At 40.0% G+C, this 72089-nt stretch overlaps 1 protein-coding gene across 2 annotated transcripts; it reads left to right on the top strand.

The window, feature by feature from the left end:
- Positions 1-1282: 1282 nt before the first annotated feature.
- PPP1CB (protein phosphatase 1 catalytic subunit beta) lies at positions 1283-30567 on the top strand. Of its 2 annotated transcripts, none has more exons than XM_062490350.1 (8): positions 1283-1417; positions 13937-14068; positions 17355-17585; positions 17931-18035; positions 22536-22607; positions 25756-25907; positions 27471-27605; positions 28233-30567. In XM_062490350.1, exons 1-8 carry the CDS (start codon positions 1366-1368, stop codon positions 28335-28337), a joined length of 984 nt encoding a protein of 327 aa, XP_062346334.1. In that variant the 5' UTR covers positions 1283-1365; the 3' UTR covers positions 28338-30567. The 2 variants fall into 2 exon arrangements, with proteins under 2 accessions (XP_062346334.1, XP_062346333.1); XM_062490349.1 differs by lacking the exon at positions 1283-1417 and adding an exon at positions 2666-3471.
- Positions 30568-72089: the final 41522 nt, after the last annotated feature.

Here is a 72089-nt window from a genome sequence, read left to right on the forward strand (position 1 = left end):
GGGACAATTCCTAAAAGCTCAGGAGGGATTGCAGATCTATTAGTTTTGGCAGCAATAAAGTAGTTGGGATAAGGATGAACTTTTTAAAAGGGGAATAATTATTTTTCCTAGTATAATGAAAAATGAAAGAAAAACATTTTTAAAGACTTTTTAAAATTAGATTTCCAATATTAGCACGATTTGAAAAACAAGCTGTATATGCTATCATGAGCAGATGAGTTGAAATTTTATTTCTGTATATCCTGCCCACCTGCGTAGGCATTTCAAATAAGTGTTCTTTCACCTGACTGTCTGGACACTTAGCATCATCTGATACCTAATCACGGCCCCACCTCGTCCTATTGCTTTTGTTTTGCTCATACTAATTTTCTTCTAATCAAGAGATAAAAAAATGGGTTTCAACATTACATAAGGTGGCAGGCAGGATTTCACTGGCTTATAGGGACCGATGGAAAAATTCAAGTTCAAGCCCACAGAGATAAGTTTCTACATCAGCATCTATATTTAGGCATATAAAGGAGAGGTCTGTTTTTTTCAGAACATCTGCACTTTGTTACTTTGTCAACATACATGTGTTTATTGGCTCTCCCAGTTCACAGTGGGTTTTCACCACCTACATTTTAAAGCACTTTTCTGTCCATCCAAGGCAAGCATCTGCTGACAGAAGTACGTAAACATGTCTTTAGAGAGCTCATCTCAAAAAAAAAAATAATCCAGAAATCACCAAAAAAGTACTCCTAGCAGGTCCCGCCTCAGTGAAACACGAACCACAGTTTTCTCTGACAAGTGCGTTAGAAGAGCGCTGCAAAGCGCCCAACTCATCATTCCAGTTATGACAGATTTTTTTTAAAGGTTTTTTTTTAAATAAACTGCGAGATCACACAGGTGCGGTGCCAGCAGGCGGAGGGGTGACCTTCGGGTGACACGGCGGCTCCCGGCGTTCATTTTCCAGCCTTTTGTCCGCGCCCTGTCCGAGGCCGCCGGCACGCGGCGGGCAGCGGGGCACGGCCGGGCCTGCTCCGCGCCTGCGCCACCGAGCCCGCCGCGCCTGCGCACTGCCGGGGCGCCGAGAGGCCGCGGCGGGCGAAGCGGCGCATGCGCCGCGGCGGCTCCTGAGGTGGGGAGGAGGTGCGGGGAGGAGCGGTGGCCGCGTTCTCCCATTTAGCTGCGAGGGAGCGGGAGAAGCCGGGCGGCCGCCGGGGACCGCCGGAGGGGGGTGGGGAGGGGGGGAGGGAGGGAAGGGAAGCCAAGCCAAGCCAAGCCAAGCCAAGCCAAGCCGCTGTCGGCTGCGGCCGCCGCTCCCTGCTCCTCCTCCTCTGTGGAGCGCTCTCCACCCCGCCCGGGACCGAGTCTGGTGGCCACAAAATGGCGGACGGGGAGCTGAACGTGGACAGCCTCATCACCCGGCTGCTGGAAGGTGAGCGGGGCGCCGCCGGGAGCCAGGGGCCACCGCCGCCGCTCCCCGCGGGAAGAGCCGGGGCTGCCGGCGAGGTGCGGGGCAAGCGGGGTCAGCGCCTTCCCTGCGCCGCCGGCCCGGGGTGGCGGCCGGGAGGGAGCGGGCTCGGCTCGGCGCGTCCCGCCGGTGCCCCGAATCCCGGCCCTGCGGCCCCGCGGAGGGAGGAGGAGGAGGAGGGGCTGGTGTGCTCGGGGGGTGCCCGCCCTGTCTGGGTGCCCTCCTATTTAATAGGAATTAAAAAAAAAAAAAGGCCTCGTTTTCTGTCTTCCCTTCTTCACCCCCCCTGGAGCTGTCTGGCTGAGGGACGCCTCGCTAGCTGAGCTCTTGAGCAGCCTTTTCCCCCTCGCCCCTCCTGTCGGGTTGTAGTCGCAGTCCTCCGTGTGTGAAATTACGTCTGCGAGCTGCATTAGGTGTGGGGCTGTGTGTACGTGAGTGTCGGCGGGAGCAGAGGGATTTAGTGCGCTGACATTCCTCAGCCTGCCTACGGGGCAGTCTCCCGAAGTGGCTCTCAAGGGTGGCTGATAAAGGCTGTGAAGGGTTTTCTGTGTATTAAATAGGTTTTCTGCCCTTTAAAGTAACGAAGAAGCTCACTTATTGCCTTCTTTTGGAGAAGCTGAGGAATTATTGCTTGCATTTTCTTTTTATTTAAGTTATGTTGTGAATGTTTAGTCTTCTTGGGCCTCTTCCATTAATCTTTCATTCCACATTCAACAAATACCTGGTATGCTGGAGATGAGAGTACTTGCATGGGTATGCAATGTTCATTTATTTGGTTGCTGTACTCCTTAGATAGTTGGATCACATTGCAGAAGGCTTATAGAAAGGAATTTATGGAGCACGTATACTTTGGGAAGTGAAACGAGTTTTGTAAGGCTGAGTTTTGTTCAGCCGAGTTACTACAAAGTAGAGGGGGTTTAGGATTTTTAAGGACTTCTTAGTAGCTTTTCGATGTGAGAATTACGATCAGTAAAATCAGTATTTAAAATACATAAAGTCTTTGGACAGTCGTGCTTATGTTTATGATTTAAAGTATGCAGTGTAGTATAGTATGAAGAAACAAGTATCAGTTGAAGTTTCTCTTAGATCGCTAATGCAGATAAAACTCCCTTTTTCAGCATGTTGAAACACAGATTAATAGGTAGGTTTTTAAAACAAACTAAATAATAACCTAGTAAGTGTTGACAATTTACAGCAGATTTTTTTGGGGGAGGGACACTAAAATGCATTTATATTTATGGTCCTGGGGGTTTTGAGACACTTTAAATAATATATTTGAAAGATACTTGTTCCACAATAGTGGAGTAATTTATGCATAGGTTGCTTTAAGAGGAGGGGATTCTGCAGTGTTTTGGCATGCAACTTGTTGGATTTTTCTGTTCCCTCTTAAATATTAGCTTTTTTTTATTTTTTTTGTCTTCTGAAGACTTATAATGTGTGTTCCATACAGTGTATATAAACCATAAATACTTGTGCTACAACTCTGTAGCTTTTTGGATTATGGTTCTTACCTTGTGTTTCAGCAGCCTAACTTGTGCTTTTTTTTCTTCCATAGTACTTTAATCTTTAGGGTGATATGTATGTAGAACTTCTGAACCAAGCCTTACTTGTAATTTTTCTTTTCGGAGTCTGTTTTTAACTCTGAGAATATAAAAATTTTTAAGGGGAATGGGGTGCTTTCTTTCTGCTTATTATCTGCTTACATTAGAGGAGTGCCTTGTGCAATGTCTTGTATCTGAAATGTAATAGGTAATTCTTACAGGTTTTGTTCAAAAAAACTGGCAGCAATTAAAGGAGTGTGTTGTGTGTTGATTATTTTTGCTTTCTTTTTAGCATCTTTTATTTGTTGCACTGCTAGCATATAACATTCTGAGCTGTGGTTCAAACAGCAGTGTTCCACAATGAAGGGGTTTTTTGTTGGTGTTGATTTTGATTTTTTTTTTTTCCCCCCCTGTTGTACAATTGGCAGCTCACATTCTGGAGCTCATGCTGTTGCTTAGCTGACCTGTTCTGTTAAAGTGAGTATGAATCCCTCCCCACGCTGGTTGCACAGAAAAAATTGTTGACTCTTATCTCCAGTTAAATTGTTCAAAGCAAGTTGTTTGGCTCCATTACTCACACTTCAACTTTGACTTAAAAGGATAAGGAAACATGGCTTTTGTGGTGCAAGCACAGTGAAATAATAAAAAGACATTTTCATTAAATGTTGTCATGCAGTATATATTTAGTATATATTTAGTCCTTTTGGTTGTTTTAAGTGAATTGTATGGCTTTAAGTTTGAATAACAGTCTACAGTTGTCTCTCAGAGCAAATACATATCAAAAGCCACAGCAATAGGAAACTTCACTGCTGTCACTGGGTTGCTGGGTGGTGACACCTGTTTCTAGGCTGTGATATTAGCTGTCAGGAGTTCTTGCTCCTACTTTAATTAGGTTACTCTAACTGTTTTTATCTCTGTTGCTTCTAGGTTATATGGCACATTAACTTGCCTTTTGACTGGGATTACCTACTTAGATTGTCTTACTTTCTTTGTGTTTAATTGTGATTTTGGCTTCTTTTTGAGATATTAGCATGAAATGGCCTGCAGGTGGGCTGCTTGGGAGAGTTCAAGAAGGTTTTCCCAGTCCTCAAGGAGCGTGCCCACATGCTTACCTTGAATTGATACTTTGGGGATTATTTGAGTGCTGAAAGCCAGATTGGTTACCTCTTGAGTTAAATTTAGAGAGAGTTTTCATGGCTTACCTGGACCAGGGTGTAGTGGATGTTAATAGTCTTCTAGGACATGAGCTTTTAATTTCCACATTCTTTAGCTTTTAGTTCCCATGTTTTTTTGTATATACCAAGTTCTTATCTTCTGTTCATTGGCTAAGTGGTGAATTTAGGAATGGTAGGATCTCATTTTGAATTGACTTTCTCTTGCAATGTGTCTAGTACTTGGCCACTAGTTAGTGATACCTTTTAAATAACTACTGTTTGGAAATGGTAGGAACGTAAAAACTTAAGTGTATACATAAAGTTTGAACACAGCAATGCTTTTTTATTTTATCTCCATCTACCAGCTACCATCTGCCAGATTTAAATTGTCATTCTTGTTGCTTTACTAGAAGAATGTAGGAGATGCTGGTGCTCTGACATGTGTGCCTCGCTGTCTTGGAGACACTTTGAGTTTTATTGTCTGTCATGAGTGAATCTGCAAAGATTTGCAGGTAATTTAAATACAGAATTCCATGGCTTTGCTAGAAGATTCTTAAGAGTGATACACGACCATGAAAGTGAATAACCAAATTCATTGAAAGAATGTTTCCTTCTTGTGCTGGTGTGCAGAACCACAGGTCCAGCTTAGCTGTGTTATGGTACACAAAGATGGTGGTCTTATTTTTGCTTCAGTGTGTATACTTATTTCATGGTTGCTTATTTTTTTTTTCCTTCCTACCATCCCAGCAATGCCATCTGGTGGATAGATTTTTTTCCCAGTCTTTTCTAGCTGTGGACAGCACAGGAATATGCACATGTGAGACTGCCATGAGCACATCACATGTGGAGTACAGAATCACAACATGGTTTGGAAGGAGCTTGTAAAGGTCACCTGGTACAACCCCTCTCCAGTGAGAGAGACAGATTCAACTAAGATCAGGTTGCTCAGAGCCCTGTCCAGTGTGATCCTGAATATTTCCAGGAATGGAGCATCCAGCACCTCTCTGGGCAACCTGTTCAGTGTTTCATGACTCTCACTGTAAAAGAATTTCATTTAATCCATATATTTAGTCTTAACCTACTCTTTTTTTTTTTTTTAAGTATAAGTCCATTCCCCTTGTCTGATGGCATCAAGCCCTATTAAAAAGTCTGTCCCTATTTTTCTTATAAGCCCTCTGTAAGTATTGGAAGGCTGTGATTCGAGTGTCTCCTTGAATCCTGCTCTGCAGTGTGAAGAGTGAAGGTTTTTTCCCAGTGTAGGTTTTTTTTTTTTTTCTCTTGGGCTCTGCAGCTGAAATTGCTACTTGTGGTTTGCCTCTTCTAGGAATACCATGTATCGCTATCTGGGAAATACAGTGGAATTTGCAACAATGCTGAGCTAAATGAGTGCACCAGGTCTACATTTACGCCAGATTCTAAGCTGATTTGAATTTAGTGGTGTGTGGAAAAGGTTGCCTCTGTATCAAAGCAAAGATACTGGAAGAGGTGTAACCTTGACTTGTAAAGAGTGCTGTGGATGGTGTTAAGTAAGATTTCCATATTTCTGTCAGGGTGTTGGGCTTCCTGTTTCTGTGCTGTCTCTTAAAATTTCTGGGTTTAAGGCAGCCCCAGCTGGAATGAATCTGTGCTCTTTTAAGTTTATAGGTGTCTTTGTTAGTAAACACTAGGGTGCTTACCATATGAAAGAGAGGATGTACTTAGGGAAACCCAGAGACAGTAACCTTAGGTACAAGATGGCTTTCTATAAAGGGGTTTCATTTATATTGCTGTACAAACAGGTTTTCCTTGTCTGGGCAAGACACCTTGCTTGCTGAAATTTACCTGTCCTAATTAAAATGACCAATTAGAATTAATCTGACTGAACTTACTGTGGATCTTTTCTAAACCAATTAATTTTTGGTGGGGCTGAGGGCTACTAGTTCTGGTAGTACCAATGCACCAAGGAAGTTGGGAAATACTTATCCAAGAAGAGACTTGGTGGACTACAAGTAGATGTAGGGAATGGTTATTGCTTCAATGTTCAGCTAACAGGGTGATTTTTTGATTGTCTTAATGAAGCTGATTGCATGGTGTTCTTACTGTGTCATGTGATGTCTTCTAAGAAAGCTGCAAGCTTCATTTTCTTGTGATTTTGGAGGTCTTACATGTTGTGATAAACATAGAAACTTGAAATATTGAATTTGAATATCACTTGACTTTTAAAATAGAAGTTGGATTTTAAGCTCTTGTGAAATAATTGAGATTTTTTTTTTTTTCCTTATTAGTTTAAAATGGTGTTGAGCATCCTGGTCAAACGTGCCATGGTCAATAACATTTCTTATTTTGTTACTGTCTTAACTAATCAATATATCCAGCCAGCCTGATAGTGTGGTATTATGATATGGTAGAAGTGCTTGCAGTTCCAGACTCTGTAACTGATGCTGAAAAAGAGAGGCAGTTGCAGAGAAATAAAATAGGCCTTAATGATCTGTTGCAGAACAATATAAACAAACCATGGAGATGAATCCTGAATAAACAAGAGTTATTACTTTGGCTTGGTGTGACATCACTGGATAATTTGCTACTAGAAAAATAAACAAGAATAACTTTAAAAGCAGTTGCTTGCAAAGGATATTTTTTTAAATAGTCTTTAAAAAGAGGAAGAAACTAGGCAGTTTTGGTATGTTTCTAGGAGGGTAGATATTGTATTAACCAGGGAGGAGGGATAGAAGAATGAAGTTGGTTTCTGGGTTTGTACAGCAGTGCAGATGTCATCCACTTCATCTTTAGCTTTATAAGTGCATGATGAATGCAATGGTTGGCTTGAGAAATGGCACTGAGGGCCAAGAGCCCTGCATCAGGCAGTGCACTGGGGTTCTTCATTCTGCCTGGCTGTTCCCCTGCTTGAAGGCTCCGTGATTCAGTGAGTGTTTCCTTTAGATACTTCCCAGCACACGTTTCACTTGAGTCATTGCTGTCTTGCTCACTCACAGCTAAATCATAGTATAAAAGGAGAGAAACACTGTTCTTATTTAAGGCCACTGCAACTATAAAGTGTTAAAATTTCTTTTCATTGCTCATTAGTTACCAACAAAGGTAGGTGTGTAACTTGTTTTTTTTAAAGGGAGAAACCACACTGCTAAACCATAGACTGTGGTGAAGGCAGCATCGTATATTTGACTGTTACTCACTAAGATCAGATGAGTACTCCATGAAGAGGGGTGTATAGGGGAATCCACTCTTAACTACAGACTCAGGTGCCTCTCAAGGTAATGGGTCTCTGGTTTAGAATTTGAACATTGAAGTGAACCTTCTGTTGTGTGATTTGTCTTAGTACATTGACTAGGACTTGTTTGTTTCACAGTATCTTCTTTTCTGGGTTTTGGGGGTTATTTTGTGTTTGTTTTTTGTTCTTTTTTATACCAAGTTTGATACAAAGCTTTTTTATATACATCCTATGTAACTATTGGTTAACTACCGGAGGTTTTTGTATCATAACTTCAGTAACTTCTTTCCTTGGTACTTCTCAGAAGTTACTTCACAACTTTGTAATTTACCTTCACCTTCCTTGAATTTGAGTCATTTTATTAGCACTGCTTTAGGGGAAAAGAAAGTCATCCTTTGAGAAAGAAGCTGAAATTCTTTGTTTAATGAAATTTTTATGCTAGGTTAGCTTTCTAAGTAGACTAGGATAGGAATGACTATCACTGTATAATAAAGCATTGTGAGAGACTTCTACCTTTGGTTTTGCTGGTTCCTTAAGTTTCAGGTTCAAGTATACTTAAGCAAACAGTAAATATAGAGCATGTGATCTTGTCCTTCAGCATTGAATTTGGCAATTCTTGGAACCATGTATGATACAGAATGACTGAGACATCAGTTTATGGAACTCCTGTGTAAGGAAGCAGGTGGTCCATGAAAGGCTGAAGGAATGGGTAAAGGTTGCATGGTTTCATGGGCTTTACTGGAGCATCCCTGAAGCAATTTTCCATAGTTGTTTCTAATAAAGCCTCTTCTCCATGAGTATTAATTTTGCCAGATAGTGTGTTTTTAAAGAATGTAAATTCAAGTTTGGGTAGAACAACACTAATTCATTGTTAGGGGTTTTTTTTCCAATTAAAGGCTTGTGCAGTCTCTTACTCTGCAGTGAATTTGTGCTTGATTTTAAATAAGCCTGCTAAAATGAGTTCACAAGCAATCACTGTTCTTGAGCAAAATACTTAAGGTCATCTAGTGAAGGCAGTTTTAGATAGACTTTAAGGTTACTTGCTTATAAAAGCACAGTTTTTCAGAAAAAAAAAAAAAAAAAAAACAACTCCCTGGAAGACAGATTATTCTATTTTTAGTGAGAAATTTGGGTGATGTACCCTAGGAAAGTTACAGGGATTTGCCAGGTACGCTGCAGAAGAGCTGTGTGTACAGCAGTATGTTCTTGCTGAATTGAGCAAAGCTCTAATGGGTTCATTTGTATTGTTTTTGTCCATCAGTGTAACTCGTGAATGAGAGCTGCTCTAAGTGTAGTTCTGTCACAGCAGTTCTGAAAATTTAAAACCTATGTTGCTGGCTTAACTGTTTTGCTGCAAGGTAGGGAGGGAGTGGCTGCTTCTTGATGGCAGCTGAACAAGTTAAATAACAGAAGATATTCTAAGGGAGTGGAAGTTTTGCTTTTAAAATTAATAGTTGCTTTTAAAATCCAGTATTGGATTTGTGACTTAATCTCATGGAAGTATTTAATTTGGGTTTAAAAAATACTGCGAGCAGATAACTTCAGAACATATTACCAAAATCAGTGTGAGGACTCTTGTTTTTTTTCCCCAAAGTCATAGGTAATGCCACTTTAGCTTTCAAATCTGTTCTGCTCCTGCTATTGACAGGCTGTTCAACATTTGCCAAATACTCCGAAGTACAAAAATCCCAGTTGAATGTCGGAGTTGTTAATCGCCAATGATTAAACGTCCCACAGAATGTGGGGGGAGTGTAAGCTCAAAGGAATTGCTTGTTTACAATTTGTAAAATTGCATGCTTGCAATCTTATGTTGTAGTTTGGGGGTATTTTTTATTACTGCTCTGGCAAAATTGATTTCTAAAGCCATAATTTCAGACACAAGCTTCCTGGTGCTGCTGTGGAAAAAAGCAGAGTCAGCTCCTTACTCTTTCACTAGCCCTGTCTCAAGTGCACAGAGAATGTATTCTTCAGCTTGGGAGCTATTTAGATTACATTTTTGATTTGTTCTATCTTTGTTCTAGGAAGAAAATGTCAGTTCACTCATGGAGTTTACTGTGTGGCCACATAAATGCATGTCTGCAAAAAAACCCAGAGTGAATGGAAAAGAGTGTTTATTAGCAGCAATGCTGACCCAGGTTTTTTTTTTTTTGATACTAGGGAGAGATCTCTGGGTTTTCATGTTATGGTAAAACTGTGAGTCTTAAGTCCAGTAAATGAGAGGGACACTGATCTTGGAAACCAACACCAGGTAAATGCTTAGGATAGCTGTGCATACCACAGCTGACTTAGTAATTGTAGAAGCTATTAGTGATGTCACAAAATGGTCAGCTTAGTTACTTAGAAAGAGGTACACCAGAAGCAGTGTGACAGAAGAGGTTAAATACATTTTTCCATTGTTTCCTTTCTTCATGAAAGGCTATGGAAAAAAGTGATGCAAGTGGAACTTGGAACAGCCAATTCTTGACCCACTTTCCTTTTCCAGTATTGCATTACATAATTTACTACTCTCTGGCGTAGTTGGGAGGGATTAAAAAAAAACCTATTATTTTTTGCTGAAGTTTTTCTTACCTGCCACTGTGCAGCTCATGTCTTGGATTGCTAATTATCATAGCTGAACTTCTTAAGGTTGCTCACAATGATTGTGTAGATGCAGATATTATTCTAATATCAATTAGAGTAGCTTTTCTTGAGTCTTGATTTATTGTGCTAAAATAAATCTCAGTGTTCAGTGCATATATATATTTGCTTTTTTCTTTTTATCCTGTACTGTGTCATTTTGCTTGAAGCTTGCTGGAGGAAAGGCTTGTTCTGTCAAGGCACTATTCACATGAGTTCGTGGATTACAACAGGAAGTGCTGTCCCTACTGTCCCTATCGAAAGGCTAATTTATGTAAATCAAAGCTTGTTTACAGCATCTGCATTTTAGATTAAAGAGAATTAATTTTCCTTTAATGTTGAAATGGTATTTCTGCCCTGGGTAACTGACGGCTGTTAAAAATGATGGTTTTCCCAATGCTATTAAAGGCTGTTTGTGAGCTACAGATTTTGCAATGTGTGAAGCTATGACTTGAGTGGTTAGCTATAGTAATTTGTAAAAGAGTCTGAATATCATCTCTTACGCTCTCAATCTGGTTTTTAGAACCTCCCCTTCAATCTGTTCTTGGGGATTTGGCTTTTGAAAAACTAAATGCAGTGTTGTTTACAATCCATACAAAGCCCAGCTGAGTCAAGGGAACTTGAACAAAATTCTAGTTGTAATGTCAGCTGCTGAAATAAGTGCTTAGTTGTACTTGTACCACAGCTGTGGCACATCTGTTCCTGATGACTACTTGGCAAACCTTTCAGTGTCTTTGTGAATCCAGAGAAGTGCCAAGCCTTTCAGGGTCACAGGAGCCTCTCATTTCTCAATATGTAGTACCCTTGTTGTGATCAGGGAACTGTGGGAGAAAACTGCTTTTATCTTAACTAGTGTTAGTAATTATTCTTCATGAAACCCCAGGTTTTGTATTACTCCAAATGCAGCTGAGCCTAAGTGTTCACTCTGGAGCTGCAGACTGTTTGGGTGGAGGGTGCCTTTGCAAAGGTGCTGTGGTTGAGATCTGCACCCTTCCCAAAGCATGGAAGTGACTGATCATCAGGTGTGTGCTGTCTCCTCTGCTGAGAGTGATAGACCTGTCAGAATTGTAGGAGTGTCTCTTAATCTGGAAGATCTGAAGTGAGGTATTTACTTTTCTGTTGGGGACTTGCAGCATTTAGGGCTCTACCGTTAAAAGTAAAGAACTGCTGTCAAGGCACTGACTGGCAGTTAATTATGAAGTCAGGAGCTTCATGTTCTCTGTATCTTCCTTTTCATGAAAAAATCCAGCACCACTCAAAGCATCAATCCTATAAAGCAAATGTTCCAAGTTTAAACCTCTGTGTGAGTTTCAGAGGGAGCTAAAGGCTGGTGTTGTAAGAAACTGATTTGATCCAAGTTATTTTAGTATTATGGGTGCCCTATTTGAGCTGTTATCTTAGTTTTGATCTCAGTGCTTGGTCTGATGCTGCTTGTGGTAATATTAATGTTGTATATAGTGGGTTTTCCTGGGTTTGAGTTCCAAAACTAGAGTGAATATAAGTGTGCTGTTCCAGTTCTTGGTTTTGGTCTGTATGAAATGGAATAATTCTGGTATTGCAAAGCATCATGAAAGGTAAATACAGAAGAGAATGTCACTGCTTATGGTTAAAAGAAAGCACTGTCTGTAGTGGGAAGATGTGACTGGAAAGTACTGGTTGTGCTGTATGGTGCTTTGGTGTGACTTTGTTGCAAGCTATGGGTGTGAAATACAGCAATTGTTTAAAATTATAGCCATTGTAATATGAAGACTCTGCTTGTGTATAATGGCAGTTTGTTGTGCCTATCAGAGAGTTCCAGGTCTCTGAAGGTGATCATTATTAGCTATTGGAACACAAGCATTTGACATGAAGGTTATTGGAACATTGTGGTACCTTGCAGATTGGATAGTTGAGTGCTGTGCAAAGCTGTGAAGCTGGAGTTTTTCTTTTGGTTGTTTTTTGTTTTTTGTTTTTTTTTTTTCTGACAGCGGGACTGAAGATATGTCTGTATATATATGTATCACTTATTTGTTTGAGATGTGATGAAATGGATGCCTGTAGGCATGTAGTGTTTGCAAGTCACATTGATTATTTCTGATGTCTGTCTTTGTATTCTTCTAACATGTAAGTGAACATCCTAATGTGTGAAGAAGAATAACATAAAGTGTTGCCAAAATGCTGTTTGCTTTCTCAAGTATAGTTGAAATCTTAATTGGCGAGAGGAATGTGACTTACCATAAATAAATATCACCTGATACTTATTACCAGGTGATAAATATCAGCTGGTAGTGATTCAGAGTGTCAGTGAAAGAAGTCCTTTATGACACAGCCTTCTTCTTGTGAGGTTCTAATGAGCTAAGTATTTCCAATATATCCTCAACTTCAGCTAGACTATTCCTCCTGCTCTTTTGGCACTCAGACTAGCTGTCCTAGGATCTAATTTCATGTCTTTTCCCTGCCTCTGGAAACTGCTCTTCGGTTCTGCCTTTTCACACATTCTTGTGACTGCTTCCTAATGTCTGTTTAACAAGTGTCTGGTGTTTATTAAAAATAAATATTTGTAGCACAGTGTTGGCATGGCCAGATGTGCAGTTACACTGGGACAAGATAACTAGAGCAGAGCATTTTGAGTTTAACACTTTGGACTGTAGTACTAGGTGACTTGGGACAAACTGTTTTCCCTTATGTCCTTTCTTCTCCATTGCACAATGCAGATAATGCTAGATATAATAATACTGATCTCCTCTACATAGTAGGTTTTCTGGGAACTAAGCAGAAATAAAAGGAAAAGTGAGGTTATGTTAATTTTTTTTTTTCAAAATTTAAAACTTTACTTTTTGTTTTGGAGAAGAAAAGCAGGTGACCTAGGAATTTGCTATGTGTGAAGAGCTAGTTTTTGCTCATCTGTTCACAAGTTTATTACACTAGCTGAAGTTGCAGCTAAAATTCATATAAAATAATTTATGAAGTACTATGTATGAATTTGAAAGCATTTGGATGTGAGCTGCAGAAGTTTCCTATTACCTTCCCTTGTACTACCTTGAACTGCTGTGGTTTAATGCTGAATGTTGCTTTCACCTAAAACAGATGGCAGGACAAGGTGTTTGCCTGTTGTAGACACTTGATATTCTGGCTTATTAGTTTGAACTCTGAAGTTTGGTTTATGCTGAGATGCAAGACCGAACTGGATCTGCCAAAGTGACAACACATTTGTTCTATTCTACTGCCTCATTAAAGACACACTAAAGCATCTGACAGAGAAATCATACAGATACTTGTAGAAAGAAGCAGCTGCAAATAAACTTGCCAGAGGATATTGGTTGGAGTGCAATGACATGTGAATGGTTTTGATTTTATGCTAAATAGAGGTCTGAGTACCTGACTTACAGGTTTTGTGAATTCAGTTTCATTTTAATTAGGGTGTTCTTGGTTGTAAAGGTTTCAATAATTTAAGGGCCATTATATATTAAAGTTTTATCAAACTTTTGTAGTTTTCAGTGTGATCTATTCCTAATATGGTGGTTTCTGTTTAAACAAAATCATGTCTGTGATTTTTTTTTCTTTGTATTTAACTAGTGCTGTTGAACTTAACAGTCCTAAAAAAGTTTACCTTGTTCTAATGTGGAAATGTTTTCAGATTTTCTGTTCTTGAAATTTTTCTTGTCTTTTATGAATATTCTGGCTTAAATTCTTAAATTAAGCACTTCTTAGAATTGCTATTTATGGACAAAAGCACAGCTTTAAATTGTTCTCTTCTGAGACCTGATTGAACAGGAATGCATACAGATCTTTAAGCACAGATTACCACAGTATTAGAGATTAATTTTACAATTCATTGGACAGCATAATTCCAAGGTATTTGGTACATATGTAGAATGTGATGCTAGCTTTTTGTCCAATATAAGTTTTAAATACAGATCATCTGCATTTAGCTATTGCTGTATATCTGTGTAGTAGTTATGTTCAACTGTTAAATATGTCGTTTCAGTACGAGGATGTCGTCCTGGGAAGATTGTCCAGATGACCGAAGCAGAAGTTCGGGGCTTATGCATAAAATCACGGGAAATATTTCTTAGCCAGCCTATTCTTCTGGAGCTAGAGGCACCTCTGAAAATTTGTGGTATGTACGCTTGATATGTACGTGTTTTAGTCTAGTTTTATGCTAGGGGGATTGGAAGATTACTGAGTCAGGCAAATGAGATTGCGTTAGGATTAAAGGGAGGTCTTCAAAATCTTGAATGTAGTTTCCAGTTTCGATTGTATTAAGTGAAGGAAAGGCAGCTAGCACTCTGTACATTGCTGATGCTCTTCACGCTATTTTGGAGCAAGTTTCTTTAGCAATAGGGGTTGCTTGTGCCCTCAGCTAGTGCAAATTTTGCAACCTGTACGTTGCTCACACAGAGCTGGTGCTCTTGTGATCACTATTTCAGAAAGCAGTTAGCTACTTTTAAAGATGTACATTTGCAGTTGCTCACTTCAAAGCATAAACAAAGCGAAGACCTTGTGGAATTAAACACTTGAAAAGTTGAACGCATTGTTAGTCTTTCAGTTGAGAAAGTAAAACTGAATACAGACATAAATTAGGCATAGTTACCATGTAAAAAATTCCTTGAGCTTTACAGCATGTTTCAACAAACACCAGTATTACTGTGGAACACAAATAAAGCGTGCGGTTTTACCTCACCTTTATAAGATGCTAGATGTCTTCCAAATTACACTGTAACTACATGCTGGTAAAAAAAAAAATGTTTAAAAAGTATTGTAAACACTGGATTGTAATCATCTTTCAACATGCTTTTTAACAATAGGCAGTGGCTTTGAAAGCATAGAATTCATTGAATTAGATTTGTGTCATAATATCAAAGGGGAAACAATCTTTGTATTTGTTACTACTTGCGTCCTCAAATTTAGGATATGCTTCTTCCTGACAGATGAAGTATCTCCAGTGTTTCTTACATTAAGAGGATATTACCAATTAAAAAAAAAAAAACCCAAAATAAAATGGCCAAACCCACAAGCAAACCACTAATGTCAGTGTCATTTTTAAATGACTAATTGCTTGGTAGGGTAGGGAGGAAAAACCAGTCCAGCTTGCATGATGACATAAAGTTGAAGTGTAACTTTATCACGCTGTATGTTCTTTACACTTTTCACTGTAGTATAGTCTTACTGTATTTCTAGATGAAGAAAACATGGAAATTCAGGTAGATTGTGCATAAGTCAAGGTCTGCAAAGAATAACTGGCCTATTTAAAAGTTAGCTCTTCCTCATCTGCTTAGATCAAGGCAGTTGAAAGGACTGTTAGGTGTGCAGTAGTAGGTGTAGCTAATGCACAGTTAAATAAGGCATTTGTTGTCTTAAATCAGATTCCGAATACACTGAAAGTTCCAGGAAGTGTCAGGTGCATCTAAATTTAATATTAGAACAATTGTCAAAGCTGCATTGAGATAAAAGTGGAAGAAAGATGACTGCTTTCACCAAAAGCAAAATATGTAGCTGGTACTGCTTTGAACTACTACTTTTGCATGTTCAGGCAATGCCTGAGGAACCATTATAGGATTGTCTTGTCTTACAATCAAGTCAGTTCAAAATAAGCTGTACATCTCAAATGGCTGTGTTTTAATGTGAGATGAAAGATGCTCTTATGTAAATGTCCATTTTAAAATAGATGTGGTTTTTAATGTAAGTCTTTATATCTGGTAGACTTTGACTTGTGCTCACATGAAACTGTATTTTAAAATGCTAGGTGTTCCGAATGGATTGGTAAATGCCTTGGTCCCTTAATAAAATTGTTTCTGAAAAATGTTTTTACCCATTAAGTGCATTTGTCCCTCTGGTGCACCTGTGTAACTAAAAGTAGTTATAGACAGCACAGTAATACTTTCTGTAGTGTGTTTACATGGTAGTTAATTCTGTTAGTGCTGAAGTCTGGGGATTTGACATGGTTCTGGAATGCTAGACTCAGCATAGGAATGATTTGTTGAGAAGTCTTCTTCTTTCTTCAGGTTGTGACCGGGAGACTTCTAAATATCAAGTAGAATACAAATCATTCTCATTGCAGTGTATGTGAAAGAGATTTTAGATTTTAGTGGAGCTTCAGATTGTGACTGAAATTGGGTAGTAGATACTGATCACCTTTATTAGGAGAAAATTGGAAAATTATTCTTCTCCTTGAGTGAGGAAATGGGGGAATGCTGCCTAAAGGAGGAAGTAGTGCATTTTTCATGGAAAGTTTAAGGGAATATATTGCATGTACTCTTCTTACCACTGTATGCTTTAAGGATTGAACCAGAGAGCATAAAGTTTTGGGAACCTTTTTTCTTTTTTAAGATGAAGAAAGTTGTGCGAGTTTTTTTCTCTTTTGAGGCTGTAGCTCGTGCTCTACTGGAGAATAACTCTGCTGAGCAAAGTCAGGATTTTATCACTGAACAAGCAGCAGTAGTGAAAATACATTTATGTAGTGCTTGGTGTACAGGACCAGGAGGTATTGAATCTAAATAGCATACAGCTCATACTGAAGGCTTTTGGCATACCTGTTTTTCATCCAGCCACTCTGATAATGAATTTTCCAGTCAGGTGGGATACATTGCATGTATGTTGCAAGTTACTGTAGAGCAGCTTTGGCATCTTCACTCGTGCAGACAGCTTAGAGATAATTTAGCTTTGGCTGCTCTGATGTGATACACTGTGGTGGTATAAGTTCCACACAGAGCTGTTGCGTGGAAAACCTAGTTAGTTTTAAAGCTGGCAGTGTGCAGAGTAACATGACAGGAATTTTTCCTAAGAACACGCTTCAGGGTTGAGGATCTTGTAAGGGATGGCAGTCTTTGAGTCTCTGTATTGCTTGTTACATGCATCAAAGGAGGAGTTAGTCTAAATGCTGGGGGATGGGGTTCTTAGTACAGCCATGTTATGGGAATCGACCTTAGAAGTATGTGTGCTTTGCCAGCACAGTGTTCAGTTTCTCTCCAGTCTGTTTCAATTCCTTACTGATCTGTTTTTGCTGTAAATAATGTGGGTTTTTTTGGTGACGCATTTGCTTCCTGGTCATATACCTGTTCAGTTAGAGGTTTTCTTTCTGACCTTGTTTTAATTTAAATGAATTAAAGCTTGGTTAGAAAGCTTATGCTTTATTGTCAAGACTTTTGTAGCTTTTGGGCTTCAGATTGGTTTCATACCTGACATAGTAGTTCTGCAGATATGGTGAGTTATTTATATCCTGTGGGTACTTCAGCTTTATTACTGGCATGATTCTTACCTTTGTGATGCATATTGCCTGTTTTTAAAGGTAATATTTATGCCTTTTTAATATTACTGAATAAAAACTAATTAGCTGGCATAAGTTCTTGACTTCTGTAAGTCTTTGTTGTTGCACTAATCTTTGGTAAATATTTTTTTTTATTCAGGTGATATCCATGGTCAGTATACAGACTTGCTTCGATTATTTGAATATGGAGGATTCCCACCAGAAGCTAATTATCTTTTCCTTGGAGATTATGTAGACAGAGGCAAACAGTCTCTGGAAACAATTTGCCTATTACTAGCATATAAAATCAAGTACCCGGAAAACTTCTTTCTCCTAAGAGGAAATCACGAGTGTGCTAGCATCAATCGAATCTATGGATTTTATGATGAATGTAAGCAGAATCTATTACTTTTGAAAGCCTACAACAGAGTAGCACTGTTTTGGAAACACTTGTAGTAGGGGCTCTTGTGTTGCAAGGGTTTCAATATTCTGTGAACCTGCTTTGAAACTTTCTAAAAATACTTTCCAAGCAAAGGTTAAAGTCACTCTGGAGCACTACTATTTTTTCTTCTGCTGTCCTTGAAATGCTGTTGTAAGAGGTTGAGACCTAAGTGTGCTAACAGAAATAAAACTCTGAGGACAGTTTGCTAATATTTTTGCTTAGGCTCTGATATGTGTTACAGGTTGGCTTTAAAAACCAGCTTTCTCTTCCTAATGTCACACACTGTTTTTGTAGGCAAGCGGAGATTTAACATTAAGCTGTGGAAGACCTTCACAGACTGTTTTAACTGTCTGCCTATTGCAGCTATTGTGGATGAGAAGATCTTCTGTTGTCATGGAGGTAAGCTAATGGCTGCTTATAAAGGCTGTATCCAAACTGATTTTGTGTTAATGCTGTACCAAATGGAGTGTGGCTGTGTGTACCTGATACTAGCTGGAGATATTTAACCTTGTGTTGTCTGTAAAGGTCATGCTTTTCTGTGCACTTATCCGTAGATGTCGTTCTTACCTGATACAAATGGCCTTCTTGTGCCTGAGGGGGAAGTGCATTTGTAAGTATTCCCATCGGTGTATCCCTCTCTGAAGGTTACCTAGAATTATTGCCTACTTTGCCACATGACTTGTTGGTGTTGCTATATATTAGTGCAGCCTTCCCTAACTTTGGTATCCTTGGCACTGAAGAACAGCTTTCACAAGTAACCTTGGCTCTACACCCTTGGCCTCTTTAACTGTTTCCAACACTTTGGTGGGAGGGACCTCTGACACAGAGCTTGAAGCAAGACATTTGTTGGTACTGAAACAGATTAGACATGGCTTGCGTGGACTCCATAAAGCCTTTGCTGCTAGACAGTCTATATTCTATGGGTACCTGTCTCAATGCTGCCCTGTCGGTGTACTGAAAAAGTGTTTGGTGTTGATCTGACTGAGGGCTGTGACTTGTCTGAATATTGGAATTTACTTGGGCTCTCTTCTTTGTAGAACAGGCCTCACCACGTTGCCATTTTACAGGCAATGATGCTTAACAGGTTTTCACAAGCTTGCAGTGTTAAACAGTTGACAAGAATCTCAATTACTTGTAGTGAGAGCCATCCTGCCTTTTGCAGCTGTCTTTGCAACTATCTTCATTAATAAGCAACTTAATGCCTTTCACTGAGTAATCCAGAAATGGTTTGGTAGATGTCACACCTGTGTTGCCAGTGAGATGTAAATTAGTGAAAATGGAAGCCCTGCAGAAACATCTAGTTTGGAAACCTCCATTTGGAATTAGAAACAGAGTTTCTAATTAGGCCCAGAGTTCCTGAGCGACTTGTCCAGATTTCATGAGGTTCTATTGATGGCTGCCATCCTCCCTTTTATTAATTACAGGTATCAATTCAAGAGCTATGCTTGTATGGAGTGTTTTTTAAAAATGGTGTGGAGTATTCTTGCATCTTATATTGGAAGCTTCTGCCTTCAGTGCCTGCTAGAATAAGCTATCAGGGTCTTTATTTCCAGAGGAAGTCAAACTTCCCCTGGGAGGAACGCATGACATGCTCTGAGGTATTAAGTCCCTGTAAAAAAAATAGTTAATGTAGTAATACAGTTGGGTCTTCCAGTCTCTGGGTAACACCAACATGTCAAAATATCTGCTTGCTTAGCACGTGGTGGTGTTTTCTTATTTTTAAGAACTTGTATCTATCTTACAAGCTATATCTCATAGTTTTAACAATGTGAGATATAAAGTCACTTTTGCACCTAGGTAGCCAAATATCAGGGGCTAAAAACCCATGTAATAAATTTGTCTCTAAAACAGCTTATGAAAGAATTACTGTTTTACCAAAATTCAAAAACATATGTTGATAGTGGGGTTTTTTTGGAAAACAGACAATGACTAGTAACAAAATACTGGAGTGTTTCAGGCAAATAATTAAGTTTAGGTGGAAGATAATCAAAGCAGCTTAGCAGGTAGAGTAGAATGCTGCGACATAACTGGTAGCTTTGTGTGTATGTGTTTGAGAGCTGAACTATGAGAAATCGGAAAGAGCCTCGAGAGCTATTTAAAAAAAAAGGATTTAAAGTTTCATTGTAAATGGAGGGGGGAATATGTGTATTTTAAGTTTTCTTGTTCGACTAAACAGGCTATTTTGTGCATAGTATGCTTTAAGGATTTCCTTATGAAAAGCAGCATTTACTTTGTTATTCATAGTTAATGGCCCTTTAACTTGTATAGGCTTCATCTGTAACTGAAATTATTGCCACACTGAACTGATCTGCAGGTGTGAAAAAGTGAAAAGATTACTCATGTGCTGTATGCTCCTAATAAATGGAAGTGGGCATTCAGCACAGAAATAAGTTTTGCCCTTTTTCCACTCATCTCCAGTCCTATCTAAACTGCATTCCAGATCCAATGAAGTAATGGACTGTCAACGCCTTTTCATGATGTTACTACTCTAATAGACACTGAGGCAGCAACACAAACCATTCAACTCTGCTGGAGGTTGAAGCTAGCATGTAGATTTAAGGTAGGTGCCTTTTTTACTATATTGCGCATTTTTGCATAGTTTATTTTTAAAATACTGTCCTCTGGGATATAATAAAACTTTGCAAAACCGCATAACATAGTAAAACAAAAGGCACCTAACTTCAACCCCAGTAGGCCATCTACGATAGCTTAATCTCCTGAGTAATTTCTTCTACCTGAACCTTTCTGGCCATCTGTTTTGAGTTGTCTATCTTACAATATAACTCAAACCTCTCTTGCTGACCCTGTCTCTAAATGTTTGTGCTACTGAAAGGATCTTTGATTGTATCCTTTCCGTCAGCTTCCTCTCTTCCCACATTGCTCACACATGTCCTAATTTGTCCTTTTTTAAAGACTGTCCTCAACTAACTTCTGACTTCGCTCTTTATCTCACTTCATTTAAGCCTGTTCCATAACCATTCCTGACTTCTCCCTTTCTCTCTGCATTTTATTCCGTACAGCATTGGTCCTCTTATCTATGGCACCACTTGCTAGCTGTAATCTTTAGAGAATTTATAGGATTAGTTTCAGGTTTCTATAAACAAATCCATATTGTAGTGTCATATTGATGGAGTACATTGGTTTTACCACACTGATTTAAGCTATGTGATGGGAGTTGTGTTTGTACAGTAAAAGACTGCATTTATGTTGTGGTTTCAGGCTGTGGAATTCTGTTTTTCTTGTGACATTGACAATGAACTGGATGTTGATGTTTAACTCTACTTGATTACATAGTATTCAAAGATTGCACTATAAAAATTAGTACCCATCACACTTACTTTACCAATGCCACTCAGTCAGAAAATGGTTCAAATCAAATTTGATGCGTCTGCCAGGAGTAATGACAATTCTTTGTTTTCGCTTAGGAGAGAGATGGTCTTATGCTTCAAAAAGATAGTATACTGAGTATACAGAAATATTTTCTTGGTGCTTAGCTGTTGTGACAAGACAACTTAATTGTATACTTCTAGTACACTGTAGGCTTCAGCCATCACTTCAGTGGTGGCAGCTTTACAGTGAGCTTTAGCACTCTTGTATCCTTCTTTTATCACTGATCATGTAGGACTTTTCTCTGTAGGTATGAATATGAGACAGCCATTTCTTTTTGTGCAAGAGGAGTTGGGTAAATACTTGGAAAAATAAATGGCTACAAAGAAGTCTGCAAACCTGTGGGTAATTCCGTAGGGTTTTGCTATTTTGCAGTCATGTAAAATAGCATAAAAATGGACAGCCACAGGGTTGAGACATGGTTTATAGTAACATTTCCTTTTAAAGAATCATGGAGGGTTTGGAGTTGGAAGGAACCTTAAAAATCACCTGGTTCCAATGACCCTGCTGTATGCAAGGAACCTTTTACTAGACCAGGATGCTCAGTCCCATCCAGCCTGGCCTTGAACACTTCCGGGGATTAAAGATATATTTTGCGTGCAGCCTGAAATGTTGGGGGCTGAAACTTCATAGGAAGTCACAAACTAGAATAGAAGGCTTTTACCATGACTGCTTCAATAAAAAATAATCTAAAATCTTCATACTTGAAGAAAAGTTCCTCAAGTCTGTATCAAATGCTTTGGTTCCTGTCAAATGTCATTGTTCTTGTAACCTATTCATTGCCACTGTGCAAACTGTGATGTCAGCTGAAATTATTTTTACATGGTGAAATTATATGTAAAATGACCTTTCCAATGACAGCTTTCTTCTGTCCTCTTCAGAGTTCTGGACTGAGCCAAATTGACATGGTTTGTTAATATGAAACGTGTTTCATCACAAATTAGGACTTCGTGTTCTATTTTCAATTTGCAGCTTTCTTAATTAGATACCTCAGCCTAAGTCGTTTAAGACACTTAGGACCCTTATTTAAGGATGTGTTAAGATGCTAGAGCATCTAGCAGGCTCTTTCATATCCGTATGCCCCAAGTAGAGGAGCTTTAGGGTGTATAAACTCCTTAAAGGGTGGCTTTGGAGTTCCATGCTTTAATTGTAGTTGCATGTTAATGGCTAAACTATTGAAAGATAGCTGTGTCTGTACTAAGTGATATTTTTTTTTTTTGAGTGATCGAAGTACTGTGATTTTAATAATTGACTTAATCAGCTGAGCTACAGTAGATGACAACCTCCATGGCTGAAAGGATGGTAATGAGAACCCCTTGCTAATTTCACTTGCATTATTCTTTGTCCCTCTGTTGAGCAACTTAACTGTCTTATAGCCAACTGCCTTTTGTTTATGTTGCAGTGGAAACAATGGATGCTGTGTGCCTTTGAACCTCAAATCTTGTGTTCTCTGGAAGCCTTTCTGCAGGTAAAATGTGTATATGAGTCACTTGTTTTCTTGTACTTTTACAGGACTGTCTCCAGATCTCCAGTCAATGGAGCAGATCAGGAGAATTATGAGACCTACAGATGTTCCTGACACAGGTGAGTGGCATGGAATTTACTGTAAATAGGTCTTAATGATTAAATGAGTTTAACCAATTTCTGTGCAAGCAGTGTAGTGACTTAACACAACCTCTGTTCACAGTACAATATTCCTTGGTTCCTGTATAGGATGTGAGCCTTGCTCCTCACCATGGCTATGTTATCTGCTGCGTTAAAGGTTGTTGTGTGTGCTGTTGTTTGTCGTAGCAGCATAGGTTATGTTTTTCAATACATGTTTTTTGATATATTATTCACAAGTTTCCCTTAAAACATCTTAGAAATCTCATGAAAGATAAAGGAAATGGAAGAACTAGTTCCCCTTGCCTTGGTTAGGCATACACAAACCTTTTAGTCTCTCAAAGAACATAACTGTTCAAAGTTAAACAGTACAGCAAAGTTACATTTCCTGACTGTTTAAGAATTTGGGCTTTTCTCTATTTGACTCCTTCCTCATTCAACTTGGAAAATACAGCTCTTGCTTCACGGCAGTTGGGATTTCAATTGCATCTATCAGTGTACTAGTTGTGAAATTTTCTTCTAATAGGTTATTGTTCTGTTTATAAGTGTTGCTGCATATTGCTAGTGCTTACTGTACGATGTCCTTTTGAATTATTTCATCTATCTTACTCAGTGTCTTCATTATTACAGACTTTTAACTAGTAGATTGAAAAGACTGTTGAGCAGTACAATGGGATAGTTTTTATAGTGTTGAGTTCAACAGTGATCTGAAATTAACTTTCAGAGGAGATAAAAGATCTAAACCTTTTTTTTTGAACATAAGTTACAATTAAATTTTGAGCTAGAAGAATTCTGTTTCCTGTAATGTGCCTTAATGTTGACGCATGGGAGTAGAGTAATTGAGGGACTAATGTCAATATATCTACTGTCCCTTAAACAACACTTCTCTGCTAGCCACTATATGCACTCCTGACACTAAGATGCATTATAGACTGGTGAGTGATTTTCTGTAGTATAAATTACTACGCTGTTTGTCCTTTTATGCTACTATAACCAAATAAATGTCAGCACAAACGAGTCAATCTTTGCATATGTCATTCCCAGAAAAGATGGTTTTATTCAGCAGGCAAATAATACTGCTTGAGCCACCCTCACTTCAGGAATGCCCTTACAGAAAGTAGTTCTTGTTTCCATGGACACTCTACTGAAATCATCTGTCTTCTTATTACCTCCTAAAAATAAGTATGGAGATTTTTGTAAAAGATTTTGTTTCATGTAGGGTTTTGTAGTGTTAATTTTGCTTTCAGAAGCAATATCTGGGTGTGTACTGTCAGAGCCAAAATGAAATGTCCCATCAGAGGCATGTGTACTATGGTGCAGTGTCAAAGGTCATCATCTTTTGGACCTATTTAAGGAAACCAGTTTTACATAATACAAGTAAATCTTGTGGAAAATTAAAAATAAGCTGAAGTGGTCTCACTGCCTCAAAGTTTCAAGCCCTTCAAAGCTATCCCTTTGTGGAGGGGTGTCACTTGGAATGTTTGTGTTGATACAGAAGTTTAGGTAGGTGATCATGTGGCTGTGCTAGGATTAGATCATGATAATGGCTTCTTCTAGCCTGATGAAAAAAGCTTTTGCAACCTCAGCTGCAATGTAAAGATCGCTCAGGACAGATTTGCCTATTGTTCTGTATGATCTGAGAGATTATTTTATTTTGGGGAGAGACCAGAAGAAGTAGCACTTGCTAAACAGCTGAGATAAGCAGCTTCTGTCAGTTGCTGGAAATTCATGGTAAGAAGCCATTAGGAATTGCGGGGCAATTGCCGTTTTGAAAAACAAAGCTACTCAATATAGAACTAAATTTTAGTTAAGTGTTTGTCATGTACTGTCTGTATTCAGTAGCTGATTTCTAGATAGAAATATTATCTAAAATACAGTTGTACTTGTTCTGTTCTTTTTCTTCTAAAACTAAATCCAATTTTAGCCTGTTGTTAGAAGAGGAGCTGTGTCTGGCGCCAAAGACCATTTGATAAATGCATGTAAATATAAAATGGTCTAGTTGCACAATGGGTTTCAGGCATTGGTTTACTTGGTTACAGCTTGAAGGATTTGTTCAAGAGATAACATCTTTAATATTTTGTTTAGCAAGTAACCAGATGTAGATCAAACTGAATGCCAGACAAAGGAGCCTTCTGGCATCTCTTTCAGATTGTGAAACAATGCTGTTAAGTATTTATATGCCTATGGGTCATCATAGGTAAAGAAAGTACAATTTCATGCAAAGCTATGAAATGCCTTTCAAACATTTGGGGGTTTGTTTGTGTTGTACTTGGGTTGGCCTGGTTCTTTCTCATGTTAGTATTTATGGAAAGTTTTATATGTTTAAAGGCATTGCAGTTGATCTATATAAATCTTTTTTTAATACTTGGTGTTAACTCCAGAGTTAGCTGACTTTTTGTTGGCAGAAAAAAAAACAAAACAAAAAAACAAACAACAACAACAAAACAAAAAACAAAGAAAAAAACCCAAAAAAACCCCATTAACCAGTACTAAAATGCCAGAGATGCTTATTGTTCTAGTTTAGACTGCAGACTGGCTGTCCGGAGGCTTTTTGAAACGGTCAACAGGGGTCCAAGCAAATTGACAGTGCTATGTGAAACGATGTATCAGTGTTTTGCTGTGTTACATTTTGATTTAGTCGTCTAAGGTTCCTCGTGGATGGTAGGAGAGGTAAGAATCAACCCTGTTGGTGGTCAGAAACTTATGGTACAAATTTGCTTGCTGCATTTATGACTAGCCTTGCATAGGACTCTTAAATTCACTGCAGCTTTCAAACTAAGCTTTCTTGGTGAACTATGAAATTGATGGATGCCTTTTAATGCGCATACATTCCAATATTTTTAAACTCAACTACTCACTGTAAACACACTCAATATTACAATAAAAGATTATTTCAGCGAACTTTTTGGCTCTGACTTTTTTCATCTCAAGGCATTTTCAGTGCTGGGGGGAAACAATCTCCAGATTTATAGACTGTACTCTTTGTCTGAGTTCTAGTTTAAGTATTTCGGCACTTGTTGTGAAGGCTTACTTTGTTTAGGAGAGCTGTTCTGGTCATTACAAAATAAATGTTTTTGTGTCATAAAACACCTCCTAAGACTGGCATTTTCACTTGTATTATCTTTCAAAGGTTTGCTCTGTGACCTGCTGTGGTCTGACCCAGACAAAGATGTGCAAGGTTGGGGTGAAAATGATCGTGGGGTCTCTTTCACTTTTGGTGCTGATGTGGTCAGTAAATTTCTGAATCGTCATGATCTGGACTTGATCTGTCGAGCTCATCAGGTATGAATTTTGCTGCTGTTGCCTCTTAAAACTGCTCCTGCTCCTTATCTGTAGTGTATATTTGGAACTTAATTTGCCCTGTGTTATTTCTAGAGAAAAAAATCTTCCTAATAAAGGGCTTATAAAGGCTGTGTCCTTCTGGCTCATGTTGAACAGCAGTCTAATGTTAGTGGAGTAGAATACTAACACTGGATTTCTCCATTGATCTCTTCCTTTTGTACTGTCTGTTAAATGCTAGACTGATGTATGTTACCATCAGAGGTAGTCTCCAGGTTTAAAGGGGCAGAGTGACATGAATTTGAGATTTACACTGAAGTTTGAGTTCTTCAGTCTCAGCAGTAGGCAATGCCCTGGTAGTTCTGGCTTAAACTGCTTCTGCTTCACTTCATGGAGATATTAAATGCATGTTTGCTATCTCTACAAACACGTCTGTACATAAAAACTTTCACTATTGCCAGTGTTTTAGGTCAGCTATCTATAGTCCTTTGGCACAGGTTATTTTTCTTTCTGCACTTTTCAGTCATGTTGGTTTTTTCAGTGTCAATCTTTAGCACACTTTTTTATTAGGTTACTTCAAGCAAGAGTGCTAGTTAGGTGGATGTCAGGTTTCAATTTCCTGTATAACATTTCAGTTTCATTATTTAGTCAAGTTTAGAAGCTCCCTCCTGCTGTGAAACAAAAATAGCCTCTTTATTCTGTGTCACTGTTAAGGCTTGGGTACACTATTAGAACTCCTAAAAATTCTTTCTTTGTCATTGTACTGCAAAAATATTAGTGAAGATTTAGTATTGATTCTGCATGCTGACTGGATTTCTTAATTGCTGATCCAGATTGCTGCAAATTTCTTGTATTCATATAGTTGATTCAGTTCTTTATGGAATACGGATGGCATCTTATAAAAGATCATGATGATTGTGCCAAAGTAAGCAGTTGGTGCAATCTTGGTTGTTGGTACAATGTAGTACATGTTCCATGTACTACTTTGTAACTTGGAGCTTTTCCTCAAGGAAAGAGGCAGCATTCTTAGTGGATGCATCATATGAATTGCACAATCTTTATGGTGCACTATGCTCTTAGGCAAGATCGGTCAGAATCACTTTTTTAAAATAATTTTGATGCTCTAAAATCACCTACACTTGAGATGTGTATAATCCCCACCAATTTAAGCAGAACTTAATTGTTTCAAGTTGCAATGAAGGTTGCATCCAGACCTTGTGCGCTCCGAACTAATTAGGTCAAGCATCCATGTTCTATTTACAAAGCATAAAATGCTGGGAATCCTTACATTGGCAGTGTATAATTGGACTTCAACTATGAAAATATTAAACAGGCAAGCTGATGTGCATTTAACATTTGAAGTGTCAGACATGGAGTATGCTACCTGGCCTGGCATTCAGTGTCAGGCAAAATGAGTGAACTTGTCCTGTCTGGAAGTCAAGATATAAAATAGCTTTTTGATGAGTTTCTGCATCTTTTCAATATAAAATCCAGTTTGTCTCAAGATTTTTTTTTTTCCATACAAATTTCTTATGTGAGCCATATTGATTTCTCTGGTGTTGACAGGTGGTTGAAGATGGATACGAGTTCTTTGCTAAACGACAGTTGGTCACCCTATTCTCAGCTCCAAATTACTGTGGAGAGTTTGACAATGCAGGGGGCATGATGAGTGTGGATGAAACTCTGATGTGTTCCTTCCAGGTATGGTATATTTGTGCATTTAGGTGACTGTAGGTGTTAGGTCGCATGAACCACGTTAATGTGCTTGTTCACATGCTGGCGGTTAGTGTAGAACAATATTCTTGGGCTACAGAGAGGGCTGCACAGGAGGCTGGCATTTGTGAACAACTGGAACTGAAAGCCAACTGTTCCCCTGAAAACTGGAATTTCATATTTTCCCAACTACTGCATTTAAAGTTAGTCATTCTATTCAAATGCTCATTTAAAAATTCAAAGCTTAATTGGGTGATTTTTTTTTTTTTGTTTGGTCATACCTAGTGATTGGAGTACACAATTATGCAAACTAATAGTTATAGGGACCCTTTTAATATGGCTGCTTTGATCAGATTTTAGTTCCTATTCCTTCCTCAATATGTTTTCAGCCCCTCTCCCCTTCCCACCTCAACATAGTGGTAGAAATTGAAGGATTTAGAGTTACTATTATTGTTGCATGTAGAACTAAGAAATTTGTGGGGTTGCGATGTGATTTCTGCCCCACCACCATCCTCATCTCTTGTTGCTGCTGAACAAGGTGTCATGTGGGCTTAACAGTGTTTGAAATGTTCTTAGTTGTTTCTGACTCAAAGGAACTTCTTTATTTTCTCTAAGATATTGAAACCATCTGAAAAGAAAGCCAAGTACCAGTATGGTGGACTGAATTCTGGGCGTCCTGTCACTCCACCTCGCACAGCTAATCCGCCGAAGAAGAGGTGAAGAAAGGAAATAATGTAGAAAACACCATCAGATCTATCAAGGACAAAACTCCATATTACAGTATATAATAAGTGTGCACTGTAAAACCATCCAGCCATTTGACACCCTTTATGATGTCACACGTTTAACTTAAAGAGACGGGTAAAGGATCTTTAATTTTTTCTAGTAGAAAGATGTGCGACACTGTATTGTAACAAGTATAGCTCCAAGTTCTAATATCCAGCACAGAGAGGAAAAAAATTAGGAAAAAGCTATTTCAATTACATATTCACATTTACCACGGTTTTTAAAGTTGACCAACATCCCAGTTAAAAATTGGTGTAATAGTTAAACCAGATGAAAGCATGATGTTCATTTGTGTAATGTGGTCTTATTGTTGCTTGATTGCTTTTACTTTGGTTATTTTGTAGCTAGAATGATGCAAATATGGTATCTAGTCTTATTTCCTGGTTCTTTGATATGAGGAAGGGGCTTTCTAGAACAGCCACTAATCTCTTATCCTCCCCCTAATTCCCTGTTTTTTCATCATAATGCGTGTGCCCCATTATAATGCAAAGTTTATAGTTCACTAGTGATTAAAAGGCAAACTGAGTCCCAAATGCCCAGACTGGACAGCTTGGCAGCCAACATGTATCAAGGCAGAAAAACCTGTCCTGACATTTTAACTTAAACTGCCACACAATTAATTTGTGCACTACACTATTTTAAATTATTGACATTACACTGTGCAATGGCACTTCATTTAACTTAGATAGGGCAAAAATGGTATTGCCTATTAGTTGGTAACTTGATTAAGTGGTACCTTGGCTTTAGTTTTATTAGCATGAAACACCTTTGGCATGCTTAGCTTCCAGGTAATTTCCTACCTGCATCAAAATTCATCTTACATAGTTCCACAGAACATGAAGATCCTTATTTGCTAAGCCTTTAAAAGATGACATTCTTTTTCAGAAGAGGGTGTGTTTAAATGGACACTGTTCAACATGCAATAGGCTAGATGATGGGTGGTGAGCTGAAAATGCTACAGGAATGTCCGACTTTATACTAAGGCTTGCATCACTAAAGATTCTGTCATTTGGATTTTCATGATCAAATTTCATATACTATTGTATAGACTTCTGCTTTGTAGTGTACTATAGTAGCAATAATTTCTGTACGTGATCAAGAGTTATGCAGTATTTCTTTTCAGTTCTCTCCTTTATTAAAAGAGTTAACATTGGCAAATGGTAAGATACAGAGAAGATACAAAATATATAGTAGGATAAATGAAAGGCACAGATTTGTGATGCTTTAGGATGCAATACTTATTGGATGCAACTACAAAAGCTTTTATTGAATATTGTCAAGTTCGTAAGATTTTTTGGGGGGAAGGCTGCAGATTTGTACCATTCTAAATGTGCATCAGTAGATGTAAAACTCTTAACTTCAGTATTGTCTTTGAAAATGTTAAATTGAGGATTCTAGTAACTTATGTTTTATGAACTGGCACATTATATAATGCAAGAGATATATTGATTTCTGACACAGTGAGCAAGTTCTTTAAAATGGATTTAAGTCTCTTTTCTAATTCCATTTTGTTTTAAATGCATATTTTACATGTAGGTTTTTTCATTTAGTAAAAGTTGTCTAATTCATTTGAATGAAGTCTGACTGGTTATTTTAACATACCTGACTGTTACTCAAAATGTGTGGAGTTGGTTGTTGTTTTAAAAAAGGAAATCTTACAATCTGTCTGTTACTGATTTATACTGGGTTGGTCTGTGGTTTTGAACAATGGTTTATTTTACCCCGCTTTGAAGGAAACACCAGTTTCAGTGCTTAGAATAAAATGTCGAAATAGATTTATTTTGATGTTGTTCAAAGACACTTGTTCCTCAAAGTCAGTTAGGAGAAATGTATGAGAGTAACTGCAGTTTATGACAAGGTAATTAATGAAACCTAATCTGTAAGCACTGACATGGTAACTTCCTGCTCTAAGTCATTGCTTACTTGAGGTTTAATTTTGCAAGTTTTGAAAATGTTGGATTTTACCAAGGGCCAGCCTCTGTGTTACCAAACATCTGGATTAACACTTTTCCATTTTTTCTTTAGTTTCTGGAACAATGTCTTCTGTATCATAAAATGTCCAGGTGTAAAGCTGTATGTTATGTGAGTACCTAACATGCTCGCTTGTGTTACAGATGCTATGTCAAAAGAAAAATAAAGTCTTCGGGCCTTCTTCTGTGTCCTAAAGAAATAGGAAATTTTTAGTTTATTTAATGGCACTAATAAGCCGCATCGGGTGCTGGTATTCTGAATAACTGCTGGTTTTATATAGCAGCAGTCATTTGGAAATTATTTGAAAGCTGTTTTGATTTCTGGAGAGTTGGGATATCTGCTAACATCTCTCACCCTCTATATGGCGGAAAACACACATGATGTAATAATCTTACCCCTACAGGTATGACTGATGTTCCATACATATACATAAGAGAACTCACCACTTCAGCTTACGTTTACAGGGTTGGTATAGACCTCTATTTTCAATATTGTCCATTCTGGGAACAGTAGAAAAGATAACCTCAGTCTAATTCTACTCAGATAAAATTAATTTTCCTCAATGGAAATTGCTAGTGGTTTAATGGCTAATAATTTCTTTTCATATAAACATCTTGTCTGTACAAGCCTTCAGTACTGTTAAATAGCACATGGAGTGTGCTGGGAATAAAGAGGAGGATTCTCAAATAAGCTGTTGAGGCATATAAACATCACACCATTTGAGGTGTGTTTTTGTGTGTTCTTCTCCCCCCCCACCTGTATCTGACAGTAATATTCGTTCCATGCTTATAGTAGAGTACACATGGTACACAACCGCTTGTCTTGTTCCGTTCTGGTTGATGGGCATTGTGAATTTCCCAAATACTAATTTGAAGTATGCTGCAAGGGATGCTGCTTGGGTCTCTTTTGTGTTGATAAATACGAGATTCTTGTTTTGCATTGCTTTTGTTTGTATGCTTTATTGTGCTCAGTGTTTTTTATGCATGGATAATTGTTTGCCACTTTAAAGGAGGAAGAAATTTCACATAGTTGTGGTTGTCCTGCTCTAATACCTTGAACATTATTTCTGTGTGGTACATTGATCTGATGTATTTTAAAATACTGCTGTAGAAATAGACTCGCTGAAAATGCTGTGAGGGACTTACACTAGTGGATTATGTTTGATTTGCTAGACACATCTAGACACAGGAATACTTGTGGCCACTGAAGTCTGAGTTGATCATTTTGCTTCCAAGTTCAGTGTGATTAATTGCAAGTGTCCTGCTGCTGGTTGTCACCAAGTTTCAGGATCCTGTTACAAAGACGATCTCTGTTCATACTGTACTCTGTGTTGAGAGGGAAGCCAATAGGTAGGTGTGACACAGCTTGTAGCATCCCAGTGCTGTACATTGCTGTGTACTTACTTGCCTGGGAAACTGATGGAAACTCTTCGGATCTGCAGAAGGAAGTTGCTTTTATCATCAGTAATGTACATCTCTGTTCTAAGCTTGTTTGGTCATACAAATCCACCTTGCCGTGTTTCTGCCTGAGTCAGAATTGTTGAGCAGAAAGGTACGTTTTATATGAGGAAGTGTTTCTGTCTGTGGCTTATCTTTCACTAAGTCTAAGTGGAAACTGTCAGATTGAATTGTTGGAGCTCAGTATAGACTAGTTTGGGGCTGGGAGACACTTTATTTTTTTTTTGGTTCTCTAGTAATAGAAATATAAAAGACACTATTGCTGTCAAATATGGTTGAACTGAAGGTGATCTGAGAGTTCTGAACTGTTCTGGAGAGTTTGTATCTTCAGAATTTGTAGTTTACAGACATCAATATTCCAGCTTGTCCTTTAACATAAAGCTCGGAGATTAACAGAAAAGGGGTTCTGCTTTGTAGAGGTTTATGTAGATAACAATTGTAAAAGCCTGGTCTCTAACTAGGTATTGACCACCTTCCTGGCAAACTATTAATTTTTGTGTCTGTGGCTGGTGTTTCTGGGACTGTTCATGCTGCCAGGTTGGTTAGAGATGAAGATACTTTATACAAACTTGCCAGGTAATATTGCAGCTTAGCCAAGAGCAGAGACAGTGGTGCTGTCAGTGTGTATTGCTTTTGAACCCGTTTGAATTGCAGTTTGGTTCACGATTGGTATTCATCTGCTTTGGAATGTACATGAGGATAAATGTGAGTATTTGATTTCAAATTTTTGTGGGAAAAGCAAGAATGAGATAACGTCTCCTTATGCTGGGACAGACATGACAACAGCTCAGTCAAATGTCTGAGTCCACATGGGCTAATACTCTAAAAGGACAGGGAGGATTTTTGGATACAAGTCAGAATTTGCAATAAAGTTCATGTATGTCACCATTTTCTTGTCAGTAAAAAGAACTCAATGAATCAATACCAGGGTTGGGATGCTTAGGCAAAGCCCTGGATGTTTTTGTTCTGCTGTCACTTACTTGGTTTCTGCTAATTAGCAATAGAGATTTCAAGTTCACTCTCAGTGCAGCTGTATACTTTCTTCACCTGGATCACACATGGATTTTACTTGTCTTGTTCCGAAGTTTTATCCGAGTTTTGGGGACAGCATCTAGCCAGGTGGCTGTGTGCAACTCATGAGCTTATAACCAAGCGTTCTCACTGGATGATCAAAGCTAAAGGAACCTCAGGCCTTGGTGGGCTGAATACTGAAAAACCATGTGGCTGTAACTCCATGTTGGGTCAGTAAAGAAGTCATGCAGATAAGACACAGGTTTAGGTACTTGTTTTGGGTTTGCCAAATTCTCATCTTCTATGGACTTCTGGAACTGATAGTGCCTGAGCATCTTCCCTGCAGAGCACTCAAGGTGGTGAGAAGGCAGCTAAGCTGTTTGGTTACTTGTTTTGTATCTCATTGTGCCCTGTTAAAATAAATAATAATGGGTAATAAAGACACTTCATTCTTTTTCCCACTATCCTGTTTAAACTCATTAATCTCTGTAGCTGTGTCCCAAGAAATGAGGCTTTAAGAAACAATTCCAAGTAAGTGTTTGCCACAAGCCCTTGCCAGTACATGACTACAATAATCTTTTCCAAGAAAAACTCATTTCTGCCTGAAACAGTCAGAACAGGTGGAGCTTTAAGCAGAGTATATGCATTGCCTGTGGCCTAGCATAGTCCCTTTCCTGGGTTCCATGAATCTGCAGCCCAAGTTTCCTTTTAGTCGGCTGCAAAGTCTTAGAGGCAGCCATATCAGAAAGCAGGTTATAACTCTATCCAGCTGCAGATAAAGAACAACAAAAACTATCTTCTCTCTTCAGGTGAAGATGTAAGCTTTATTTGAAAGATAAAAAGCTCATAGGCTGAACTATAGAAATAAGTACCACTTGAAATAAATCCTCTTTAAATAGGTTAGACATGCCCAGATGTTAAGTTTTAGTGTTTTAACTTCACCCGAGTTACTGTTAAAGGGAGGAGGTAAAACAAATAGGAAGGCTTAGAGTTTGTCTATTCTTACAGATGGTTCATATTAGAAAATAGCATATTTGTAGAAAGCAAAATAGTTGATTTTTTTTTTTTTTTTTTTTTTTTTGTGGAGCATTTTCCCTCCTATTGCTTTAAAGGTTTGACTCTTCAGGGTGCAAAAGAGAATGCTGTGGATGGATCCAATTAATTTTAGAACGGCTTAACTGGAAAATAATGGTATCTTGAGGATAAAACTGGTGCAGCTCATGACATGAAGCAAAGGAGCACTCAACATGATGAATGTAGAGGACAACTGTGGCGAGTGAATATATTCCATTTTAAGTTTTTCTCCATTGTCTTGAAGTCCCAACAAATGTAATGTGAAAATAGTTACAAGTATTTCACATTGTTCTTTCTGACATCCAAGCAGCATTTCTACAGTTGCCCATGTAACTCACTCACTGTCTTGTCAAATTTCTGGGCATGTATAAATCAGTAGTTTTACAATTAGCTACCCCAGACTATGTCTTATGTTTCAGGTTCCTGTTCCTGGGTGGCCATTTGCAACTTCCACCAAGATGGAATGTGTAACACTTCTTGGAATGCTGTGAGAGGGAACATTTTAGGATAATTTTATTTTAATTGGCATCTTAACTGCACCTTAATTGCATCTGATTTCCAGAAGACTGAATTAAGAGAATGAGCTAAAAGACTTAAAACCCTTTTCTTGAAGCAGTGGAAAACAAATACCATATATAATTAATTTCTACTCAAGGCTCTTACCTAAAGCTACAATAAATGACTGACATGGTAGGATTAGAGGCTCTTGCCTTGCCTTTACCACCTAGAATAAGACGATATACTTTTTAACTTCATCTGACTTGTTTATACCAACGCTATTAGGATGATTTAGCATGGTTACTTAATAAAAAAGACCCAATCCGGTTGATGCAATTTCTCTTCCTGAATTAATCTGGCATGCAGATGCCATCTAGTGGTCAAAGGATGGCGCATGGAAAGCTGTTACTGAAGCTGCAGAAGTGACATTTATTCCGTGTTTATCCTGCTCTTGTCTCATCTGAAAACCTTATTCCTTGATCAGTACCGAAATATGTTCATGGCTTCATAACAACTCAGACCTTGATGCATTGAAACTAGGCTTTCCTCAGTTAGATGTACAAATGTATTTCCCAGAAGTTTTGCGGACTTGATGAAACCTCTTAAATTATTTGAGGACTCCGAAGTGGGTAGTGAGGGGTGGAAAGAATCAGAGCTTCCATGATAAGTGTAGAAAAATTAGTCTTAGGTGAAGATTTCTGGATTTTTTCCCCTACCTCTGTAATTTTCTGTTTTCAAGTCTGACCAAGTATGGGGAGATTATAGATCATCTGCATTGTTTTCCAGTGAGTGGAGAAGGACTAGTGGAAAATATGTAAGAAAAAGTATGAGGTATGTTTAGGTCTGGTGTATATCAAAACTACAGGAAAGAAAATGCATCAGTTTTGGTTTTTATGTGGAATTTTAACTGGGAGATGCTCTCAGAATAGGGCTGGTATTACATTTTGACACCTTACCTAACTATATATTGTGTTATTTGTTTCTTTTACATGGTTCTTCTTCATTCTATTTTTGGACTTGGTATTATAGGCATATACTGCTGAAAAGAGATTTGTGCAGTTTAGACCTGATTTGAGGGACTCGCTTGATATTTAGCCAGGTTCCACTGGCTGTCTACAATGAGTTGCTCTTGAAAAAGCTGTATCTACATAGTTCAAGACAATTTTGTGGTGTTGAAGTGAATCCTCCTTGTTTTCCTCATGTACTGCTTTCCTGATTGTCTGCATGTACTGAGCTCCACTCATGCAGAGCTTCTGCTATTGTATGGAAATTAGGTCTTTTGGGTTAGTTTAAAGCAACAGAAGTTTGTTCTAGTGTATGTCCATGGTGTCAGTGATCCAAACTGAGTCCCACTGAAGTCTGTTACTCTGCTATCCCACAATTTACACAGTATCCTTTATGTTCTTTTTGTCATGCTTCCTGTTGCTCTGATTGGGCAGAAAAGAAGAAAGGGACAGTGGTGGCCAAGTCTCTTTGGCTTCCCAGGTGTTGCAGTATGGTGTACCTTAGGCTGCAGTGAAATATTCACTTTTCAGTCTGTTGTGAGAGGGATGAAATCTTTGGCTGGATAACCCAGCGGCAGTAGGAGGAAGTTGGGCACTTCAATAGTCCCTGACTACCAGAGGATCTGCACTTGGGGTATGGGGTGCAGTTCAAAAAGGATGAAGAAGCCTTCTTGAAGACCAAGGCAATGAACATTCTGAGGTGTCATAGTATTTGTCTTTACTGCAGTGATACTGAAGAGATCTCTTCAGAAGCATTCAGCTTCCTGTGCAACTGAGGTTCAACCCAGGTGAATTTACTGTTTTCCTTTCTAGCTTATTAGGGTGAAAGAGGGAACAAGCATGTGAGGCTTCAGATGGAGCTAGTACATGGGGCCTGAGTGTGTGGACAGACAGTGAGTTGCTAATCTGAACAGGGCTGCTTTAAGTCTTTAAAAGCAATTTCTTAGGGCTGTGAGGTATAGGAGAAATCTGCCATGAAACAATTTTGCCTCAAAGTGCTTATTTCTTGCCCTGTGATGTCTGTGAATTGTGGGAACTATGTGGACTGCACACAAAGATGAGAGGCCAGTGTAACCTTCCTCAACATCCAGAGACAACACAGTGTCTTCCCCTCTCTAAGGGTGTAGGGGATGAGCTGATGGTACTGCACACAATCCTGTGAACTAGTAGCAGTGACAAATAATGGTTGACATGTCAATTTACTTGGAATGAAGGGCAGTTCCCTGCTGACACTGTAGCAATGTTCTTTCCCTTCCACGTTCTAACAAGCTTGAAAGGTTTCATGGCAGCTGTACCTTAATCAGGCCCTGGCAGTGACAGCATAAATTCTGTTCTAGAGGGTATGCCTTGTACCACTGTGTGGTCACTTCAGTATTAGAGATTTGGATGTCAGGTACAGAGCTGCTCTTTCTGTGGAAAGATGCAGTCATGGCTTGGTTGTGAGCTGAGTGCCCTGGGGTGGCAGGATAAAAAGGATGTGTTGTCCTGCTTGCTGACATGATTTTCCAAAGATGTAGCAGTCCAATGGGATGTAGAAAAGTGAGTACTACAAGATTTCAAGCATTGTTTGCTGAGGGGAGGCCGTGCTGGAATGTGTGCTGTTCATAGTTGCAGTCTAAGGTACAAGTGAGAAGGGAATAGAGAAGGAAGAGCTTGCAGACAACCCTGGTCACAGCTGCCCATAATTTAAAGCAGTCCTGACAGCAGTTCTTGGACAGCTTGTGTGCCAGACTCTCTGAAGCTAAGAAGCAGGAGGCTCTGGGAAGGTGGTGGGAACACCAGTATCTGCAGGAGGCGTTTGATTTCCCTCCAGATTTCGCACATCCTGTTTTTTGATAAGTCATGAGCCAGCCACAGGAAGAAAGATAAGGTCAGCCTGATCCTTTGAGAAGTTTTCATGTGCTTCTGGCCATCAGGTACTCTCTCCACTCAGGTGTGTGAGCATGAGATCCTGTGATGTGGAAGCACAGCCTGTACAGGCTTACTGGTCCTTCTGCCTTCCTCAGCCGTGGAGTATGTATTTGCCCTTTATGTTGAGTTTGGGCTGTTAGTCCACAGAGGACCATGTTCAGTCCCTAAGAGAAGTTTGTATTATTCCACTCATTCCTATCTGTCTATCCCTGAAGGTCTAGGCCCCATTGGTTCCCTGACAGTCTTGTATTTACCCACATGAGGCTTATGGGTCACTTCTCATGGAATGCAATTTACACTTTACTGAGCTCTTTCAGTTCAGCCCAGGTGTTGTGACCACTCACATTTTTGTTTCCACCTCAAATTACCTGACTTGCTGACTTGTGGTTTTCTAGGGAACAGACTGAGCCATGTGTGAAACTAGAAGGGCATGATAACTCCAAAAAGGAGGCTTCAATAAAGGCTGGACGATAAAGGCAGAATAATTGAATGCCTTCAGCCTTCTGCTGAACTATTGGCTCAAGCATCTGTTTGGGATGAGAGCATGTACTTGTTTTGCTATAAAATATGTTCGGTTCCTCTAGTAGCAAGTGGTAGTTGAGAACAACAAATAACACTTCAGAGCCCTGAGGGCAAAAGCTGAACTGAGGAAATGAAGAAGCTCTTACGCTTGTGGCCAGCATGTGAAAGTGTCATTGAGCATACCTTTTTGGGCACCTCTGGTAATCATGCAAGAGCTTGACTGTCACATACTTGTCAGGCATCAATTTATTCCCATACAATGTTATGTATTATTTTTGTAGGTGACAGTAGAGAAATTTTAATGGGCTAAGTATTTTTCATTCAGATTAACTTCTTTTGCTGCCTTAAAAAAAGAAAAACCCAAGTAAAATTAAGTAGTAGATACAGGAATTTGACTTATGAAAACAGCCAGGCGGTGGCATCAGTGCACAGCAAATAAGCATTTGAACTGCATTTAAGGAAGATCAGGGCTTGTATAGTTGCCCAGGTCTGTACAAGTGAGCTTAGATAGGTGGAGTGCAGCTTTTTAATGTAACTTATCAATAGCTAATTATTTTCAGGCATTTATGGTCAGCTCTTTTTAAGGGGTTTGGATGTAGTAATTTTTATACCAAATTACTCAAACTGTATTTGTGTGCCAGTTCGTGCATGAAGGCTTGTTACAGGTTTGTTAGGGTAATCTCTTCAGTTACTGGTTTTGGTGTTCTAGTCTTCAAATTGCAGAAGACTTTTTTAGGGGAGCTGAAGTTTATAATGTTAATGCTTTAAGAGAATAAATGTTTCTTTATGCTGCAAACCTCATTCATTCCTATTACGCTTTTATGTTAGTGTAGTCTATAGTCCACAAGTACCTGAGCAATAAATCTGCCTCATATCCTTTTAAGGTAGGTGAGTATGATGGCAGAAAAAAGTCAAAGGTGTTTGTGACAACAGTGATAGTGAGAATTAGAGTGAAGATGAGTTCTTCACTCAGACCTGCAGCCAGGATTACATTCCTACTTAAAGACAGTAATAGTGTCCTGTGTACAGTACAGCAAGTGCCAGCCACTATTTCCTAATAAAGGGTTCTGGCTTTTTGCTTGGAACAAACCCAAAACTTTGGTTCTGCTTTAGTCTTTGTTTTATCCAATTTCTTTTTTATTCCATTTTAACTTATTCAAAGAAAGAAAAGTAAGCATCACCCATATCAGACATTGCTTTGTTGTTGTTTTTGCTGTCCCACAAACACTTCTAAGCAGTAGCTGAAGCAAACACTGCAGTTCCTCCTTCACAGCAGTGTTGTCATACTGGCAGTAGCACTGACCTGCTGCTGTGTTAATGTGCAATGTTTAAATTGCCTTGTATTATTCACTGCTCATTTCCCCATGCTGATAGCTGCTAGATACCAGCCTCGTCTTTTTGTACTTGGAACTGATGCCTGCAATTCTTACAATCAGCTCAACAGAGGAATAACCATTTGGTAGTACCTGTGGAAGATCCCGTGTCAGTATGTTGTCCATGAGGTAGGAGTTGGACTTCTGCAATTTCACAAGTGCTTCTTGCTATCCATGTCCACAAATTTCAAGTGTCTGTAATTCTGCAGAACTCAGTTGTGCATTTGTTTTGCACATGTCTCATTTTGTAAGAAACCTAGCATGTATTCTTAAATTTGCATAGTTAGCCTGTGATATTAGACATCACTGTACATCTGTCCATGTAGGAGATATACATGGCAGTGTGTACTATCTTTAAAGAGAAACAAGAGCAAGTGAAACAAGGGGGGAGCCCTGGAATGACACACGCGCTGCTTTGAAGTAGGCATCTGAGCCTACTGCTGACTTTTACTGGAAACCACTCAAAATTCCTCTCTGAAATAATATTTGAAAATCAACTGGTTATATCCATTTTCCTTTAAGAAAAGCAGAAGTGGTATGCTGCAGTTGATGTTTATCTCATGTCAGTATGACTGCCTCTTTTCTTTTCCAAGAAAATGGTCCACATATGACTTCATCTAGCTTTAGTATTTCCATTCTGGGAGTACTAAACATTGTAGGCCTGGTGGGAAATAATCTGGTTGTGTAGTTTCATACCCACTTATGATGGTCTTTATGTATCTACTTTTTTCATTCTGAAAATCTGCCTTTATTTTGGTTGCTTCTGTTTAATGTTTATTATTTTGCGGCTTCTGCTACTATCCTTCCTTACAGGTAGCTGTTTATGTGTATATATATGGTTTTTTTTTTAAGTATCCCCAACTTCTTTGGTTAGGTGGCCAACCTGAACCCTGTTTACACCCAAGCGCATGAAAAGAAGCAGTTGAATTCTAGTAGAGGTTAACATACTCTGGTGAATATGTTAACATGTTCTGTGCTGCTTTAGAACATATTTTCCTAGTATCCAGGCTACCTATTTTATGGCTATTCAGCTGGAGGTGGTGATAGTTGGTAATACTGTTTTATAAACAGTACAACTCAGTGTGAACAACCCCAAGAAACAAATACATTTTTTAAATGTTTGATGCTGTTGGCCAAAAGAGTAGACAAGGAAGCATTTCATTCAAAGTTAGAGATAAGCCCCTATGTGAACTGCAGTTACTTAGGAAAATAGCATCTGAATGTTTATTTTACTAGCTAAAAAGAATTTTTCAGTTGAGTTGTGTAATATGTAACGAAGATAGTGATAGAATTTATATCATGCTTCTTTCACTATTTTCCTCACAACAAGACTTTATCTGGCAAATGATGACCTCTTGTACCTACAGTTATGTCCCAAGAATTCAGTGGCCTTCAGCAGAAGTCATTTATATAAGAATGTCTAGAAACAGTAAAAAACCATAACTGTTTTCAATGGCAGGTCATCTGTATATCAAATACTTTTCTTCCTCCTGGCATGACGCTCATAAGGACAGTGGAGATGCTGCAGGGAGATTGGAGGAATGAACCACAGGCCTGAACATCTGGAGTTCAGTCTGTGTACCCTGGACCTTGTATACTTATAAACCTCCTTGACTTGCTCTTTCAAAGAGTTGAATTCTTGAAGATGCTGCCCCCTTAAGCTTCTGTTGCAACAGGGCGCACTCTATGTATGAAGTGAGGTAATGTGAGACTGTCTTTTTTTTTTTTTTTTTTTTTTTTTTTTTTTTTTTTTTTTAAGAATTCCAAACTGCCACAGATTGGAACACTGACTGCAGTTGTGTACCATCTGTTGTTGTCTCTTGGCCATACGGGCATGTTCCTGAATGTCCCCTGTGTCAATATCCCATGTGTGATAGGCAAAGAGGTTTAACTATTTGTTCATGAAGCACCAGTGTATTAATATCTTTTTAAAGCAAGTGATTGTCTTGCATTAGAAGGAGATTGCCCTGTACCACACACTTCTTTAATTCAAACTGTTGTTATAGCAGGTATTTTGGAGAAGAAATTTGTAATCTGCCAGGCACATTAAGTGTTCTTTGAGTTCAAATTTGTAAAATTCACTGAGTTACAGAACATAGCTGTATCCACAACTAATGTATTTTGGTAGTTACTGACTTTCTTGAAATGCTATTTCACTAATAAGGGCAAAAGTTGTTCCATAAAAAGCAAGGAGCTTATGTTGATCCCTGTAATTAATTTTAAAACAGATGGAACATACATGTCCAGGTCATTTCAGAAGCCCCAGGAACAGCAGTTTTGCAGTTATGAGGATTTAGTCTCACTTCCATGAGAAGGAATGGCAGTAAAGATAATTTGTTAACTAACTCTTCTTGATTCTTACAGCACAGCAAGCATATTGTTGAAAGGACACGGAAAGCTTTGGAAAAGTAACTAAGCAGAAATGAATTCTGCAAAAAGTGCCCTGGGCACTGAAAAATGCTCTTTTTCAATGTCAGCCATTTCCAGTGTGAAGCTTTTGGTGCTGTGATGGTTGGTGCTGTGATGGCTGTACTTTGAGGCAGGCCATCCCTAGCGAGTTAGCTTTCTTTGGCCAGAATCCCACATGGATCATTAGCAAGTCATATCCGATAAAAAACCTGGAAGGCAAAGGTTTTGTCTTGCGCTGTACAAAAGCCATCTATTTGGGATCAAGGTTTATCTACTACTGCATGGAATCAGCCTTTTATTGAACGTAAAAGTCTCATTTGAGGTTTGTCTAATGATTAATATCTGCTGACTGTCTTTTGTTGGATCCCAACAAAAAGCCTACTAGGTCATGTATTAATTGAGGCATGACAAGCAACTGATTTTCTCTGGATGATGGCAAAAAACCCAACAATTTAAAGGGCTACAGTTGCTAACTGGGAACTAAACTGAAAGATAGGGTCTGGTTTTCTTTATTTTGGCTTGTACTTTATCACTGGGATTTCTGAAAGCAGCTGTAACTTCTGCTAAACAGAAACAGGCTCTGTCTGGCTTAAGCTGATGGGATGTTGCACTGCTTGTGCCAGCTGAGCCCTGTGTCCCAGAGGAAGAGTTCTGCCCTGTGGGAGGGTACATGGTGGTAGTGCCTCCTGTCCTTCTGGCTCTGCCAGAGCAAAACTTAACTCTCTGTGGGAGTCCAGGAGATGATGCCCAGAACTTCTGCACTCTTTTGTTGCCCTGGCAACAGCATCTTCCTTTCTGAGGTGCTGCTATACCACAGGTACAGTTGCATACCCCAGGGCTGCAGCTACGTCCTGCTATGATCTCCTCTCCCTGTTTCCAGTGATGCAGAACAGGCAGGCACAACCTTCCTGGTGAAAAAATTGGTGTCCTCTTGCACATATTCACTTCCTGCTGATTTTGGTGTGAAGGCACACCCAGATAAGAATTACCACTACTTAAGGATTGGGTTTGATGATCTTAGAAGTCTTTTCCAATGTAAATAATTCTAAGATTCTCCATAACCATGAAACAATAAACTTACCTTACTAGCTGGTTCCTGTAATACACACCTGTACGTAATGAGTCGTCAGATCAAACACTCACCTTAGTCCATTCCTGTTGTCTTAGGTATTTTATCAAGCAGTCACCAAAGAATGTCTGTAGTGACATGTAGCAAGTCCAGATAACAGAAATCTTCCACCCTCTCACTCTCACAATAAGTCCTTGTTGTAAGTTAATAAGGTCGTGTTTTGCCAGATCCTTCTTCTGCAGTGTGGAAATGGTACATGTGGATGTTGTTTGTAAATGGCATTTTGGCATGGGTGAAAGTGTGTCAAGGTTTATGCTAGAAATTAAATAACTCAGCAGCTTTGTGATAATGCTTGGCCCCAGTCTCAGGCCTTCTCTAGTCTACTCCTATGGACATGTCTGTGAGTCCTGCAAAACTCAAAAAATGCATCCTGAAGGAAGCTGCATCATGTGTCTCTTGAAACCTCAGTGAAGCCCTTTCCAAGAGCTCCTCTCATTGTACTCATCCTGTTCAGTATCTAATTACTGTACAATTTGAAAGAAAGTTGCTAAGAAAGTTGCTCCACAGCCTAATCCTATACAGAAAAAAAGATGACCTAGAAGCCTCAGCAACCTGAAGTTTCATCTAGGTTTATCTCAAGACTGTTATTAATGAAGGGAGAATTGCCAGCTGTCTCCTGAAAGGAAAGGGTGTCCTTTGAAAGGAAAATGGCTTTGGACAGGTGATATGCAATAGAACTGAGCTAGTGAAAGTGAGAATTGCACTTGGAAATTGCATATATTGTATTCTGTAACCCTCTGTTGAAGGGAAGAGCAGCCTCTGCCTCTTTTACCACTCTGGAAAGCATTTGAGATAAACTGCTCACATCTCCGAGGACAATGTAAGATGCTGGAACCTGTGTAAGGATGTATGAGGAAGATGATGCCGAGGGACCCTTACCCCAGTACAGCCTGAAGAAATCGAATTCTCGCTAAGCAGTCAACCGGCTTCTCCCTTGTGAGACTGTCCTCTAAGGAGGAGGAAAGAAAACTCATGATAAACCTGACTGCATTCATGTTGCTGACCTGTCCCAGGGAGACACTTTATTCTGCTAATGATGAAATAAGATGATGTTGCTTCCTCTGTCCTGACGTTTTCAACAGAGAGCAGATCTGCTTCATCTGCCTTTTGCCCATCATGGGTTTTGGACTTTGATGGTGAAGAAGTATTGTAGCCATATGGACTTTGATTTTGCAGAGTCTGCAGGCAGTAGTACCTATCAGCTGTTCAAATGGATTTGTGTAATCCATCAGGTTAATTTGTGGGAGCAAGAGGACAGGCCTTGCCTTCCACTTAGTTAATCAACCTCTGTGAAATAATTTGTATGCCAAGATGAGTAGTACATTATATAAGATTTGAAATAGTATATAATTTAAGTTTTGCTGAGTCTGTATTCTTTTCTAGTGGGTACAATAAATGTTCAAAAAGAGAAGGCTTTGTGCAAACATGAGAGTTAATTGGAGATGAAAGTGAAACCAGAAACATTCTGACATATCTTGTCATACTACCACCCTGTGATTTCAGCACTGTTTCTAAAGCCAATAGGGCTTCCTTATGCTAGGATTCTGCTGGATTTTGCTTTACCTTTTGGGAGCTTTGCACTACTGAAAAGGAGTGTAGAACAGTAGTTGTAGTCTAGCCTTTCAGATCAATTTATTCAATAACATTTTTCATGTATATATAACCTAGAAAGAAGCTTTTATATGTATTAGCAGTCCTTAGTCCTTTTAAATACTGATTTAATGGAAAACCTATATGTATACTTAATTAAACACAGAGGTAGTTCCCTTTCAGTCATTAGACCTGTTTGTGTATTGAACTTGATGTGGCTTTCCCCAAAGCCCCATCCTAGATTCCAGTAAAACTCTCTTCCAAATCTCTAGTTCAATTTTCAGAGCCTGTTCTTATTTGCAGGATTTTTTTTTTTATGTGTGGAAAAATGCATTTTTAATCTCACCTAGAAAAATCGTTGAAGTGGGACTGTTTGCTAAGAAGGTGAAAACAAGGCCTGAAGATGGCTCAACTGAAATCTAAAGGGTTAACAGTAGGGTATGTAACAGGCATCCACTTGCATATCCTTATACTACGCACACAGTTTAGGGTCAGAATCAGATTTTTGAAAAGATCCAGCCCATTCCTGGAACATGTTTACTCCAAACATTTGATGATATTCTGAAAACCTCACAGAGTCACAAATCTCACTAGCGTTTGTGTAGTTGCCTGCAGGCTCTGTTCTGCAGGTTTTTTTCCTACTATTTCCCATAACTCAAATACCTCATTAGATTACTGCTTGTCCTTTTCATGTAAGTTGAATGCAGACCTTAAAAAAAAAAAAAAAAAAGAAATCTAATGCCTCAGGCCATTTGAGAGCTGTAATTATGTCCTCCTTTCTTTGAAGGGATAGCAGCTCATACAGGAAACTTGATCCAAAGTTCAGAGAGGGTATTAGAAAGGCAATGAATCTTGTTAGCCTTGTATGAGGGTGCAGGTGTGGATTTATCTATGGATCAGTACCTTGCCCATGCAGTGTCTGTGTGTTGCAGCCTTGACTTGGAATTCTGCTCTCCCTTAACTACAGCTGCTTGCAGAGTTATTGAAAGGACTTTAGGAATGAAATTACAAGAGGAGTAAATGTTAGTGTCACAAACTGTTCACAGAAGAAGCTTTCAAGTCCACTTGAGTGATCTCTGTGACCAGGTCCCATTCTTTCTAACAGGAAGTATGTGTACCCAAATGGCAATGAGAATCTCAGCCTCTGCTTGTATTTAGGTGTAGCCTCTACATGTGACAATATGTGTTACATATGCCTATCTTTCACATGTGCATGTTGCCAAGCTACAGCTGTCATGTTATAGTAGTGCTTCCTCCTATCGTTGTGATATCTGTTTGATTTTGGGAGGGGGAAGGGTTGTGGTGTTGAACTAAATAGGTGCATCTTGTTTACTGCCCTTAAATATGTAGTGTTTTCTATAGGAAATTATTTTGTTTGCATGAACAGTAGAGGCAAGAGAAGAAGCATTCTATATCTCAGCCAGATTCAGCAAAAGGAAAGAATGCAAACAAAAAATAATTGTTCAAGTTTTGCGGTATAAGCTGTAGCCCTGTAGAAGTCTCCATAAGTTGCAAAGCTTTCAAGGAACATCAAGAACTACTGGAAAAAACAGCTGAAAGGAATTCTGTAAATATGAATCAACTTGCAAATACACATCAGTATTGCATAGTGACCAGCTTTCTTCATTATTCATTACCTAAGTGCTATTGCTGTCTTGTATTAAGATGATGAATTAGACTTTTTTCCTTTTAGAAATATATATAAACCACTTGGCTTGCCCAGTCAAAGTATCCCATTTCGCTCCTAGGAAAACTTGGCATGTTTCTGGTGCTGCAGTTATTGTGCAGTGCAAAAGAAGCTTCAGGCAGCTTCAGTGGAATATTCTGCTAGGGAGACTTACCAGTAATTTGGTAGAGCCTGGGTCAACATCTGGGAAGTATCTATCCACTCCAAGAACTAAAAACAGCAGCAAGAAACCAAAGCCTATTGTTTTTAACTGTCTTGTTCCACTCTCCACAGTGTTGACACAATCTCGATGTAACACCCAGTGTTGCATGTCAGGCGGTCATGCTTTGTGCTTCCTTCTTTGAAGTTTGAAAAGGTTGTTACAGCAGAGGGCAGTAGGAACCCACCTCTGCTTCAAGTTTTTTTGGATCACAAGCATGCAAGTATCTGTTTTCTCCCCACTCATCTTCCCTTCTTTAATGATATTTAAGGGCCAGATAAAGCTTAGAGATGGGACCTGCCACAACTGTTGTCACTGTATTTGTCATGGCAAAGGCAAGGTGTGTATTTGTAGCTCCATTTCTAGTCAGTGAACTGACTCAAGATTTGATGGATGCTGCAAAAAATCCAGCCCCAAACGAATGGCAGCAACTGGGCAATTTTTATCTCAATTCAGAATCCCCTAACAGTTGGTAGAAGGGCAATGATGTGACAAATTATACATTTTATCATCAAGCATGTCTTTCTGATAGTTGCTGAAATACCTTACTGTTCTGGAAGGCTGTTTCTTAATTTCCCAGTACGATATCTAGGATTTGAAAACCAGAGACTTTAATACTGCATGCATTTTGGGGGGGGGAACAAATGCTGCAAAATAGCCTCCAGCTTGGAACCTTTCAGATCCACAGAGCATGATGATATCAACAGTGCCAGGATTACCTTCCCTCTGTGCATCTCCTCACTTTGGTCTTCTCTCCCCCTCAGCATTTTCTGCCAGTGCTCGGAAGCCACTGTAGTTCACTTGGATTTGGTTGTCATTTTCTCCTGTTAATTCAAGTTAGTGTTCCAGTACTGTCAGACAGTACTGACTAGGTTTGGGGTTTCCCTGCTATCCTGTTTTTATTTCCTGAAGGGGGACATGCTCGTACACATTCTTCTCTGGCTCAGCAGACTTGTGTCTCATCAGCAGGTGCAGATGTCTCTGAACATAAAGCCAGTTCAGAGCAGAGATCAGCAGAGGCTTTGAACTTGCTCCCTCCTTTAATTGGAAGTAGCCCGGATCTGATGAGCTTCCAGACAACATTGCAAAGCTCAGCTTTCCCCCGCCCCCGGCTTCTCCAGGCGTGTGAGAATGTAGGTGTGTGGGAAGGAGGGAGTTGTCATTGTGAAGAATTGTTCAGGAGAGTGGGGAATTACTCATTTCCTAGTTTACTGGTGAGGATCTGCCTTATGTATTGCTACACCTAGGATGTATTTTTAACTCTCCTGTGGTAACTATAGCACACATACAGATGGACTTACTGAAGGATAGATACAACATACTACGAATTACACAGGCTATGCACAGGGATACTAGGAATGTGGCTGAGTGTAGAAGTACCTAGCTCTTGCAGTCACTCACGTTTTTTAAATTGAGACAATACTAGATAGTCTGGTTTCTTTTTTTTTTTTTTCTTCGTTTGCCTATACTCTTGTAAAGGATAGGTTGAAATCAGGACTCACGTAGCAGAGGTATTCACAAAGTGGGTTGCTTCTAAGGCCAGAGCAGTCCCATCTGTAAAGGACAAAAGCTGCTCACTGCATGGTTGTTCCGAGTTATTCAAGGATGGAAAACACAACGAATCATAGAGGTGAGCTGCAACTTCCAAAGATCCCTTGTATATTTTTCTGGTGCTTTTCCCTATTACTCAGATTAAGTCCATGCCTGGTGAAGTCCCATTTTGGGCAGAGAGCTGTCTTGTAGGATAGGCAGCAGGACGGGGAGGCAGGGTAATGAGTTAGTAAAGTATATTGCTTTGGCGATGTCTGCAGCTTGTCACGTTAACTCTAACACTGCATTACTGCTGCTCTGTGTTCAGAGGACCCCTCTGTGCCATGCTGTAGTGCTGCAGGGGATCATGGAACTGGTGAATGTTTGTCTGCTTCTCTGAGAGTTGTGCCCAGGATGCTCTGATACAGGAAATATCCACTAGGTACTGAGTAGAGAATGCACATCTCTCTGGGCTATCTATGTTTTCAAAGCTAAATATTCCTGCAAAATTCCTTTTAGAAACTGTTTTCACTATGCTTAGCTATTAAGACTGCTTTTAAAAAACTATATTAGAAGAAAAGGCACTCAAAATTGACCACATAGTGACTGAGATGATTGTAACATGGATACTTAGTCAATGGTCGTTCCCCTAAGGTATAACCAGGTGGACAGATAAACATGTATCGAAAATCTATTCAAGTCCAAATAGTATTACTTGAAATAACAGCAAAGGGTGTGAAACAGACCTGTGCAATTTTACTAAGTCCTTCCTGCTTTGTCAGTGTGAGTTTTAGTGGGAATACTTGCTCTGGCTCTGTTTTTGTCTTTTTAGGGGAGACCAGAATCACTGAAACTCTGCAGGGAAAAGCTAAACCATGTTATTCTTATCTAATTCAGAGCCTGCATATGTTGCGTGGTACCACTGAGGTAACTCCTTTTCCATCAAATCATTCTGCAGTGGTACCTTGTTTATGTTTAATTATGTGCTGTTTATTAATAGAAAACAGTCAAAACAAGCAGCTGTTCAGGGAACAGGAGCAAAATTACTAAAGCAAAACAGCTGAAAATTTTCAAGTAAATATATTTGGTGTTTGAAATTGTATTTCACTTACACATACACATATAACTCTGTTTAAAATTTTGAGGAAAGCTTTTGAGCCTTTATTAAATTTAACAAGACAAATGTTCCAGTTAAAAGTTTAGATGTTGCATAAAATCTTAAGTTGGTACGAAGCACTTTGAAAGCAGTTTCAGTATTTTATTTTGCCATTTTTTGTGGTTTTAATTATAAAGCAAACTTGAATGATTTGACATCTTCCAGAGAGGATGGAAAGTCTGCTTTGAAGTTTGTGTGGCCTGAGGTTCGTCCGTATCTTATCCAGATGTGAGATCAGCACCCTACATAGCTGGGTGGAGGAGTTAGATTGCAGGACTTAAGACAAAACAGAGAAATAGATGTTGAAATTGAAACTGCACAGCCTGTCTATTTTAGCCTTGGTTAGGCTTTAATGGATGGCTGTTTGAGTGTGCCTACCTCTAGCTGCATCTGAACCAGAGGAGCGTTAGAAATGTTAAAATTTGTAGTGCAAGGTCTTACGCCTTCATCATCATTGGACTTCCCCACATGGTGCAAGTTTTCATCAGCTGCTACTGATACAGACATTTGAAGAAAGACTCAAAGAGGTTTCAAAAGAGACAAGATTGATCCAAAGACAGGGAAAAGCAAATTAGAGCACCCAGCTATTGAGGACCAAGATAATTGGCTTCATTCTATATGCTTAGAATACAGTAGGCAAGAGGAAATAATACTGTTGCTGTAAACAGAGAGAAGTGCTGCATTACCTGATAGGTTTATTTTTCAGTGTCTGAGATCCATGGTCAGCCTCCTTCAAAGTGGTAAGTGATGAAAAAAAAAGCAGGAATGGTTACCTGGTTTCTCCTAGTGGGCATTAATTGAGGCATTTGGAGACTGTCGCTCTTTGAGGACTAAACTACTAAGAAGTAAACTGTGTCCTACTTCATTTTCTGGTCTGCTCCTGGCAGAATGCTGAAATGTTACTGGCTGGATTTGTGACAGCACAATTGTGGCAGTGCCCAAAAGGAAAAGTATTGTGGCAGTAATTTGTCAGGTCAGGTCGCTTGAAAATTCTTAATAAGGAGCTTCTAGTACATGATAAAGAGAAGAAAGTAGCAATACAATTGCTTCTTTATATTCAACTAATGTTTCCCAAATTAAATAGTAAATTCATAAGACCTACACCATGTCCTGATCTCTGGAGTAGCAACCTCTGCTATCATGAATACATAGGTGTGCTGAGGATCAAGGTGTGCAGCACACACAGTAAGAGAGGCCACCTGATGGTAAGAGAGTCAGCCTGAAACCGAGTGGCTGATTCCCCAGAGGGCTGTGCAGCCCTCCAGAGGGACCTCAGCAAGGTAGAGAAATGGGCAGGGGGGGAACTGTCTGAGATTCAAAGGAAAGTGCAGGGTCCTACACCTGGGGAAGAATAACCCCATGGACCAGCACAGGCTGAGGGTTTACCTGCTGGAAAGGCGCTCTGCAGAGAATGACCTGGGGGTCCTGGTGGAGAACAAGCCACCCATGAGCCAGCAGTGTGCCCTGTGCCAAGGAGACCAATGGAATCCTGGGGTGCATTATGAAGAGCACTGCCAGCAGGTTGAGGGAGGTGATCCTGCTCCTCTGCTCAGTCCTGGTGAGGCACATCTGGAGTTCTGTGCCCAGTTCTGGGCTCCTCAGGACAAGAGAGACATGGAGCTCCTGAGTGGGTCCAGTGGAGGGTAACAAAGAGATTAAGGAACTGGAACATTTCTCTTACCAGGAAAGGCTGAGGGAGCTGGAGAAGGAACAACTGAGAGGGCACCTCATCAAAGTCTATCAGTATCTGAAGGGGGGGTGCCAAGAGGATGGAGCCAGGGCTCTGCTCCATCTGAGCAATAGGACAGGAGGCAACGGGCAGAAACTGATGAACAGTGTTTCACCTGAGCATGAGGAAGAATTTCTTCACTATGTAGATGACTGAGCACAGGAACAGATTCCCCAGAGAGGTTTTGGAGTCTCATTTGTTGGAGATAGTAAAGAGTTCTTGCAATGTGCTCTAGGATGACTGTGCTTGAGTAAGGAGCTTGAACCACTGTCCCTTCCAAGCTTACTATTCTGTGATTTTGATTCTGTAAATGGGAAGAGAGATGAAGGGAAGCATTGCAGTGTGCTTGAGTCATGTATTATCTCAGTGGCATTTGCTTAACAAGCCTTATTCTGAAACGTAGTTTTTGCTTTGCCCTGCTTTCAAATTATTTAAAGAAAAATCCTTTTAGAAAAAATTAGGGAGAGGTTAATAGTAGCTTTGCTTTGAAATCTGCTTATGCTTTACATAACATAAAAGCCTGCCTGTCTAGGTTGGATGTCTGTTTAGTTCTGTGCCACCTTGTATGAGCACAACAAGTAAGACTCAGTTTTAAACAGCAGAAGGTCAACTGAATTCTAGTTAATCCATTTATTTCTGTTTCGCAGAAAGAGGGGGAGAAAAATAGAAACCAGTTCAGAATAGGATGATACTCAAATGGTAAACTTCTCATGTAAATTCAGAGTTCAGAGGAAAATTTAGCCTGTTCATCCACAGTCTCTACTTTGGGATCAAGTACAGCTTTTTCCTATTCCAAAGGAGAGAGTTTGCCTCATTGGGAATACCACTCTGGCCAGCAGACAGCATCCAGCAGATCTTATAGCAGCTACAAGGAAGACTTCATCTCATCAAGAAAGTGCAACCAGCTGTGATGGTCTGTATACATGATTCCTGGGTTGGGTTTTTTATTTCCTTTCTTTCTTTCATGGGGAAACTTTCCTTGATGGTGGACCAGCTGAAAATTAGTCTGGGTTTGGCCAGTTCAAGTGTTGCTCTGATGCCACCTGCTACTGAGATAAAACATTCTACTCCTCTGAGATCAAATGGAGCGCGAAGCAAAGATAGGCATGGAGGTTTTGGTTACACAATTACCTCTTTTAGAGCCAGCCTGAATCACTTGGCACAGGACCACATCATGTATATATGTTAGCAGCCCAAAATATATTATCTTGCATAGCTGCCAAACTGCATGGCACAGTCATACCTAGCGAGCTCCCTGCTTTCACTTCTAGTTCATTTTCATTATTGCTGCTTTTCAGATTAGTCTCTGGGCTTGGATAAGTATCTTTAGGTTTGCTAGTTTTAATGCTTCTATCTCAAGAAATATATAAAGCATCACTGAGTCCAGAGTTTTCTACCCTTTCTCTTCAATAGAGTTCAGGTGAGGTCCTAAATCCGCTTGTGTTCTTTCTTTCTACTTTAGCAACTCTTGTATTACTTCCTGTGTAATATTTCTTGGCTCTTGGTGGCACTTAAGAAAAGTTCCCTTTAATATTGAACATGACTGTGTTCATTAGTGTGCTGATGACTCTTCCATATCACCGAGGGAGGATGCTGAGAAGGATGCCTGGAGACATCCTCCTCTTTTCATATTTCAATTTCATATTTATTTGCATTCTGTTTACAGTGTTTAGGGATATCTTAGCTTGCATGACCTGGCTTATATCTGAGACATTTGGAATTGATTTTGAGAGGAAGCTGTGTGTAAATTGTCTTCTATAATCTAACCCTATATGTGATGCTTCTTTTTTGGTTCATGGTGGTATGTCTAAAATGAAACAAACAGCAGCAATATCAGCCACTGAAATTAACCAAAGATTTGTGCTTTAGAGACCTAGGCAGAAGATTACTCTCACTTCTTTTATCCTCTGTATGCCTATAGATTTTTTTTTTTTTTGGCTCTCAGAATTTGTTCCTTTTCCTTTTATTGGCAATAGATGCCGTCATAACTGCCACAGAGCAGAACTCAGCAATTTTTCAAGGTTGCTTGGCTATACTGCATTTTCTGTCCCAAGATGGAAGTCAAATGTGTTGGCAGAAATGTAGCAGAACCCAAGAGACACTTCCTCATGAAGGAATTAGATGCAGCCAGACACTTTAGCAAAGGTGGTGGCATAGCTCTGTCAGAGTCTGGTGATCAGTGGGCACCAGGAGCATCCCTTTCATTGAGGTTTCCACAGGTGCTGTAGTTCCCAGTTCTCTGCACATGATTCAGTATTTGTCCATGTGAGATGCTTGGTATCCAAGTGTGGTGGGATGGTCATGGCTGGCAGCCAAACTCCCACCAATTGCTCACTCACTCTCTTCCTTAACAGGAAGGGGAGGGAGAAGAGGACGATCAGGAATGAGAAAAGCTTATGTGTTGAAATGAGGACAGGGAGATCACTTTCAGTTACCATCATGGGCAAAACAGGCTAGACTTGAGGAAAATTGAATTAATATATTGCCAATTATTTATGCATTTAATTAATTATTTGAGTATTGGAAGGCAAAAATACTATAACACTCAGAGAAAACCTCTTTCCTTCCCCCTTTCCAAGGCTCATTTTTTTCTCCTTCATCCTGACTCCCTGGAGCAAGGCAAAGTGGACTGGGTTTATGGTCAGTGTGGAGCAGCTCAGCCCTGCTGCTCCCTTCTTGTCATGCTCCTCCACTCTGGTGTGGGTCCAACCCAGCTGCAAGGAATATCACCTTCCCAAATCATCAACTGACACAGGATTATTTAGGATTCCAAACACCCAGGGCTGGCCACAGTGCCTGCTGCTGGCTCAGGTGTCCCAGGAGTGGTGGCACTGGGCCCTGTGCTGAGTGCCACATGGAGCAGCAGCCTCAGGAGGAGTCAGGATGCTCGGTGCCTGGGAAGCCTGCGCTGGCCCTTGTCTCAGAGTCCAGGGGTGAGTGTGAAGGTGCTCAGCACATTGCAGCATAAGGCTATCAATAATAAACCATTTTAAATATCTCAAAAGCAGTGCTGTGATGACAGCCTGAGTAATTAATTACATTACTTTTAATAGATCCTTCAAACAGTGCCAAGTCAGTGACATCTGCTGCAGTGTGGAAGTACCTTCAGGGAAGAACATTTTTAATACAGTGATACCTCAAAAGGCTGGCCATAGATAGGCTGAAAATGGCCATGCAGAGGATAAAATGTTTTGGCAGACTGTTAAGCTCTCCTGCTTATTGCTCAGACAAAAAAAAAAAAAAAAAAAAAAAAAAAAAAAAAAAAAAAAAAAAAGACCATTCACCCACTTACTGGTGGATGATTTAATTGCAAATTACTTCTAAAAGCACATAACCCATCTGCCTAAGATGCATTCTGCACTTCTTGGAGAGGCCCATGTACTCCTGTGCCTTATTTCTGGTTTTTATCACATTATTATTGGTCATTTCAGCATAGTTGTCTTTGACCCCCCAATCCAGGAGAGTCCTCACTCTCAGCTCATGCACAGTCTTGCTCCAGAGCAATTAAGATGACTGATTAACAGCAGCAGAGTATGTGGAGCTGGAGTTTTCATAGAAACATCAATTCACTTTCTTCTCTGGTTCTCTTGGGGAAACAATGCAAAATATGTTATTAAAATAGGGTTTGTTTATTGACCTTCTCTAATTTCTGTGTTCATAAAATAATCTTGTTTATTAAGAAGTAATCTTTAGCTGAGATGCACTGTGTTCCCTGAAACATTTTGTGCAGAATTCATGAATTGAAGCTGGAGAAACTGAATACCAGGGAATTCATTTCAGAGGATATGATCTCATAATCTCACTATTTATCTCTGGAGATAGAGAGATTTTGGCTGGCAGCTGCAACCCTAGAGATAAGTGTATTTGAAGGAAATGGAACCTTTAAAAATATATATTTTCTATATTACATTTTTATGTTTGTGTCAAGTCTCAGGTTTGTTCTTGCTTTAGTGTTTGTACCTGGCTTGCTCTTATCCAGTGGAGTTAATGTGGAAATAAACAGCAAGCTAATTTTATGATCCTGCTCCAGTAAATCTCAAGAGGACTGGTAGAAATGCAGCTTCCCAGAGTCTCTTTCCAAGCCTTCATGACTGCACCAAGAGCTCTGAGCTGCAGTGGCAGTGCAGGGCTGGCAGAGTTGGCTTCATTTCTCACAACAGGGGACTTGTACATCTGATTTTTTTTTTTTTTTTTGAGCCAATCTGCAGCCCCTTCATTCTTTGTTAGCCATGGTGAGTCACTGATCCTACTGTGCTTCAGAAATGGAGAGAGGGAGAGCAACAGTGTCCTATGCCAGGTGGAAGTTTTTATTGTTTGAAAATGTCACCATGTAGAAAATAGTGGAAAAGTTGTGTAAGAGCAGCATGGAAGCAAGGGAGGACTGTTCAATAGATCTTTTTTATGTCTGTGGCATGGAAATAGAGAGCTGGCAGCAAGTGTTCCAGTGGCTGGAAATCTCCAAGGTAATTTCCAAGATTTGCTGATAGCTTACATGGAAATTGGACAAATAATTTTACAAAACAGTACTTCCCAGCTAATTCCTCTTCTTTCTGTGCTGTTTCCTCAGTAAATAGCTGTTCTATCACCAAGATTTACTTATTTGGCTGCATTGTTTGTACAATCTTCCTTTACACATTATGTGCCTAAATTTCAGAGATTTCCAAAGGACTCATGATTTCCCCTGACATTAGCTAAACCAGCTGGAGTTCAGTATCTGAAAAAGGAGGCTTGCTATTCTCCTTTGAAGCAGGAAGCAAAAACTCAGCCTCCAGCATTTAAATCCAGAGCCAAAGCTAGGTCACATCAGCTCTGGTGCAGTTAAGCATTTAGGTAGGTGAGTAGGCAATGTCACTACTCTGATTCCTGGGGGCTACTCTCATGTTTAGACATGTCTATCTGTCCTGCTGAACTGCAGCCAGTGTCCCAGAAGCTGGGGTGGAATGAGCATTTGGATGCCAATGGGCTGAGGCACCCCTTGTGCAGATTATCCCTGTGGTATGGTGAGCTGGACCCCTCGGAGGAGCAGGAGTCCAAACTTAATTCTGCTTTACTCACCCCAGGTGAAGGAAGCAGGCATAAACTCTCATGAGAAGGGAAGTAGTCCAGCCAGGAGATACAGGACATCTGCAGGAATTAAGACTGAAGATCTGATAGTGATCTATATCTGATACTGAGCTCCTTTAAGGAAGCAAGGCCCTTGTAAAAGGGCCTGAAAACCTCGGGCTGGGCTTGTAGTACCAGTTTTGGGAAGAGACATTAGGGAGTAGTGTGAAAAGGGGAGGAGTGGAGCATGATGCTTTAGAAGCAGTGGCTCCTGGAGCCCATAAAGTGTGGGAGTTACATAATGCTGCTGATGCTGGTTTTCTTGCCGGGAAGGAGGAAAAGTCTTCAACCTGGCTGAAGACTGATCGGGTATTGTTTTTCTTTTTATTGGACTTTGGTTCTGAACATTAAGTCATCTCAGCTGGGTCATGACAGAATCTGATATAAATGAGCCTGTGACTAAGGTAAATAATCCTTTCCTTGGGGAAAACTTCTGTCCATTCAGTGCAGTTACAGTAGATGTAGTCATCTTGCTCTGCACTCACTGCTGCGTGAAACAATCCCACCACCTAACATATCCAAAGTTTACAGTAAGTGGGAACAGAAGTATTTGTATGGTGGTGAAGAAACAGCATTAAAAAATGCAAGACACCTTGAAATGCTGATCCTCTGCTGAGGTTTTTTGCCTGTTGCAAATCACAATTAGATTTTTCAAAACAGGGAGAAGAAAGAGCAGCACCAGAAGAACACTTGCAAGCAGGACTGTGCCAGACACTGAATGTGTTCTCATTCACAGGCACACCATGAGTGAGAAGTGTTGCCTGAGATTACAGGATGAGATTCAATAGGTGTTAATAAAGGAAAAAGAGATAATTAAGCCCCCTCTTTGATGAGCTTTTGCCTGCCACAAACTTCATCATGTGATCTCAGTACTTTTCACCTGCTGTAGCTGAAGTGCTGCAATTGGCCTTAGCACGGATTAATGTGTGAAGAACTAAGGGTGAGCCTCCTCAAACCTGGGGGAAGAGTGTTGGTGCATCTGTCAGAGGTTAGCAAAGATTAAACTCTGACAGCAAACCCCACAGAGAGAAGACTGGTAAGAGGGCTGTTTTCTCCTTTGCCTTCTGATTGCTCACCAGGTTAACTGAAATGCTGGAAGGTTTTTGGTGGTGTTCGCTCATTTCTTGAACCCAAGAAGTCCTTTCCCATCCTAGTTGTAGAAGATTGGAAGAGGTAAAGCTCTTGTGTGTGTTGCAAGCATGATTTCAATGAGTGTTTCCTTTTATTTTCACTTTGGCAGCTGTGGGCCTATGGGTTGTTCTGCAGCTTATGTAATGGACTCAAGTATTAAAGTCCTTTCTGAAAAACATAATCACCCAGAATGAAGTAGATTTTAGTAAAACTGCACAGGTTAGTTTTGTAATGGCCTATTTCAGTGCCCATTGGAATCCATAGAAATGTTTCAGCTGATTTTGGTGACTACTGATGAGATGAAGTAGGCAGCTTCATTGAAAACCTGGAGGAGAATGGTGATGATGCTATATTAAGACTGTGAAGGAAAGCTATTTACTCTTGCTAGCATTAGTAAATGGGGGAAGAGGTTTTTTTTCGGGGGGGGGGGGGTTGGGGTTTGAGTCTTTTTTTACAGTGAAAGAATATAAAGGTTAGGAAGAAAGAAGCCTTGGAGCAAAGAGAAATAGGAGAATGAGTCAGAGCTTTCAGCAGGACATGACTCTGGCTGGGGTTTTCATCTTTGTGCTCAAAATGAATGCAGTGTACAGAACAACTAATGAAATCAAACTTACATGCAAAGTAACTGAAGTGGGTGAATTTGTTACATATGATGTCTTAATTTTTTGATCTACAGAATAAAAATGTGACGAACTTTTAAAGAAATGCAGTCATCCTTGTTTCAGTACCAGGTGCTCTGTGGGAGGTGGAACACAGATTAAATCATAGTCTGTGGATGTCAAGGGTCCATTTTGACAGAAGTGATAATGAGGTTAAAGTCCATGCGGAAAATAGGTGATTCAAGGGAGCTGAGGTACAATGCTGCTTTCTGCACCATGTTCTGTGCCCTGCTCAAAGGTCAGCTGGAACAGCAGACTTAGGAGAAAAGCAACAACTGAAAGCCAGTTCCTCTTTGCCCTGATACAGAGTAAGAAAGGAAACTTTGCCCTCTTCATCTCAGTTTTTCCAAAGGGGCACTGCTTTGACAAGGAAGGTACAGGTACATAGAAATCTGGTATTTGGGTTTTGTTATTTTTGTAACATGTAAAGTCTTATTGATGGTTTTTGCTGATGTGGGCTCCATGTGCAGTGAGCTCCACATGTTTGCTAAGCCAGAGAGAAGTTAGGAAGCTCTATACTAATCTGGAAGTATCCTATGCAGAGATCTGTCACTATAGGATTTTAAACACTGCATGACATAGAGATTATTTGCTGAACAACAAGCAGTTTTGTGTTTCAACACTATGACAAAGACTTGAACAAAATTTCTCCCGACTTTAATTGAAGAGGTAATTGCTAAGCAGAAAAAAATGGAATTGCTGCTTTTCTTGTGTTTTACCTTCTTAGGTGGCACATTTCCAAAATCTGCTGATACAAATATAAATCTGCCCTTTTTTGAGAAAGCCATAAGTAAATCCAAATCATCTACTTGGCTATGCATTCCCACTCCACTCAAATTCCTTTCTGAAGTGATGAATATACAAGGAACTTGAATAGAGTGCGGAGGAATAAATGCTGCAATAATTTAAAAGGGGGAGGAAAATCCTCGAGGCATGCTATTTTCCAACTTATCAGTTAATTGTGTAGTTTTTTGTTGGGTTTTTTTCAGAAGCTGTTGGATTGGTTTCCTCTGTCTTCCTTTCCCCTGCCTGCTGGAGGACGAAATGAGCCCTGGTGAAAAGAGAAGTCTATGGCTTTAAATCCTATTCTATGGATTGAAGTGGATCTTCGTTTGTGCTTAGACTTTGTGCCAACCATCTCCCAAGAGAATTTAATTCATTTCAAAACATGCAGCTTTATTTCTCTGTTTCATGCATATTGGGTAATATTCAGTCCCAACTACTGTTTAGCTCCATGAAGAAAAATTTTGTTCTTCATTAACACACATTGAGTTAATCAGTGTTTGTGGATATATCATCATTTATTTCCTCTTTTACCTCTATTTTAGCCCACCCATATTAGATGAATGATTTTGCCACTTCCCTTCTTAACTTCTTGGTTTTCCACCAGGTTCTGTAGTGTATGCGTGTGACAGAGCAGGATGGAATTGCCAGGCACAGTCTCACAGGGAAAAAAAAATCTAATTCCTTTCCTTTGGTAACTAGTAGGATGTTTTTCAGAGAGATCCCTAAGTATTTTTTCTAAGTTATTCCTTCAGTAACTTGTTCATACCAGGATCCATTCTGAGGGACAGAAAATTCCAGGTCCAGTCCAGAAAATACTTCCCAACACCTCGGGGTCAAAAAGTGGAATACATTTTATAGCCAAGACCCAAACTGACCGAACCAACGTGTCTTTTGTGCAGGAAATGTGAAACGCTGCATGGTTCCTTCCCTAAATAATTATCTCTGTGACCCCAGTTGTGTGATCCTCTGTAAGTGATATACGTATATAAGTATGTGTATATATATATACACACACACATGCACGTGTGTATTACTTAGAGGCAGGCAGGCCTCTAAGACCTACTTGAGTAGAGCAGACAAAAGCTGGCTCTCAAAATTCACGTTATCAGCTTTTTCATCTGCAGAAACTTGGTCTCGTTCTGAGGTAGGTTTTGAAATGCTGTTACATTAAATGTAGGCCTCTAACAGTGGTGCTGAGCTGATAATCACAGAAACCAAAGAACTCAGCTTATCCAAAAAACCTAGCACAGGGCAAACAGCCGAAGTGGATCCTTCCCCACCCTGGACCCCTCCGGGCAGGGGAGACCATAGCTGCCTCCCTATTCCCAGTGGGCACTCTGCCTGCAGAGCTGCTGGTAACAGAGTATTGACTCACTGCCACTCGAAATATCTCCATGCTGATGGTGCCCAGAACCCAAAGTGTATTACCTCTGCATTAATTGAAATGTAGCTTTCAGCAGCCCTTACAAACGTGCTCAACTGCCGTGTGAAAGCATTTGTTTCCAGCGGGGATCCTGATAACTAGTGAGATTCAGGAGCACCGACTGACCTTTGATCATCGGCTTTCAGCTCGGCTTGCTGCCGAGCTGGGAGGAGGAAGGGAAAGTTTTTCCTTATAAAATCCAACTGCATGTCAGTGTCTCCTGTTAACATTTAGTTTGTTTAGCTAAAAACACAGAGCTTTGAAACTCCCTTTGCACTGAATTGCCCATCTCCTTTTCCTAGTGGTACTAATAGCTCAGAAGTTATGTCTTCATTTTTAATCCATATGTGACTTAAATTTTGATGAACATTGCAAGTGCTGCATTTCCAAATTTGCCTTTTTCCTAGCTTTCCCCTAGTTTCACCTCAAAAACTGCTTTGAGATTTTCCTCAAGGCTGCCAAAGTCAACTTTACCTCCTCCTTGGAACCTCCTTAACCCCTCTTTTTAGGGACAAAACCTCTTGTTGGATGCTGCCCAAGGGCAGCCCTGGCTGTGTTCCCCCAAGAGCTGGCACGGTAAGAACGAGCAACCCTGCAGGCTGCTGCACGCTTTTGCAGTCCTTGGACTTCTGAGAGAGCCAGGACCCTCATGCCTGCAGCTCCTTCAGGATTCGTTCCCGTTCCTCCTGCTCTGATGCTTTTTCTGATCGTTCTGCGTGGCAGGAGGGTCAACTGACACCTGTTCACATCTAGGTTTTAGATTGCTGTCTGCTATATGACCTGGTTCCTCCTCTGACTTTGGAGCAATTTGTGCAATCTGAGCTTGACTCCATGCATTTCTCTGAAATCACTCTGATTTATCCTGATTACACAAAACCCCTGTAGCCCATGTCACTGGAAATGTAGTTCAGTACTAGTGGAACAATAGCAGATAAGTATGTTTGGCTTCCACCACGCCCAAAACTAATACAAAAATGAAAAATTATGAACACCCACTAAGGCAAACTTATAAAAATGAAATGCAGAAAGGGGAGCAGGCAGGTCACAATATTTAAAATAACAAAATTAATTCATCCCATGATCTGTAATGGGAGCTGCCCATTTTGAACTTTCATGGTGCACTGCATTGCATTGCTACACACTGCAGATAAATAACCACAGCCTCAGGCCCATGGCCCATTCAGCAATATGTTAATTTTATACTAAGCCATTGTTAACAGGCAAGATTCAATGGAAGTGACTTTTGTTGGTATCTAGTCTCCTAAACAAATCTTAAAGCCCTTTGATTTGCCTTGTTAGAGGATCAGTTCAGTGTTTCTGGCACTTTTCTTGTTGGAAAACTCGTCTTATCTTTAAATACTTAGAGGGATGCTGGCTGTTGTTTCTGTTGTTCTCCTCCTCTGCTTTAGTTTCATGTTTTCAGGTATTTGACAAGGTCCTTACCAGTAGAAGTGCAGAAATGAGGGAAGGAGTGGCTGAGTTAGCCCTGGGATGATTTTGGAAATGTAATCATTTTCTATTTGTGCACATATTTTTGCAATCAACTTTAATGTTATATATTGAATCTGCTTTGTTGCAACACATCAGAAGTCACTTTGCATTTTTTTCCTGAACCATGGATTCTTTGGAGACCTGTGTCTTCAATTAATTAATTACATACCACTGATACATAGTTTGCTAGAGAGCACCACATTTTGATCCGGTGTGACCTGATACAATTCTGTTGACTTTACCACTGCTGCTTAATTTTTATAGTAACATACTTAAGGGATATTTTGTACTTATGAGAAGAAGCTTGCAAAGGTCACCTGGCTGAGAATCTAATGCCTTTGTGTCCGTTTGCTTGGATTTTGCCACCTGCCTTGGGTTGTGGATCTGCTGAATGTGCATCAGGAAACATCAGGACAAGCACCTTTACCACATGCCTGTTATCTCTGAGGACTTATGTGCCACAGCAACAGCAACCAAGCCGCAAAACCAGAGAGCCTTTCTCAGAAAAGGAAAATCCAAGGACATTGAAACTCTGGATTGTGAAACAAGAATAGGTCAGTGATCCTGTCAGTATCCAACATAATGCATATTTGTGTATTCTGGTGATTTCATCTTCTAAATGTGGGCTCACAGCAGCTTTGGTCAGTAGCCCATCAGGTTCCTTCATTGGACTGAAACCTAGCCCTGTGCCCTCCTTGCCTAAGTGGGTTCCTGAGCAAAGCCTGGAGTCTGACCCAGATTTTAAGGGCTTAAGCTATGGTAAGGCTCTGGACTAAGAGCCACTGCTCTTTCAGTTGGCAAGAACATTTTGAAGGTCTGCAGCAAGAGAGCATTTAACAGGGCTCTGCTGAAATGAACACCAACAGATTGTAAATTGTGAAGTGCAGTGTAATTGAATCTGATCTCTGGCTTTTACAGACTGTAGTAATTGGAAGTTGCCTTTCTTTTAAATACATGCCGTTCCAAGGATGGCTCCTTCTTGAAACTGTGATCTGATCATTTTTAAAAGCATAATGATGTGAAAGAAATAGTAAGATGGAGTCCCCTTGGTACTGGTGGAGAACGGTGAAGTAGAGACTTTGGGACCTTCCTGCTGTGTCAGTGGTATTAGAAACTAAGTCCTACACTGTAATTAACAGCTTAGCAAATATGAGCTGGGTCCTTGAATAGCCACGGCCTGCAGCCCAAATATCAGTGCCCTGTTTGTGTCCAAGCAGGTGACCTACAGCAGGGCAGGGTGGAAGCAGTCCCTTGGCAGCAGGAGGCAGAGCACCCTTCCAGCCAGCTCTGGCTGTCCTGGGTACACTCTGCACACCTCCTTAATCCCAGCCTCTGGCTGAGCACTGCCCCACACAGTGCCTCAGCAACTCTTTCTATAATGCAGGGGGGTCTAAAATTTGTCCTCAGACATGAAAATACAATGGTTTCACTAATTTTTTTGTCCCTATATGTCTAGGAGATTTAAAGGTAAGGTTGGAACCTAACAGAGTAAAACAGATGAAGTCTAGATGTGAACATTGTGTTTTGTAATGCTGTAAACTGTGTGTTTAAAGTGCACACTCCTACTCCTCATATGCCCCTTTTCTGTCTCAATAGCCTTCATTTTGTGACAGATATTTTAATTGCCTAGGTATTGATTAAAGATTTCACAGAAAGCCATAAACAGATTTGAGGCCTGGAATCTTTAGTGGAGAGCTTCGATAGAGAGCTGGTTTCACTTCATCAGGAAGATTAAAAGCTTACATGCTCAGTATAAAGTACCCCCATGGTAAGATAGTACAACCAAAAGGTGATTGAATGGTTCAAGAGAATGTGTGGAGACTGGTGAAGTTTGTCTCAGACATCTGGAACCTGAGGGTAAGTAAGCTCAAATTAGAAACTTGGCTTAATTTTAAAATTATTTTTATTACTAAAAAAAAACCTCCTAAGGAGTGATTCTTCATATATTCTTCTTAAGACAAGAATTAATATGTTTTCAGAAGATGTGTTTTAGCCAGGTATTTACTTAAAAAGAGGGTTATGTGGTTCTTTATGGGGTTATTGAATTGAAATTAAATACACTGGAGATTAGAAAGGGTGATTGTAGTGGTCCATTCTTGCCTTTAACTCTCTCACTTTATAACAGACCAACTTCCCACCTGCATGAGCCAGTAAGTGAATACTCAAAACTGGCTTTAGGTCTAAGCCAGTGGCCACGAATTCTAGAAAATTCAGGGTAGGATGGAGGGTAAGAACTTCCGTGAACATTTCTCCACATCTACCTACTTTTTCCAAGGGTGGAAGAAACACTCACAGCGCTCTTACATGGGTGCTGCAGGCAGATGTTGGTTATCACCTTCACCTGGTCCTTAAAAAAGTATCATGTTCTCATGATCATGTTCTCAACTCTCCATTTCATGGGCAAGTGCATGAGAATTTGGACTGTGAAGACAATTATTACCTGCAGCTGCACACTGCCAAGATGCAGTTAACAAGTTGGGTTTCACTTTCACATTTCTTTGCTGCAACTGTTTGGACTGGCTGAGGCATTTTGCTCCATATTTTTCCTTCATGAAATCCATCTGCTGGTAACTTCTTACTTAAAAAACATATTTTGCCTGCAAGTCCCCAAATAGCCAATGCTTCCCCAACTCCCACTTTTTTCAGGAAGTACAGCTTGAGCAGGCATTTGTGCTGAGTAGTGGTGTTTGAAAAAGTGGGAATGTGTTACTGCAGTCATAGGGAAGGAGATGAGACCAGGTATTGCCCATTGCTTCCATTATCTCAGCTGGAGTGAGACAGAGGTGTGCAAATCTCTAGCAGTTGGGAGGTTTTAGTTGAGGCACGTGAAATTAGAAACCACGTGTAAGAAACACTGTATAAATAACATTAGTATCAGGGATTAAAGGAAGGGCACCAAAGGAATTTAAGGGCAAGGGGTTGATGGGTTCTCCTTACAAAACTCCTTCAGACCTGTGACCAAATCCCACCATTTACCCTGCAGTATTACTTACTCTGCTGTGCCAAGGCAGTTGTCCCTCTTGGAAGAGGTAACAGTTTCACATATGTACCATATTTTACGAATGAGTGACTGGCTTCAAGGAATCAGAGTTTTAGTTACACCTAGGTAATTCTGCTAGCCAATAAATATAGTTAGGACTAATTTCTTTATGGATATTCAGAAGTGTCTGCACATACAGTCTGAAGGATTCTCCCTGCTTTTTAACTGTGGGGTTTTTTTTTCTGTGCTCATGTCAGTGTTGGGATTCTCTGTTCTCTCAGAAAGGTAGAAGTAGCATTTGTTCTTCTTTCTCGGACACAACATTCTGCCTGCAAATTTCTATCTCTGAATTCACAGCTAGGCTTCACCCAGAAGGCACTGACATAAATTATTTAATTTTATGTTTTGAAGGTTCCCTGTGATCATATAAAACACATTCCATTTGAAAGTGTTTTTCATAATCAAATGTGCTTTTAGCTTTTAAGCCACAGAGCTCTGTTGAATGCACTTGGATAGAGCATACCCTTTCAAGTAACTTTTTTTGTTAAGAACCTTAGACCAGATCTGTTTAACAAATGTTCAATGAATGTTGGTCTGTGCTGCTTCCGTGGTAGTGCAGTGTTGTGATACTCTACTGAAAGGCACGCTGCAAGCAGTTTGGACCTGAGAGTGGTGAGCAATCTGTGGAACACAAGTCAGGGGCTCTGCTGTGAATTCCTCTACAAAGCTGTTATGTGATCCTGAGGAAGTCGCATTGCCTGTTCATTCCTGCCTCTTCCCCATGTCTCATCTGCTGACAGTACTCTGCTTAACATGTTTCCTTTGGGAGGTAGTAAATATAGCATTTTAGGGTCCAAAACTGTAAATTTTTCAACTTATTTTATACTCATATTGCACCAGTTGGATTAGACAAGACTTACATAGAAGAGCTTGGTCTTCACCTCTTGGTATCATACATTCTGAACTAGACTCACAAAGGAATTATTGTACATAAACAAGCTATAGCCATATAACCTTGTGACCAGGTTTCCTCAACAGTGCAGTTTTGAAAGTCCAGCTCACTGTCTGCAGGCGTTGTGTTAAATATGCCTTGCTCTAAATTATCAAGCACATTCAAGTGGACAATTACAAATTCCCATAAGAATATAAAATGTTACATCTTAAAAAAAAATTCCTACCATAAAATTCTTGCATTTGATACTGATACTACACTCTGAAGGACTTTGTAGTTGGCCACTGACCAACTCTGCTCAGAAAATTAATTTTAAAGCACTACTTATTTATGCCTTCCATTTGTGTGCATGATTGGAGGTAATAGTTTTATTTTGACTAACTATATAGCACGTCTTGTGCTGCAAAGCAGTAATTGTGTTGATAAAGTTCCTCAGAAAAAAATTCCACTGTGTGCAACTTTTAAAATCATGTTGAAGGATTTTACAAATGCACAAGTTTGCTTTTCCTCAAGTTTAATTACAGAAACAATCAACTGTTTAGACCTCCCCCAAATCAATCTTTCCCTAATAACATATAAAGATTCTGCTCAGTATGTATGTAATATATGTGTGTGTGTGTGTGAATATCTGCTTACTTAAATTGTTCATGGGAAACCTTATCTTCCTTGTGTAATGTGACATGAAATATGGTCACCAACATGTACCAGTAGGCTCTGCAGTGGAGGCAAGGCATTGATAGCTGCCCTAGCTTTCTCTGAAATGAGGTGGTATGCACTGTATTAGTCTATATCTGCACAATCTGCCACAGAGAGCACAAAGAGCTTCATCCACAAAATGTGTTTTACAGAGATTTTCCATGGGGAAGGAAACATCTAAACACCTTAGGTGCTCTGGAATCAAACATATGGCCATTCTGAGATTTTTCAAACAGTGCTGTATTTGCTTCCTTTTGAAAGTGTAGCTGGGTGATGCCTGTGCCTGTCCTTCAGACAAATGGCTATTCTGTCGAGCACTGCTGATCATCTGGGTGTGATCCAACAGCAGCACTCCCACTTGGCTCTGCTGTGCCATGCTGCAGCCAGTGGTGGACTCTTCTGGCTGTGAAATCTTCCATCTTCCTATCAATGCCATCTCACTAAGCAAAGAGAAATACAATATTCATCAGAAGGAAGACAGAATGCAAGGAGCTATGTCTCTTTCAGTGATGCCAGCATGCAATCAGGAATGCAGGCACCAGGATTTTGGTCCCCACTCTTTTTTTCTGTATGCTACACATGACCCAGCATCTAACAGAAAAAAAAGGAAATCTCTTTTCTGATATCAGATCCTATATTTAGAAAATAGCATCAAGTCCTGTTTCTGTGCCAGGCAGCTCCTGGCTAGCTGAAGAAGCTACCTTGCTACTCCCACCTGTGGATCTTCTCTTATGAAACTAGGTCCAGATTTCTTTAATGGTCTCTTTAAATGAAAAAAAATAATCTTCTGTATCTCCTAGAGAGACTTTGACAGCGCAAACATCATTTTCCACGTAGGATTTAGTCGAGACACATAATCTACTGTCTGCAAAGTAGTGAAAGCCTTGGGGTCTTAAAATGACCATTAAGTAGTATCTACAAACCCCAATTTTTGTCTCAGATAAACATCTGTGGATGCTGCAGCTCCTACATTTCACAGCACGGTGAAGCACTGTATCAGAAATTTTACTGTTGCATCACCTCAACTGAGCTGCAATTGCAGAATGAACAAGAAGGAAAGCAAAGCTTCCTCTACATGTTTTGCAGCTCATAACACTACAAGCTTTGTAAGGATAAAATAAATGGGTGGGGGTGGCAGTGGGGAGGCTGTATGAGGGTGTCAGCAGTTTAGTGTAGCTGTAAGCTTGCTTTCTCTGTGCAGTTTAATAGAGATCTGCTAACTGAAGCCTCTGTGTGGCTCGGTAATAGCTTCCTCTGTGCTGCCCTAGCCACAGCTCACCCTTTGCTGCACATCTAGTACTGAAGGCTGGACCCTGCTTCCTTACACAGAGTCTTAACCTTGCCTTGCCCTTCCACCCCACAACAGCCGCTTTGTTTCCTTTCACCAACAGTCAGACATCACAAATTCCTTCCCTCTAAAGCCATTAAAACTGAGCCGGCACCACCCCAAGTGGTTTCAGAACTAACTGATTTAGATGCTGGAGTCTGCTGCAAGGCCAAAAATAACTCCCCATTTCTTCCTCCTTCATTGGTGAAAGTAGGAGAGAAAGTGGCCAATGACAGAGACACAAATCCCCCATAGGCATCGGAGACAAATCTATTTTGTGGCAGGAAAAAAAATAATAACGCTTCTGAAAAATGTTTCTTTGCTCAGGCCAATAGATACAGACCTGCTGCATGCAATTTTGCTGAACTGATGGTATCACTTGAATGGCTCACAGACTACATAAAATACATTACATAATTATATTTTTAAACACTGTCCCCAGCTGTGCTGATGCACATAAAAGCTGTGTTTACAATGGACTCCGTACATGTAATTATTTTGTGGCACTAGCTCTGTGCATTTCCTTGATGGATGCTCTACAGTGCATAAAATTGTAGCTTTTATCATAGATTCTTGAATATATTCTTTGGCTGTTACAGCTTTAAATACTCTGTTGTCCTCGCATGGGTGAGCAGGACTGATGCCTGGAAGGGCTGAATTATAGCATCTGGGGGAACACCTTTAAGTCCTCTGGGAGCAGCAGAGAGGGAAGAATGATGAGTGTTGGAGTTGAGGCACCTGGGTCACGGGAAGCACTGAGCAGCAGAGCTAGCTGTTCCTCCATGAGAGGCTTCCTGTGCTGTTCCTGGGGACAGAGCAAGGCCCCTGCCCCTATCTGGCCTGCACAGGTTCATCCCAGCCCGATTAATGCTGCACCAACCCAGCTGCTCTGCGCGACAGAGGCTCAATAGTGCTCACCCCTGGTGAATGCAGGAGCATAAAGGGGCTGCTGGCTGTCAGTGCACAGTCAAACAGCATGGCCTGGACTGCTGGGATCAAAGAACAGCTTTGATTTATCTTCCTTTCTGTTTGTTTACAGCGAGCGAGCTCTCCCTTCTCTGTTCTCCATCCAGTTGTGGAATACCAAGCATTTCTTTATCCTAGTGCAGTAGCTGATGCATAGGACCCAGTGAAGAGTACAGTGGGATATTTATTTTAGATCTGTTCCTGTGTTCTTGAGTATTAATAACGCTGTGAAAACCTAGATGCTGGAAGGATTGGTACATAACACAGTCCAAGAATTTTGCCTGCCAAGCAATAGCACTTGGAAATAAACAGAGACAAAAAGTAATACAATATCCTGAAGAACAGCTTAGAAATGATGGAAGAGTAGCACCACAGGTGCACCTTTCATTTATTTTTATTATTGCTGCAAAAAAACTGGCTGACTTTTATTGTCAATAAGCAAAATAATTTGGCATCTTACCTCTAATCCCTGACTAACCTTAGATATGAGACTCCACAAAGGAAATGAGGAATCTGTGGGAATCCATTTTTTAATGGCAGGTGTTTGGTTAGAAATCAGGTTTGCTTTCTGGTAGTAGATAACTTGAATTCCTTTGTTTTCATTCCTTGCCCTTTTCAGTCCTGTGTTTCGTCATGGAAGCTGGAAGCCTGTGCTTCCCCAAGCACAGTTGCACCATGTAAACTATTAATTGGTCTAATGCCAGCAGTGATCAAATGATTCCAAAGCAAGTGGCCAAATGTTGGTAAACCAAGTTTTCCACCCTCACAGGACCATGGGCTTCTCCCGTCATGGAAACTCTTCAGCTATGGATGTCCTTAGCATTCCCTATGTTTGGCATGTGAAGTTTACATACCAGCTTCTAGCCCATTGATGCATTTTGCACCAAAGTGTCAGGTGATGGAAGAACAATCTTTGGAGTGGAAAAAATGTGGAACTGCATAAGTTTATTGTATGTTCGTTTGCATAGCCTGCATTCCAGATAAACCTTGTCCCTGCAAGTATACTGGTACTTGAAAAAGAGTCCTTGAATAACCTGCACAGAAGCTGAACCACCAGGGAGGTGCTACTTTGGAAAAGCAAGCAGAGGAAACCCTTCTCAAGCAAGCTCCCCCCTTGTATTGCTCATACGTGTGTCCATCCTGTTTCTGCAGCACAAGGTGCTGTTATTTCATTAGAGATAACATGGCTTGAACATATGAAAAAAGGCTACATTTCTCACTGGGTAGGACATACTTCTTTCTTGCTCACCTTACTGAAGTATGTGATTATTATCTTCTAAAAGGGTTTATTTCCTTCTACTCCCTTACTCTAGTCTATCAGCCATCTAGGCCAAAATATGTTTTACAAATATGTGATCATCTTATACAAATCAACATAATTCCATGTGCTTTGATATAGAGCTACAACTTAAGCCAGTGGAGGATCCAAGTCCCAGTATTTTATGTAACATAAACCCCAACATTTGTGATCAAAGAATAAATATTTCTAGGTATAACGTTTGCATAGTTACTCCTCAACATTAGTTACAGTTCTTTGCTGCAGCCACTTGTGCAAGACTTTTGTGTTTATCTTTATGTACATGGAGATAAGAGTTGCTCATCTTTTGCAAGACATTAGGTGTTGCATACAGACAAGAGTAGGAATCCACACTGAAGTTAGTGCAAGCTTTGCAGTTCGGCATGAAAAAAACAATCCTCTTAAGACTACTGTTTGAACCCTGATCTTTGCCTTTTGTGTCTAAGTCACCAGAAGCTTCTGTTTCCAAAAGCAAAATAATGCTTTGAGAAGCCACAGTTCAGTGTAAATGACGTCATGGATATAGGAGTTGAGGAATCATCTTTGTTACATTAAGTCCCTCTTGGAAATGTCCGATAGAGCCAGAAGGAAAATGGGACCTTTTTACCAATTTTTGGAGCACTTTAATTCCATTCTTGCTGTATTATTATCTATGAGAAGCTTTTTCTTTTTTAATTCTATAAAGTTCCATCACTATATTATCTAAAACAGCTAAGTACTCAGATTATGTAAGTTGTACATAATAGGATGTCTGTGAAACTCTGCTCCTTCCAGCTTTGGAAATTTCTGTATTGCTCTTCTCTTGTGACTCAGCTAAAGCTCTCCCAAATGATCTAGGAGAATGTGTGATAGGGTGGGATTTCCACCCTTTGAAGGAATGTGTCCTAGTCTTCAGGTATGACCACAGCTGTGGCCTTGCTGTCCTCCCACATCCCCTGGACTTTTCTGGTCAGTCTTTAACCACTGATCAGTGGATGCATCCTGTAGTGCCTGCCATGCATTTAAGATCTGTTCTTTCTAGGAATATTTACCTGATGTTTTCCAAGAAAAAAATCCACCTTTTGATTTGCACAGCAGGAGCATTTGCCTGTTGTACCAGATAGCAACCTCAATATATCCTTTCACGCTCTGTTTCTTCTAGAGGGTATTTTTGGCCCATAAGTGGTGTTTTAAGAATATTTCTACCAGTACTATTTTTATGATATGTCTCTTATCGTGGTGCATTGCTAACCATATGGCCAAGCACAGTATATGCAGCTATATGGCAAGGTTTACTGCCCAGCAGGCATCAGAAGCACTTATTTTGAATAGATGTGTATTGAAGGAAAAAAACCTTCAGCTTCAAGGGTACAGGCTTAGGACTTTTATTTCTTCTCTTGGTTCTCCCTTAGTCTTAAATGAGGTTCAGCATCTCTCCCTTAGAATCTCACTGCAATAATGTGGGCTCAGAGCAGCTGTTTTTACTTTGCCTTGCTGATGGCTGGCAGGAGATGAAATATGGAGGAGTAAATTCTGCCTGGCTGCTACAGGTTGCATCACAGAATCACTGACTGGTAGGTCTCTGAGAATTGTTACTGATAGCTAGATTTCATCTTGGTAGGGGTAAGAGCTCATGAAACGGGATGACTCAAGGAATGACTAATGAAAGCTTTATAATGAAACTTTTGTCCTAATGCATATCAACTATGACCAAAAATTATAATCAGGATGTTATTTGACAGTCTAGGGTGAGTGAACAGATGCCCTGAGTCCAGCTTCTTGTAGAGACATGTCTTCAATGTAAAATCCACTAACTCAGCTTGTATCAGTTAATGTCAGTGGGGAAAGGCACAAATGGTGAACTACGCCATTCCCCCTCAAATGGCTTCGGCCCTTTAGAGCTGGGCTATTTAATGAGCAGATGATACTGCCACTTCTTTGTGTTTTTCTCTTTTGTAAGTAAATCACTCCAGTCAGATGTGTACACAGTTTTGTGTGTTCACGCAGAAACACAGGCTCCAGGTCTCTCAGGAACAGTTCCAGCTACTCAACTGGCACTACATTATCAGTACAGGCATCATAATATTTAGGTGGGCCTCCTATGCAAATGTCATGGGGAGTCCCCCTGCCTGACGCTAGTTTACGCCTCTACCAAAATATCTTTCTTCAGCTCCTTGATCCCAGGCCCTGGAATTTGCAGTGTTTTACAAGTATCTTGGCTTTTTTTGTGACACCAATAGCTGCTCTACAATCCCAAATCATTAGTCACACACCTAAGTCAATGTGGCGGTCTCACCTCCCACTGTGATAGCAGTAGCTCAATAAAATTACCTCCTGCCTTCTTGTGCCAATGGTCACATTTTCTGTATAGCAACTGATTTCCTCATTTCTGCCATAATGCATCATTTTCCCTGGAGAAGAACAAACTCCTCCTTTTGGGCAGGGTACAAATGAGGCAAGATTTGCTCAAGGTGTGGGGCTGTAGAAAGGGGACATTTGCAAGTTTTGCTCCGAGCAGTCAGGAGATGAGATGGGGATCAGGGAAGTCAGAGGTTTAGCCTTGGCTCTGATAATGATTTTCTGTGTGGCCTTTCATGTTTCCACCTCATTTTTCCCAATCCTAAAATGGAGTTCAAAATCATCACT

This window comes from Cinclus cinclus, chromosome 3, assembly GCF_963662255.1.
Source record: "Cinclus cinclus chromosome 3, bCinCin1.1, whole genome shotgun sequence".
Classification (NCBI taxonomy): domain Eukaryota; kingdom Metazoa; phylum Chordata; class Aves; order Passeriformes; family Cinclidae; genus Cinclus; species Cinclus cinclus.

What these genes read in the sequence shown, in the direction of transcription:
- PPP1CB (XM_062490350.1), top strand. Translation starts at nt 1,366, where the DNA reads ATGGCGGACGGGGAGCTGAACGTGGACAGCCTCATCACCCGGCTGCTG. An exon ending in CATCACCCGGCTGCTGGAAG is followed by an intron (nt 1,418 to 13,936) that starts GTGAGCGGGGCG and finishes ATGTCGTTTCAG; the next exon opens with TACGAGGATGTCGTCCTGGG. An exon ending in CTATGGATTTTATGATGAAT is followed by an intron (nt 17,586 to 17,930) that starts GTAAGCAGAATC and finishes CTGTTTTTGTAG; the next exon opens with GCAAGCGGAGATTTAACATT.